General features: G+C 38.5%; 1 protein-coding gene across 3 annotated transcripts; it reads right to left on the bottom strand.

The window, feature by feature from the left end:
- Positions 1-24847: 24847 nt before the first annotated feature.
- clta (clathrin, light chain A) lies at positions 24848-55428 on the bottom strand. Of its 3 annotated transcripts, XM_057844326.1 has the most exons (7): positions 55116-55428; positions 51958-51986; positions 49832-49949; positions 46089-46200; positions 39751-39804; positions 34117-34152; positions 24848-25768 (listed from the first exon to the last, which is right to left on the bottom strand). In XM_057844326.1, exons 1-7 carry the CDS (start codon positions 55291-55293, stop codon positions 25597-25599), a joined length of 699 nt encoding a protein of 232 aa, XP_057700309.1. In that variant the 5' UTR covers positions 55294-55428; the 3' UTR covers positions 24848-25596. The 3 variants fall into 3 exon arrangements, with proteins under 3 accessions (XP_057700309.1, XP_057700310.1, XP_057700311.1); XM_057844327.1 differs by lacking the exon at positions 34117-34152; XM_057844328.1 differs by lacking the exons at positions 34117-34152; positions 39751-39804 and having other exon boundaries at positions 55116-55420.
- Between the last annotated feature and the right edge of the window lie 385 nt (positions 55429-55813).

Below are 55813 nucleotides of genomic sequence, written 5' to 3' on the forward strand. Positions count from 1 at the left end.
TTCATAAGAAAAAAAAATGATTCATTGAGGCAAAATACATGTTAAAAACTTTGTCATTGGGATTGCTTTTCTCTTTACCACAGGACTTCTTTTTTCTTCCTTGTTTCAGAAAGAAAGCTGACCAATACGCAGGGTCTGAAAGGCAAATTGTTGTTTGATTATTATCTTTAAATACCCGATACTTTTTTAGTAGAATTCTAGCTTTGTATAGGCTAATGTTCCTATTGTTGAAAGCACAAAAGTGTGTCTTAAACAACAAGCACATTTATATTTAGGGCCCAACCACTAAGCGTGCGAAGGCCCGATTGTTTTGCAAAGGAATTTTTTTTTTTTTTTTCCAGGGCAAATGAAAACGGCCAATTTGGAGGCATGAACCTGCACAAAAAGTCACCGAAATTTGCACATACGTGTGGAAAATTGTATATTTCGATCATTTTGCAATGTTGCAAAAAAAATTTTAACAAAATGGCTCAGTGGCGCCCCCTTGAAATTTTGAAATTGGTCTATAACATTAGGGTCTGTCAACATAGAGCGATGAAATTTGGGGAGTCTATACCTTGTCCAAAACCGCTCCAAAAAAGCATTTACACCCATATTCCAAACCCAACAGGAAATCGGTTATTTTGGATCGAATATGAAATTTTTATCGATTTACAGGGTGCACATTTGAGACCTTTTCGCCGAGGGAGTTAGTTGGATCATCTTCAAAATCTGTGAGACTGTTCAGGAGACATATGAGATCTTAAGTTTTTAAAATGGTGCGTTTTCATTCACGGGTCTGACCTGGGCGTGGTGCCAAATTCGGCCATTTTTTTGGCAAAATGACAAATTCAGTAAATGACTAATAGTTCCTTGACACAACCTTCAATCTTTTTCATATCTGGCATGTATGTGCAGTATCCCACCCTTAACACGAGTGCATTGAAATATTACCCATTAGGCCTAGCGCCCCCTAGTGAGAACAGGAAATGGCTTCTTTACGAGACTGGCTCCTCCTCCAAGGGAAAAAAATCTGTTGACCTCAAACCTGTTTCAGGGGAGCCTTAAGACCTGTGTTTGAGGTTTCGTTGAAGCGGAGTGGACCAAACAGGAAAGTGAAAATGACCGTCAACAATTTGTCTCGCAAAAAACTTTGAACAGTCATAACTCAGCAGATATACAACATATCTGCGCCAAACTTCCCGTGCTTGTTGAGAGTCATACCCCACAGGGCCTTGTAAGGGTCATTTGCATCAACTCTACAGTGCCAACTAGTGGCGACAGAAAGAACTTTTAAAACAGGCCTTTCCTATTGGGTTTTTTCAACGTAGAGCAATGAAATTTGGGGAGTCCATACCTTATGCCTAAAATAATAAAATAATAATAATAAAAATAATCGACCTCAAACCTGCATAAGGGGAGCCTTAAGACATGTGTTCAGATGCCTGATGAAAATTATTGAGGTTTGGTTGAAGCAGAAGGGTCCAACAGGAAAATGATAATGACTGTCACCATTCTGTCTCTCCACACATTTTGAACAGTCATAACTTGGCAGATATACATGATATCTGCTCCAAACTTCCCATGCTTGGTGAGAGTCTTACCCTGAAGAGTCCAGTAGTGGTCATTTGCATCGACTCTGTAGCGCCACCTAGTGGCAGCAGAATTTGTGGCCATTGCATGCTCGAAAACTCAAAACAATTTCTCATCCCAAAAAAAGAAGCGAGTTTAAAGCATGTTAGGTTCTCATTAGATGATTAGAGGGGGGCTGTCTGCCACCACCCCGACCTGCGTGACGTCCGAGTTGCGCCAAAGTGCGAGGGCCCGTTCAGTCCTGCTTGCAGGCCTAGTTTGCATTTTGTTTTCTTACTGTACCAAAAATGAACCGAACCGTGACCTCAAAACCGAGGTACGGACCAAACCGAGATTTTTGTGTACTGTTACACCCCTAATAATTTGCATCATCATTTCAATGGTAAGCAGCACCTTTTTCCTTGTTCCACCACTTTTACCAACCTTTTTGAAACCTGTGTTGATTTCTCTCACAAGAAAATCCGCCGTGCGTTTGTCTGCGGTGCTGTCATGTCGTCGTATTTCGAGAAAGTCGTCGATGTAGAAACAAATGGCCAGTCAAATTTTACGTCGAATGTCGAAAAGATTGTGTGTCAAAGCGATCGTATTTCGAGGTACCACTGTACGATCCAGTGGCAATTTAATTTTGTTGTTTCCAGTTTGCCATGCCGATAATTGCATGTTTGTTTAACTCTTGTCGTCTTACTTCGAAGAAAAAGGAAATGACAATCGACCCAACCCGCCATGAATTTTACGTCATTAGCCTTCGTGCCTTGACCCAGGAATTAAACGCCTGTTTTCACACATTCCGCATCCCGGCTAAGTCTCTGATATTATACTACAATGCCACCCGGTAAATGTCCGCGTAATCACCGTGTCAGTAGACCCGGGAAATTGTTTTCACACATAAGGGCTACCCGTTTTAAATCTCGGGATATTAACGGTGTTCAGGTATGTGTGAAAGGGGCTTGTGACTAAGACTAATAAGTATTTTTGTCGAAAAGACTAAGGCTACGTTCATACTACAGGTCTTAATGCACGAATCCGATTTTTTCGTGTTTTTCCGACTCGAGTGAGGCATTAACTTGACGGTCTGAACATGACCAGTCGCATAGAACTGGACCATTTCAAATCCGATCTGGGTCACTTTCGTATGTGGTTCAAATCCGATCTGGGCCACATTTTTCCAGACTGTTGCGGCGGTCTGTACTGTCCACTCTCCCAAATCGGATTTCATGCAGCAATTACGTCATCAAATAGCGAGAGAGACGCTTACCGTAGCGGTGCCGCTGTGCGTTATTAGCACCTAGCTTGCAGTGAACACGGCTTTTGGGGAAGGGCTGGGCTTGACAAAAGTCATAAAAAATAAAAATGGGTTGAGGATAAGCCTGAGAATGCTCAGTTTTCTCTCTGCTCCAAGTGAGCAATATTTTAACATTGCCTACACGGCCGAGAGTCGGGGCAAACTGCCCGTATGTGTGTGTGACGTGCACGGACCGTGCGTGCATGCTATCGATCCATATAAACTTTGAACATAATCCTAAACGGGGATTATTTATGTCTGTTTGTGTCCTCCTTTTGAAAAGCAAAATATGATATCCCTGGAATGATGGATGACTTGTCATTTGTTTTGATGCTTCTGCGCATGCGGGTCGTCTTGCTCAGCGCGTGTCGGACTGCGAATTAGTGCGCATGCGTAATACTTGAATGGTCTGAATGGACAAAGGCAGTCTGAACGGGCATGCCAAAAAACAGATATGACAAAAAATCGGATTTGTGCATTAAGACCTGTAGTATGAACGTAGCCAAAGAGAAATACAAAAATTAAAAAGGCTGCCAAAAACAACACTGATATCTACAGAGAATTTGGAGTGTTCATTGAGCCCACCGAGCATGTTTTTGCTAGTGGGTGAGGAAATCGGAGAACCTGGAGAAAACCCATGCAGGCGCGGGCAGAACATGCAAACGCCAGACAATTGGGCCAGAGCTTGAACCCTTGGTCTCAGAACTGTGCGGAGGACATGCACGTGCTAACTACTCTGCCACCCAACTCTTTATTGTATGCAAAAAAATAAAGTTTTATAAGGAACAAATTTTCCTGTCAGTAACTGCTTTTGATATATGGAACTTACTTCAGTGCATGTCTTACGGAGAGCTATTGGTTACACTTGGAAAAGTCAACAGTACCACTCCCTTTATTAATTTACAGACTTAACATATACTGTAACTACTGAAACCGGACATGGCGGATGATGTAACCAGGACTTCAGGGTGGACTCATTGACGTGCCAAAGAGCCAAAGATCCATAAAAAAAGATCTATTACGAAGCGCACTACAGTAGTTTGATAAAGTATCTGAACCTTTTGGAATTTCGTACATTTTTTTAATAAAATCACCATCAAATGTGAGCTGATCTTTGTCAAAATCACACAGATTTAAAAACAGTGTCTGCTTTAACTAAAACCACCCAAATGTTTATAGGTTTTAATATTTGAATGAGGATAGCATGCAAACAATGAACCCTCTGCCGAAGGAGACCTAAAGAGCAATTGAAACCAATTTTTACCAGACAATTTAAGTCAGGTGTGTGCTCAATAACTGATGAGTGGTTGAAAGCTGCCCCGTCAACTATAAAACACACACCTGGTAAGAATTGTCTTGATGAAAAGCATTGTCTGATGTGCATCATGGCTCGGTCAAAAGAGCTGTCAGAAGACCTGCGATCAAGGATTGTTGATTTGTATAAAGCTGGGAAAGGATACGAAATCATCTCTAAAAGTCTGGATCTTCATCAGTCGACAGTCAGAGAGGTTGTCTACAATTGGAGAGAGTTTGGCACTGTTGCTTCTCTCCTAAGAAGTGGCTGTCCAGCAAAGATGACGCCAAGAGTTCAGCGCAGAATACTCAGAGAGGTAAAAAAAGAATCCTAGAGTGTCTGCTAAAGACTTACAGAAATCAATGGCAAAGTCCAATATCTCTATGCACACATCAAGTATATGCAAAACTATGGCCAAGAATGGTGTTCTCCACAGAGAAAGCCACTGCTGTCTAAAAAAAACATTGTTGCTCGTTTAATGTTAACAAAAAGGCACTTGAACACTCCCCAGATGTTTTGGCATAATATTTTGTGGACTGATGAAACCAAAGGTGAATTTTTTGAGAGTAACACACAATGCCATGTATGGGGGAGAAATGGAACAGCTCACCAACATCAACCTCATCCCCACTGTGAAGCATGGTGGAGGGAGCATCATGATTTGGGGCTGTTTTGCTGCCTCAGGGCCTGGACAAATTGCAATCATTAATGGAAGCATGAATTCAATCAGGATGTTTTGCAGGAAAACCTGAGGCCATCTGTCAGACAGTTGAAGCTTAAAAGAGGATGGATGCTGCAACAAGACTGGTCCAAAACACAGACGTAAATCAACTTCAGAATGGTTTCAGAAGAACAAAATACACGTTTTGGAGTGGCCAGACTTGAGCCTCATTGAGATACTGTGGCATAGCCTAAAGCAGTACTTCTCAAATAGTGGGGCGCGCAGAGCGATGCCATGGGTGGCGCATGTGACCTCAGGGAATATGCTTTTTTTTTTTTTTTTTTTTTTTTTTGCGGCGTACTAGTAAAAAGTGTACTTGCACATCCACTCAGTGGGTGGCAGTGGCACTCTCATTTTCAAAGTGCGCGCAGTATTTTTGAAGTAAGCAACAGCACACGGAAGAAACTCATGAAGAGCTGGAGAGCTGTGCACAGTTGTTCTGTCAAAATTTGCTCCCTTATAAAATTGCAAAATTTGTCAGAACACCGGAAGCCAAATCAATTAAGACGCCACTTAAAGACTTTAGACCCCAATCTCATTGATAAGCCGCTTGGTTGTTTTTTAGCGAAAACGTGCCGAGTATTGCCAACATGTGTTTTGTGTGTTTTTTTTTTCATGTGTGTGTGTGTTTTTTTTCTATTCAGTTTTGTTTTTTCGGTCATTTTTTTGGCATATTGTCCTCATGAGTTAATGTTTCTAATCAATTTGAATTTGTTATTATTTACTGATTTTATTTTTCAGTATCCAATAGTCAAAAATGTACCTTGAGTGTATTTTTACAGTTTGGATGTGACTTTTTTTTTTTTTTTTAGTTCAGGCAAATTGATGCGCGTTAAGTCTTTTCTGTTACAAACAAAACAATGTTAATAAAGTTATACTTTATAAGTTGATCTCAGTTTTTTTCTTTAATAGAAAAAAAAAAAAAGGAAACAACGTGAGGCAGAGGCGTACTTATAATAGTAATATGATAGACAAATGATACTATTTACAGTGGCGGCAGAGTTTGGGGGGGGCGCGAAACATTTACGTCTTCCTTGGGGGGGGGGGGGGGCGAACAGAAAATAATTGAGAAGCACTGGCCTAAAGACAGTGATTCATGCCTGACATCCCAAGAATCTGACTGAACTACAGCAGTTTTATAGAGAATAGGCCAATATCAGTCCTGACCCATGTGCCAGACTGATCTGCAGCTACAGGAAGTGTCTGGTTGCTGCCAAATGGGGTGGAGGGGGGGTCACAAAATATTAAATGTGATGGTTTACTTACTTATTATTCCCCCTTCTGTCATTGTTTGCTTACTATCCTCATTAAAATATGAAAACCTATAAATGTTTGGGTGATTTTAGTTAAAGCAGACACTTTTTTTTTATCTGTGTGATTTTGACAACGATCAGATCACATTTGATGGTAATTTTATGCAGAAATTTGATCAATTCCAAAAGGTTTAGATACTTTTTCATACCACTGTATGTTACGAAATAAATAAAAAAGAAATCACAAACAAAGCGAGGTCATCCTGCATTCGTCATCAAATTACTGTTGAAACCCAAATTCACTAAAAAGACACAACAAGCATGAGATTTGTCATCTGACATTTAACTTTCTCGATATCTTTTTTTTTTTTTTTTTTTTTTTTAGAATCACATTATGCCAAGATTCTATTTGCCGACTTCAACAGGATGCAGCTTCACATTTTAATTGGTCACCTATCATCTCCTTTAAAGTTATTTGCTCAGTTCTCAGTATTGCTTTTAAACTTCTTAACAAATAGCGTCCAACAGATGGTGAATGGACACATGTCCAGCAGTATGTTTGCTTCAGGGTTCTGTCCCATCTCATCTGCTTTTTATTATGTACACAGAGAGTTGCAGGACATCAGGAGAAGGCAATTATATTGTAAAGTTTTCAGGTGACACCACCCTCCTCCTGTGTCTTCTTCAAGGAGAAGCCAGAGATCATGATCAAGTCTTACCAGCATTTGAGAAATGTAGTGTAGCCGGTGGTGTTCGTCTGAGATGTGTATCAGTACTGACCAGTCACTCAGTTTTAAGAACAGGGGGATGCTCAGGATGTACAGTAAGTGAACGTAGCGTACAAGCACAAAACTTCACAAACAGCTAACAAAGACTAATAATGTATTCATTATTATTGTTGTTGTTGTTGTTGTTGTTTCAGTTTGTTTTTTAATACAGTAAAACAACAGGAAACAAATGGCTACAATTGCAAGTTACTTAGTAGATGAAAGCATCAAAGAATGCCATCTGTTTTCAAGGGTGGCAAATCGGTCTACTACTCTGGTCTGAAAATTACAGGTCAATAAAGGTAGTGGAGTTATTATTATTAGTCTATCAATATGACTATCCACTGATGATAATTATATGTAAATGAGCTAAGCTCCTGTACTCATCTATGCGTAAAATGTGAAACACAGCTGATACTCCAGAAGGAAGTCACCCCCAAGATAGAGGTAAAAAGAGTGCACACTTAAATCGATAAACAACCAGGACCTTCACAGTGCTTTCAGACTAACCAGCTGGCAGCAGCGTTATTTTAGAGCTCAGATGTAACTTCTGACCGCAAAAAAACGTAGGTAAGATGTGCGCAGAGATTGTCTGTAGTGTGTAAGCCAGGTTTTTATTTGTCAAACACGGAGCATTTGGTTTATTAATTACATGGGACTTTCTGCTGTTAGTTGGAGCCAACTAACTGTTACTCCCAGCTGTGATAAATACGCACTTTTTTGAAAAACTTCTTATGTCCATCCTTCATCCATCTATTCACGCTCTGCTCTGTGTGCGTCAGAGGTACACACATACGTGGTACCGACTGCGAGCAAGGTCACAGGGAAAACGTAGAATGGATTTTTTTTTTTCTTCTTTTTTTAATAAAACAACACCAAATTATTTAGGGGTGTTTGAAAATATTTTAGGGGGGCTTATGCCAATGGTATTGAGAGGAGCCAGGATTGCTTTTGCGATGAGCTTTTAATTGCTCTGGCACAAGTTCACAAAAAGAACATCCTCCTGTGAAATTTGGCATTACAAACGTCCCCCTACTCAGATGTAATAACAAAGAAAGGTACCGTCATACACTCGGAAATAAAATTTCTTCAGGCATATGATGCTTACCTCTCCATTAAGATTCACACAAAAAAGGCGAAAACTTACAAAGTGCAACCAACCTAAAGGAGAATGTGTCACATTAATAACTGACAAACGAACAATACACAAATGCAAAGTTTTTGTTTTTTTCTTGCAATGAAAAAAACCCAAAAGAGAATGATTTTTTTTTTTTTTGAATCATTATCATTTAATGATTACCATTCTTCTTTGGCCAACTGCTCCAGGTCTTCTCCAAACTGCCATTTTCAGATCTCTCCACAGGTGTTCTATGGGATTCAGGTCTGGACTCATTGCTGGCCACTTTAGAAGTCTCCAGTGCTTTCTCTTAAACCATTTTCTAGTGCTTTTTGAGGTGTGTTTTGGGTCAATGTCCTGCTGGACGACCCGTGACCTCTGAGGAAGACCCAGCTTTCTCACACTGGGCCCTACATTATACTGCAAAATTTGTTGGTGGTCTTCAGACTTCTTATTGCCATGCACACGGTCAAGCAGTCCAGTGCCAGAGGCAGCAAAACAACCCCAAAACATCAGGGAACCTCCGCCATGTTTGACTGTGGGTACTGTGTTCTTTTCTTTGAAGGCCTCGTTTTTTTCCTTGTAAACTCTACGTTGATGCCTTTTACCAAATAGCTCTACTTTCGTCTCTGACCAGAGAACATTCCAAAATCTTTTCGGCTTTCTCAGGTAAGTTTTGACAAACTCCAGCCTGGCTACTTTATGTCTCTGGGTCAGAAGTGGGGTCTTCCTGGGTGTCCTACCATAGAGTCCCTTTTTGTTCAGATGCCGAAGGATAGTAAGGGTTGACACTGTTGTACCCCCGGACTGCGGGACAGCTTGAACTTGTTTGGATGTTAGAGGAGGCCTGTCGCAATATGCAATAATTCCATTTATCGTACGATAGATACAAATGAATGCAGTAGTTTTTCTGCTGCGATTTATCGCCTCACGTCCACGTGCGTGCGCGCGTGCGGCAGACGTGCTGTTAAAAAATCGGATTCCTTGTTACCAACTACGTAAAATGCATCTTCGTTCCAGGTCCGGCAAAAAATAGCGCCGGAGCCAATCCGTTCCCATTATATCCTATTGTTCAACCTATACCGGCCGTGTCAGTGCTCCGGATTGACTGCGGACTATCTCCGGCGTGCCGGAGCCCGCCGAATGGTTTAGGCCAGGGGTTCCCAACCTTTTTTGCACCACGGACCGGTGTGATTTGGGTCTTTTTTCACGGACCGGTGTCCTATCAAATTATGCATCCTTATAAAATTTTGCTCCCAAAGCTTTTGTGGCGGTGAAAAAAGCCCTCTTTTATATTCAGTTGGACTCTCAATGTTATCCAATGGTCCTAAAAAACTATTTACATCATAAACATACATGTGCAACACGGAAATGGCGTAAATTAATGCTTAACGACATGGCGAAGTCGTTAAGTGAGAGGGCTACGTGCAGTTGTTGTGTGCACCTAACATGGCAAATGTAAGTTAATATTCCTTTCTTTAAAGAAAGTTTACAGTGTGTACTTTGGAATCGCTGCATTCACGCCTTTTTAACATTACGTGCATGCCAACTTAGTCAGAATACCGGCAACGTGCGGCAGAAAAATACAGCAAATATAAAATAGCATTTGTTTTTAGCCCCGTCGTGTTAAGTGCAGGGAAAAAAATACGACTCACCTGCTGAATCAGTGGGAGGCCTGAGTTTGTTTCGTTGAGACGAGATGGTCCCGAGATGGGAGAGTGAGAGAAGCTAGCATCACAAATACACGATGTTGGAAATTGTAGCACAGTTTTCAGCGCACTCCTAGCGATGTCAGGATATTCCGAAATGACTTTAATCCAGAACTTCGGTAGAGTTGTTGTCTCAAATGTACATTTAAGTCGCCGGGATTTGCGATCTCTACAAACTGATATTCCTATTCCACAGACATGCTCGAATCACTGGTTTATTCACATATGGGTCACGAATTCACTCCTTCGCAGTTCGTGGGTCTTTAGTGATTGGGAAGTAGCATAAATTTTGTTTTCTTCGAGGTTGTAGGCACATCTTCTGGCTCGTCAGGTTCCCTTTTCCCCGTAAAAAGTCTGTCCAAAGACGTCTGTTATTCAGTCATTCTAGTGTGGGGGCTAATTATTTCCGGGAAGAAATGTGATTGGCGACGACCTACGTCATACGTAATTATCGAGTCCAAGCGCGCATAGATATACATAACGAGATTTAGTGCTAACAGCCCAATCAATGCATTTCTATGAAGACCTCCTATCCTGTAGTTGTATATCTAGAGTAGAAAGGGATATTGGTTTGTTAAGCGGCACATGCCAAAGTCAATTGGCCAGAATGCAGTCGTTAATAAATTATTTATTATTTCTGCGCAGCCCGGTACCAAATGTTGTCAAAATGGGCAGATATTTGCAACGAAGTCCGCCAAAACATTGTTACCGACTTGGCTGCTACGAACAACCTCGCTTTGACAACGGACAGCTGAATGGACATGATGAACATTGAGTGGCAAATTAAGAGCGCCGTGCTTCAAACTCGTCCTGTTTATGAAAGTCGATTGTCATATGCTGGTGTTGTGCAGTAATGAGCAGACGTGACCTCTGTGGCGTTTGCTAACCTTTTTAATGTGCGCACACACTCGATATCATGAAATAGCAAACTAGATGTGCTACGTCCCATGCCATTGGCTACGTGAGCCCAGAGTGATTATGTGACACATAGTCCATATACTACTACATTGCCGAATTATATACCGCTATAACTGAATAGAAGTTAAGCAGGCCAAATCAATCCATACCAGTGATGATAGATAATGCCGCAAATATTGTTAATTCAGTACGTGACACAGATGGATGCGGACCACAAATGGGATGTTTTGCTCATGTAGTAAACCTAGCTGCTAAGAGAGCTGTAGCAATCAACAGTGTGCCCCGCCTCACTTACAAACAGTAAAGATTGTTCTCAGCACTTTTATACAAAATTTCTTCAGATTAGTAAGAAGTAAGCACATAAATATTATGCATTGAAATGCATGTTTATATGATGGCAATTCAATTTTTGCCCGTTAGCAAAAAAAGAAAAAACAGAAAAAACAAAACAAAAAATACAATTGTTATTTTTTTTCACAGCATTAAATGTATTGAATCGAATCAAAAATCGTGTCCCCCGTATCGAAAAGCGTACCGAACCGTGACTTAACTGTCTCGTTTCATCCCTATGGAACACAATAGCAGAAGCTATTAGGGGAAAAGTTTTTATTTGCCTAAATGCTTAAGTTGTTAAGTGCAATTTTATTTTTTTTCTTGAAGAACACATTTTATTTATTCTCTGTTTCTGTGCAGTATTAATATTGTATTCTTTTACTTAAGAGGAATGGTCTATTGTTTTTTGTTGTGATTTCTTAAAAAGTATTTTTGAATTCAAGAGTAAATATTTATCGCCGTTAAATGGGTGTACTTGATCTACTAATATATACTGTATTCTCACTGTGTTATTGTAAATTGTTTTGGTTTTTTTAATTGGGGGGGCGCAATAATATCGCATATCGCAATAATTTACAAGATAAATTATCGCACACTAAAATTTGTTATCGCGACAGGCCTAAGTGGAGGTTCTTTATTCACCATCCGCACAATCTCTCGTTGAAATCTCTCGTCAATTTTTCTTTTCCATCCACATCTAGGGAGGTTAGCCACGGTGCTTTACACTTATTGATGACACTGCGCACAGTAGACACAGGAGCATTCAGGTCTTTGGAGATAAACTTGTATCCTTGAGATTGCCCGTGCTTCCTCACAATTTTTCTCCTCAAGTCCTCAGACAGTTCTTTGGTCTTCTTTCTTTTCTCCATGCTCAATGTAGTAATACACACAAGGACACAGGACAGAGGTTGAGTCAACTTTAATCCATTTTAACTGGCTGTAAGTGTGATTTAGTTCTTGCCACCACCTGTTATGTGCTACAGGTGAGTAACAGGTGCTGATAATTACACAAATTAGAGAAGCATCACATGATTTTTCAACGCGTGCCAATACTTTTGTGTGGCCTATTTTTTGGAATTTTGTGTAAAATTATAATAATTTATTTTTTTTCCCATTCTCTTTTGTGTTTTTTCATTGCAACCAAAATAAATGAAGATTTTACTACCAAAGCGTAGTTGGGTAAGACACTTCCATTTCTGACTTGTCTATGATGTCAGCTCTGTAGACTAGCTTGAGCATATTACTTACCTAACACAGATAAAGGAATGGGCCAAACAATGGTCTGTCAGGTCTGGCTAGCTGTTTGGTGCCATCTGTGATGGTATGGTAGATCTGAGCAGGGATAACTGAGACATCAGCTCCAGTGTCTTCTTTGAAGTGGATTTTCTGGTTTCTTACACTCAAATCAGCAAACCACGGTTCTAAGCCTGCATCCACTGAGCCCAAGAACAAAGGAGTGTCCCCACTACTTTCGGTTTCAATAAGGTGCATTTTTTTGTTGGCTTTCATACTTTACTTTTGCAAAGACTCAATTTTATGCATTTGTGATTGCAATCATTTTCTAGGAGAAATTGAGCATTATCTGACAGAATTGCAGGAGCGCCATACTTTGACCAGCAATGTATATCGTTCTTTACAAATTACTTCATTCAGACGAGTGAAATCAACACAGATGCGCAGAGCTATTCTTTGTAGGCACTGGAACCATACCTGAACACCAGTCGGTTGGTTCTTCTACTATTGTTATCAGGCCCGGATCTAGGTTTACCCACCAGAGTGGGCACTAAGAAATCTTGAGGGGGCACCCCCAATGCAGGCTTTTTTTAATCCTCTGCATTTCTCCGGGCTTGGGACCGGCGCAAGTAGGACACTGGCTTGTGTCCCGTTGAGGCTGCATTAATTTTTTGGGGGGTTTATTTGTTTTTGTTTTTTCATTCATCTATCTACTTTCATCTCACAGTCGGCGTGATGTCACGATGACGTCATCTCGCATAGCAACGTGTTGCCATTTTGAGATGGGGGCACGCACAGGTAAACATCCGTAGACAAACGTCTGAAATTCATATATTTCAGCTGTGTTTTGCGTCTTGTTTTCATAAAAACGTACTAAACATGACTTATTATCATCACGAGTCGCTGCAAACAGACGCGACGAGACGATACAACTTAAAATTAGCGTGTATTGGCCTGCAAATCTGCCCATACAAAGTCGCAGCTGATAGCTGGATAAACAATCCAAAGGAATTGCCTTCAGTGAAGTTCTGAAACATTTACAACTACCTCATAAAGTCACCCAGTAAGTTGACCTTCATCAATTACGTGGAATATGTACTGTGTGGAACTAAGAAAACTGATAGTATATACGGAGTGATTATTTCTGCCGTAACCGGTAATTCGCCTCCAAGGGTTATTTAGCCGTGAACACGTCACTGCAAAATAACCAATTCCCACCAGGCCAATAATATACTGATTGAGCGATCAGAGCAGTTCACGGCAAAAGAAAAATAACGCTTTGCGAGTTGTCGGTTACAGTAATAATAACCACTGCCTAGTCTATTGAATCCTAGCAGCTAATTGGGGCAAAAAAAAAAAATGATTAAAGTTTACTCACCACTAATAAAATGTCGGTTGCAAACGTACATGTGCCTGGATTTAAGTTCCCACTGGCGAGAATGGTCCACGGAGCAGTCTTCTTTTACTGTTCCTCGATTGATTGCCTTCAATCATTTGCTTGTCTTTTTCTTCTCACGAGGAAGAATGAAGACGTTCAAATGCGGCTCCAAACTCTTGTGCTACAACCCGCAACACAGCAACTTTTAGTCATTCCGACGGAAAAAAAGACAACAAATAAGACAAAAGTTCAACGCGTTTGTACTAAAATGCACGACAGAGCAACTGCTTGTGACTTGCATGTTTTGCCCCCATTTCAATATGGCGACGCTTTGTTATGGCTGGTGACATCATTAATGCCCGGATGTCCGACTGCAAGAATGTGTCTGGAGGAGAGATAGGAAGAGCGCGGATAACAAACGAGGTTGGAAAAACAGCTTGTTTTGGTGATTGCTTGTTTGGCGTGGTTGCGGCCAACAGTAACCGCTAATCCTGCAATAAAAAAGTAGGTGAGACCAACTCTCCGTGCGTTCTCTATATCCAGTGCAACGCTACAATAGATATTCCCGACATTTTGATTGGGTGGGCAGGACTCACGTCTGGGTGGGCCTTGACCATCCTAGCCGCTCTATACATCAGGCCCTGATTGTTAAGACGCCATTTTCCTCCATTCTTTTGAGCTCTTGGTGTAGACAGGGAGTAGGGAATCACATAAGATCTGAGCTTGATTGTGTATGGCTGCTGCATCATTCCTAACCCCTGACACAACTTTGGGTAAGACACTTCCATTTTTGACTTGTCAATGCTGTCAGCTCTGTAGACTAACTTGAGCTTATCAATTGCAGGTCTGCTTAATAAAGCTACTTTTAAGTCATTGACGACATAGACATCTTCCTCAATCACATGCTCGGCTTTACAAAGTGACTCTTTTTGTATGTGCCTAACATAGATAAAGGAATGGGCCAAACAATGGTCTGTCGAGTTTGGCTAGCTGTGTGGCGCCATCTGTGACGGTATGGTAGATCTGAGCAGGGATAACTGAGACATCAGCTCCAGTGTCTACTTTGAACTGGATTTTCTGGTTTCTTACACTGAAATCAGCAAAACACGGTTCTAAGCCTGCGTCCACTGAGCCCAAGAACAAAGGAGTGTCCCCATTACTTTCTGGCATGGTGGGGCCTCCGGTCGAGATACATGTGGGACCCGGAGGACGCCCCGAAGGCCTGCCATTCTGTGCTGAGTGATCATCACACACTAAATGTAGGTCGTAGCATTAGCAACGCATTCACGTTCACGTTACTATTAGGCTTATGCTAACGGCAAGTGTCCTCTTTAACTCTCTGAGAACTTTTTTTTCCCCATATACAGTGGGGCAAATAAATATTTAGTCAACCACCAATTGTGCAAGTTCTCCTACTTGAAAAGATTAGAGAGGCCTGTAATTGTCAACATGGGTAAACCTCGACCATGAGAGACAGAATGTGGGGGGACAGAAAATGACATTGTTTGATTTTTAAAGAATTTAAATATTTCCAAATTAGAGTGGAAAACAAATATTTGGTCACCTACAAACAAGCAAGATTTCTGGCTGTCAAAGAGGCCTAACTTCTTCTAACGAGTTCTAACGAGGCTCCACGCGTTACCTGTATTAATGGCACCTGTTTTAAGTCATTATCGGTATAAAAGACACCTGTTCACAATCTCAGTCAGTCACACTCCAAACTCCACTGTGGCCAAGACCAAAGAGCTGTCGAAGGACACGAGACAAAATTGTAGACCTGCACCAGGCTGGGAAGACTGAATCTGCAATAGACCCTACCCACCGACGTCACAAAATCACGTGATCGCTGTATTGTTCCGCCCCCTTGTCCGTCATTTTGTGTCTGTATTATCAATGGTCTCAATTGATCGAGCAATTTATAATGCATTTCATGGAAGACCCGGTGCTTTCGGATGCCGTAAACTCACTTGATGCGTTGCATAAAAGGCGTTATGTGGAAAAGCTTCAGTTTATCCATTCGCCAGATCCATATTTGATGCCTAAATCGATGTTTTTCGACCTGCTGTCTCCGCCGTATTTGCCTGACATCTGCTAGCTACCCTGATATGTACAACTATCTTGTCCACACAAAATCAGCCTATTCTCACGAAAGTTTGAAAAACTTTAAGAGCTTGGAGGCTTATAAATACTTCGTTGCTGGTTGGGTGAAACAGGTCCTCGTCCACGAAAATTCGGCAGGAATCTATCTTGTGCTTGGAAAGGTGAGTTACGAAATTTTCAATTCAAAATCTTTTGTTCTTGCAAACATCCACTGTCAAGTCTAATGTATTTCATGTCATTTGTCAATGGAGCTAGGGCTTTTAATGTTTATATGGTTTAGCGATAGCACTCTCACTACATACATACGTGTATGTTGTCGGCGATTAGCCTAGCAATGATCTTAATTGTGGTTGTCAGCCAAAAAACCCTCTAAATATATATTAAATGCATCTTACCAGATATAAAATGACTACTACATAATCTGTGGTAATCGTTTGGAGCCCAGTTTTCTCGTCGAATTGCAGCAGCCCAACTCGCTCTCTCCTCTCCGGGTCTCTCGGAATCCGGTAGAACTTCAAGTCTCTCCGTCTATCTTCTCTGTTATTGCAACCGACCGCCACACACGCCTTCACCATTTTGATTATTAATGCTAACGAGCAGAAAAACACGCCGTAAATGGGAGGAATGTACGTAGCCGTAACAGGTAAACACGATGTGTTGACGGACAATTGGGCGGCACCAGTCAGAAGGGCGGAGTTGTGACGTCACGTGGGTAGGGTCTATAGGTAAAATGCTTGGTGTAAAGAAATCAACTGTGGGAGCAATTATTAGAAAATGGAAGACATTCAGGACCACTGATAATCTCCCTCGATCTGGGGCTCCATGCAAGATCTCAACCCGTGCCGTCAAAATGATAACAAGAACGGTGAGCAAAAATCCCAGAACCACACGGGGGGACCTAGTGAATGACCTACAGAGAGCTGGGACCACAATAACAAAGGCTGCTATCAGTAACACAATGCGCCGCCAGGGACTCAAATCCTGCACTGCCAGACGTGTCCCCTGCTGAAGAAAGTACACGTCCAGGCCCGTCTGCGGTTCACTAGAGAGTATTTGGATGATCCAGAAGAGGACTGGTCAGATGAAACAAAAACAGAAATTTTTGGGAGGAGAAAGAATACTGGATTGCATCCGATGAACACCATACCCACTGTGAAGCATGGGGGTGGAAACATCATGCTTTGGGGCTGTTTTTCTGCAAAGGGACCAGGACGACTGATCTTTGTAAAGGAAAGAATGAATGGGGCCATGTATCAAGAGATTTTGAGTGAAAATGTCCTTCCATCAGCAAGGGCATTGAAGATGAGACGTGGCTGACACAATGATCCCAAACACACAGCCAGGGCAACAAAGGAGTAGCTTCGTAAGAAGCATTTCAAGGTCCTGGAGTGGCCTAGCCAGTCTCCAGATCTCAACCCCATAGAAAATCTGTGGAGGGAGTTGAAAGTCCGTGTTGCCCAACAACAACCCCAAAACATCACTGCTCTAGAGGAGATCTGCATGGAGGAATGGGCCAAAATACCAGCAAAAGTGTGTGAAAAGCTTGTGAAGAGTTACAGAAAACGTTTGGCCTCCGTTATTGCCAACAAAGGGTACATAACAAAGTATTGAGATGAACATTTTGGTATTGACCAAATACTTAATTTCCACCATGATTTGCAAATAAATTCTTTAAAAATCAAACAATGTGATTTTCTGGGTTTTTTTCCCCCCACATTCTGTCTCTCATGGTTGAGGTTTACCCATGTTGACAATTACAGGCCTCTCATATATTTTCAAGTGGGAGAACTTGCACAATCAGTGGTTGACTAAATACTTATTTGCCTCACTGTAGTTCGTGGCGTCCAGGTGGGTATAACTAATTGAAAATATTGTACTCTTTTCCTGCTGAGTGTGTATTATCAACAAGTTGATGATAGGGTTGTAGATGCTACAATATGTGTTCGTCTGTCAATGTTCATTCGAAAATTGTTGGAAACCTTTATTTATTTTGGGAGTAAAACGTTTGAATTTTACAGACGAAAACATCGGGATAAATATGACTAAGACTAATAAGTATTATGGTCCAAAAGACTAAGGCGAAAGTTAAAAGGGCTGCCAAAAACAACACTGGATCGAGGGAAACATAATATTTGCTTATATGAGCTATCTTGTGTTGTGGAGATTAGTTGTGGATTTTTATCAATTTCTATTCAAAACTTGGGAGCTCATTATATATTTTCACTGAAATCTATTTAAATTTGAAAGTCTCCTAAACAAATTTGTCCAACTGTAGGCAGTGGTCATCATGACTACTTTACATTTCTGGCAAGGATGTCGTAAAATGGAATTGTCGTTCAGTTACCGCTATTTATTTTCAGGAACTGCTTTAATGGGTCATTTAGGGAACCTGCATGGGGATTAGCTTGCATGCTGTTGATGTATGCAAATATTTTCCGATAAAACAGAGCTCCACCTGTCCCTAAATAGATTTTGGAAGTTGCTTCATACAACAGAACAACCTGCTAAAGAGCTAAAACTGCATCAAGCAAGAATTCCACCAACAAAGCTTCAACAATTAGTGTCCTCTGTGTCCCCAAATGTTTATTGAATGTTGTTTAAAGAAAAGGCACAGTCCCAGATTTTTAGGAACAGCAACCAGAAAATTCCAAGTTATTTACTATAAATATGAAAGGTTTATAAGTCTGAACATTAAATATCTCGCCTTTGTAGCGCATTCTGTTCGATAAATTTTGAACTTCATTGGAATTAGTGGTGTACTTTCACTTGTATTTCTTCGTTAATTTAACCAATTTTTGATTGTTTTTTTCGTACCCTGTCATGTATTTTTTTTCCGGCTTATAGTTTCTGAGGTACTTCCACATTTCTGCTCATGACGTCCGTTTTACACTTTCTAACCAAACAACAGAGGAGCTGGGGTGGCATTACTCATCAAAATCCCTCAAAAAAAGACAATTCGGAAATGCCACATTCATCTGCCATCATCAACAACATGAAGAAATTGCTCAGAGTCACACACTATTAAAATATTCTTTTTTTATTTTATTGATTTATGACATGCCTTTAAATCAACAAAGTTGAATGTGTCCTAATTAGGGCTGTCAAACGATTAAAAATTTTAATCGAGTTAATTACAGCTTAAAAATTAATCGTAATTAATCGCAAATCAAACCATCTATAAAATATGCCATATTTTTCTGTAAATTATTGTTGGAATGGAAAGATAAGACACAAGACAGATGTATACAGTCAACATACGGTACATAAGTACTGTATTTATTTATTATAACAATAAATCAACAAGATGGCATTATTAACATTCTGTTAAAGCGATCCACGAATAGAAAGACTTGTAGTTCTTCAAAGATAAATGTTAGTACAAGTTATAAAAATGCTATATTAAAACCTCTCTTAATGTTTTCGTTTTAATAAAATTTGTAAAATTGTCAATCAAAAAATAAACTAGGAGCTCGCCATTGTTGATGTCAATAATTACACAATGCTCATTATGCTGAAACTCATAAAATCAGTCGCACCCAAGCACCAGCAGAGGGCGACAAAACACCAAAAAACACAGGACATTACATTGGACATTACACTGTGCTGTCATTTTAAACTGTTTGAGCGGGGCATGTGCGTTAAATGCGTCAAATATTTTAACGTGATTAATTTTAAAAATTAATTATTGCCCGTTAACGCGATAATTTTGACAGCACTAGTCCTAATACATGAATATGGCAATTTTGTGTTCATGAAGGCAGATGTGGAACCAAGACAGTGCCACCAGAAATGATGGTTGTCACATATGGATGAAATGGAAAGGACACTTTCCTGTTATGTACAGTGCTGGCCAAAAGTAATGGCACCCCTGCAATTCTGTCATATAATGCTCAATTTCTCCTAAAAAATGATTGCAATTACAAATGCTTTGGTAGTAATATCTTCGTTTATTTTGCTTGCAATGAAAAAACACAAAAGAGAATGAAAAAAAAATTAAATCATTATCATTTTACACAAAACTCCAAAAATGGGCCGGGGTAAGTAATACTTATCAGGTACGTTCACGTGAAATAATACCATACTTAAGGTTAGGTTATAATATATATATATAATACATTACTTAACAATAATTCACATATACATTAGTACATTAATAAATAGTTATTAATGTATACTGGTACTAGTAAGTTATTGTCATTTTAAAATGAGAAACATTGTTCTGTGAGTCCTTGGGTGCTGCTAACCTAACCTTAAGAATGGTATAATTTCACATGAACGTACCTTATAAGTATTACTTAACCTTAATTAACCATTACTGAATGTTTTTTGGACCCTTATTGTAAAGTGTAGCACATGTGTCCCTTAACTAAGAAATTATAAATGCTAAGTTAACAAACCCTAACCCTATATAGGCCTATTTATATTTTTAATTTTACCAAACTATTAGTTAGTCTGGTTATGCATTAACTAATGCATTAGCTAATGCATTAACTCATGTTAATTAATATATTAACAAATGTGAGATAATTAATTATTGTAATGTTACTGAGTTATTGTCTAAAAATGCATTAACTAATGTTAAGGGGCCCTTATTGTAAAGTGTTACCAATATATTTCAAGTATGCCTCGAAGAAAATCCAGTTTTATAACAAAATAATAGTTGTATAACCAAAGACAGAAATTCAAATTCTCAGAGGTTACGCAACTGGCTTTATTACAAACATACATTTTCTCCCGCTTATCTGAGATCGGGTCACTTAGGCAGTAGCTTCAGCAGGGAAGCCCAGACTTCCCTTTCCCCGGTCACTTCATCCAGCTCTCCAGGGGGGATCCCAAGGCGTTCCCATGCCAGCCAGGAGACATAGGCTAGGTTCATACTACAGGTCTTAATGCACAACACCGGTTTTTTATCATATCTGTTTTTTTGGCGTGCCCGTTCAGACTGCCTTTGTCCAATGAGACCATTCAAGTATTACGCATGCGCACTAATTCGCAGTCCGACACGCGCTGAGCAAGACGACCCGCATGCGCAGAAGCATCAAAACAAATGACCACACATGCTGGCTGTCATCCGTCATACCAGGGATATCATATTTTGCTTTTTAAAAAGAGGACACAAATAACAGACATAAATAATCCCCGTCTAGGCTTATATTCAAAGTATATGGATCGATAGCATGCACGCACTGTCCGTGCATGTTACACACACATACGGGCAGTTTGCCCAGACTCTCGGCCGTGTAAGCAATGTTGAAATATTGCTTATATGGAGCAGACAGAAAACCGATCATTCTCAGGATTATGCTCAACCCATTTTCATTTTTTTTTATGACTGTTGTCAAGTCTGACCCTTCCTAAAAAGCCGTGTTCAAGGCAAGCTAGGCACTAATAACACACAGCTGCACCGCTACCGAAGCGTCTCTCTTGGTTTTTGATGACGTAATTGCTACATGAATTCCGATTTGAGAGACTGGACAGTACAGACCGCCACGACAGTATGGAAAAATATGGCCAAGATGGGATTTGAGCCTCATACGAAAGTGACCCAGATCGGATTTGAAATGGTCCAGTTCTATGCGACTTGTTAGGTTCAGACCGTCAAGTTAATGCCTCACTCGAGTTGGAAAAGCACAAAAAAATCGGATTCGTGCACCTGTAGTATGAACGTAGCCATAGTCTCCCCAGCATGTCTTGAGTCCTCCCAGTGGGATGTGCCCGCAACACCTCACCAGGGAGGCGCCCTGGAGGCATCCTGAGGCCCAAGCCATCTTATCTGGCTCCTCTCGAGGCGGAGGAGCAGCGGCTCAACTCTGAGCCCTACCCGATGAACGAGCTTCTCACCTAATCTGTCAGGGAGAGCCTGGACACCCTAGGGGGAAAACTCATTTCAGCTGCCTGTATCTGGGATCCTGTTCTTTCAGTCACGACCCACAGCTAGAGACCATAGGTAAGGATAGGAACGTAGATCGACCAGTAAACTGTCTTACTCACGACGGACCGATGCAGACTCCGCATCACTGCAGACGCGGCACAGATACGCCTGTATATTTCCCGTTCCATTTTTCCATCTCTCGTGAACAAGACCCCGAGATACTCGAACTCCACCGCTTGGGCAAGGCCCTCATCCCTGACAAGAGGGCATTCCACCTTTTCCCGACTGAGGACCATGGTCTCGGATATGGAGATGCTGATTTGTCCCAACCGCTTCACACTCGGCTGCGAACCATTCCAGTGAGAGTTGAAGGTCACGGCTTGATGGCAACAACACTACATCATCTGCAAACAGCAGGGATGTAATACTGAGGCCACCAAACCGGAACCTCTCAACGCCTCGGCTGCGCCTAGAACCCCAATTGCCACCAGACGAATGCAAATGGCTCGCAACACAACTGCAAATGGCTCACAAGACAAATGCAAAAAGCCACAGCATGGTTCCTAATTTTGCAAATTTGCAATCGCGCTTGAGGAAATGGGGATCGTGTTGTGACAGTTTGCATTCATGCTTTTTTCTTTTCCATTTGTGTTGCGAGCCATTTGCATTCGTGTTGTGGCAATAGCTATTTTTAGAACGTGACATCGCCATCAAAACGCGGAAGTGGGTCAACATAGACATGCCCTCCCATGCAATCCATGTTATTTCTGCTTGTTTTCTCCGGTAATCTTTCAAAAAAGAACATGCCAATTAAACACTGCTGCTATGGAACTTGTAGAAACGACTCTAGACATTACGACATATGAAAGATGTTTTCTTCATACGTTTCCCAAAACCAAAAACTCGGAGGAAAAAATGTGAAGAATGGATCAACCTGCGCGGACGTCCAAAAGACCAGTTTAACGCCAGCAAGGTGAATCCATTCACATTTCATATGCAGTAAACATTTTGCTGGGAGGCATGGTCCTTCAGAGGACAAAGAGGTAAGCCATTTTTATATTTTTACTTATTTTTTATTGCTTGTCTGACAATGAATGACCTAAAAAAATTAAAATGGTATCTGACTGCCACTGTTGTTACCTTTTCTGTTATTAAAAGAAAAAATAATAATAAAATAAAAAAAACTGAGTAGCATTTGCGATCGCTACACAAAAATAGCAATGTACATTACCCCTAAGAACGGTCAGAGACGTAAGACAATCAGAGGATATAATACATAAGAAAGACAGGGCATATGGTGGTGAAGGATAGATTGTTGAAACAGGAGAATGTGCCGTAAGGCAATGCACAAAAGAAAAAGGTGTTGATAAAAAAAGCTACCTCTGGATCAGGTCGGCTCTTTTTCTCGTCTTTTTCAGCCCTTGACACTCAAGATAGATCTTTAACTGAACATTTGTATGTTTTTCCACAGCTTTACCAATGAATTTGGCACCAGGGACATCATTTTCAGACAGAATTGATAGGTTTAGCTCAGTAGGCATATCGTTCGTACACCGTTTCCATGCATTTACCTAGCAACAATTGCTAACGTCATGAATATTAATGAGCAAAAGTGATGTGTTGCTTGCGGTACGCCATTGGGATTCGTGCTTTGCCACCTTGCAGTCGTGCTTTGGATGAGGAACGCTGGGTTCAGGGTAGTACACATTTTAACTGTCAAGTGTGTTTGTAATAGTAGTTTGGCTGCTCATGTCTTGATGGAGACTGAAAGGCCATGTTTGTTTGTAATAACAACAGACACTGCATGAGGAACTTTTAGGGTGAGAGTGTGAAATAAGTAACACAACAAATGCAATTTGAGGTTTCAAATGAGGTTTGAGATTTTCTAACTAAATTGGCCTTCTGTGTCCACGTTGGTCTCACATTGTTTTGACACAAAAAAAATCTTGTTACAAATGTTCCTTGTTAATACTGTTGGTCTGCCAAAATATCTACACCAGCGAAACGTCTACTAAATGGCGAGTTTGACACCCTAAGTACTACCAGGGGTGAAAGTGGCGCAGAACGCAGTTTCGCCATGACTTTGATCCCAAAAATATGATTGCAACTGTTAAAACCCTATGTGTGATGGTTTGTATAAAGCAGTTCTCAAATAGTGGAGCGCCCCCAGTGGGTACACAAGAAAGCCTGCAAACAGTTTGCTGAAGGCATATCAACAAAGCACATGGATTACTGGAACCATGTCCTATTGTCTGATGAGACTGCCGGGCTATCTTGTGTACCGTCTTCAGAAGAGGCTTCCTCCTGGGGTGACAGCCATGCACACCAATTTAATGTAGAGTGCTGCGTATGGTCTGAGCACTAACAGGCTGAGCCCCCACATCTTCAATCTCTGCAGCAATGGTGACAGCACTCCTATAACGAGTCACATGACATTTTGGAGGGAAAATGACAAGCAGTACTCAATTTGGACATTTAGGTATGTACGTAGTTTATATGGCGTGTACTCACTTTTGTTGCTAGGGATTTAGATATTAATCGCTATATTTTGAGTCATTTTGAGGGGAAAATAAACTATTATATAAGCTACACATAGACTACTTTTCATTGTGTCAAAGTGTCATTTTGTCAGTGTTGTCCCATGAAAAGATATACTTAAAAATCTGCAGAGATGCGAGGGGTGTACTCACTTTTGTGATACACTGTACATCCAAAGTTCTTAGTTAAAATTTAGTTTTTGCATTTAGCAAATGTGGGGAAAAATTAGGAGATGGAGGTTGAGGTTACTTCTGGTTTTGTTTTGTTTTTATCGTTTTATTATCTTTTATTTTGCAAATCCTTTAATAAAAATTTGAATGAAAAACATTATTTTGTTTGTATGTGTTATATGAATTATATAATTAATAATTAATATTTATCAGCATTTTAGTGTTTTTTTTTTTTTTTTTAAATGTGTCCGCCATTTTGACCTCATGGAAGTGGTCACCCTACCTGACACATACACTGCAGTTGCTTTTTGTATGACAAGTTTACTGGTAAATCTTGGACCATCTTCCGTCCACTCAGTGAGGTGATAAAATTTCTCGCAATTTACAACTCACCTTTTACAAAAATGGAAATGTGTCTTTTGTTTACAATATATAGAGCTCACACATCTTTCCTCATTTTTGGGTCACTGTTAACATGCAATAACTCTGTGGTCAACGTAAAAACAGCTCATTTTTAAAAGCACCTCTGCTTTATTTATCACCATCAATGGCAGTCGAATTAATTTAAGGGATGAACAACAGGACGCAAGTTTTGATTCACTGTTTACTTATATTGAAACAAGTGGGCAATGAACATGCGTGGCTAAACAACAGTTGACTAATATCTAGTTTTTTTTTTTTTTTTCTTATTTAAACCACAACTGATTCTATAACATAGATGTTTTATATTTTGTATATATATTGCCTTCTGTAAATTTACATAGAACACAGTACACACACACACACACCGAGCACATTTTCAATTGTAACGTAATGTTATATACCGGACAATTCCTGACAGGCGAGGTGCTTTTCATAAGAAGATGCATAGATTGAAAACAATAGGCCACACGCAGACACTTAAGAAAAACAAACGCTGGATTTGTATGAATTTCTTAAATTTGGTCCTTAAACAAATATTCAGAGGAAATGCAATGTGTGGATGACTACAATGTCATGTAATCAGAAATGAAAATAATCTAATTGTATATGTGCCCGAGGATTACAGCATGGTATAAAGGGAATGTGAACATTTGCTGGCTAAGTGGAAATAAACAAGGACTTGCATTTGATTGTTCTCAAGGGCTTATTAATAACAGATGCTTTGATGGTGTGATTTGCTGTTCCAAGGCTGATGACTACAAGCTTGTCAGGAGAAGAATACTCTGCCTCTGTGTGGTAAACTGGTATGGTCAGAAAGAAATTATGCCATCTCCCCCCCTTTCAGAATACAGATGTGGATCAGCAGCTGTCGATGGCATTTGCATTGATGGTAAAACCGGATGATATGGAGCGCAGCCTAGCGGACGAGCGGCGACTGCTTGAGGGAGATCAGAACAGAACGCATGCGGGACACGTCTTTGGCCTGCTTGCTGGATTTGGGGTTGAAGTCGCAAAGGCGTGCCACTCTCTCCCATTCCGTACCGGGATTGTTCTCGTCCATGTCGGAAATCATGGCCTCTTCGGCCGCCCTGCGCCCAGCAAGGGGAAGGAAAATAGAAGCATGTCAGATTGGAAAGAGGCTATTTAAAGTCAACAACAAATTTATACATCACGACTCTTTGGATACTCCTCTGCTGACACAAAAGTTGCGCAGGTTTTAATGGGAATGTGACTACAACCCCTAGCAAAAAGCATGGAATCACCAGTCTCCGACAAGCACTCAATCAGACAATTTACTATGGAGAACATTAGTTCAAAAGTGCAACTCTTTCACATTCACAAACACCGAAAGAAATGAATAAAACACATTGTGGTGTTCAGTAAATGTTCCTTTTATAGAGCAAGTGCAGGGAAAAAAAGAATCACTCCATTCTGAGGAAAAATATATGGAATCATGAGAAACAAACAATGAAATAACAATCAAAACACATCTCTAGTATTTAGTAGCACCACCTCTGGCTTTTATGACAGCTTGCAGTCTCTGATGCATGGACTTGAGTATTCTTCATCAATTTGGTGCCAACTCTCTTTGATTGCAGGTACCAGATCATGATTGCAGGTCGGCGCCTTGCTGTGGACCTTTTTTTTTTTCCATTTCCACCATAGGTTTTCAATAGGGTTGAGATCTGGGCTATTTGCAGGCCATGCCATTGACTGGATGAGTCTTTCTCCAAGGAATGCTTTAACAGTTTTAGCTCTGTGGCATGATGCATTGTCATCTTGGAAAATGACAAACATATTTTCAATTGAAGGGATAAGAAAGCTGTCTAAAATTTCAATGTAAACTTGTGCATTTATTGAACATTTAACCACAGCCATCTCCCCAGTGCCTTTGCCTGAAATGCAGCCCCCATATAATCAGGAACTGAAGGAATTTTTATGTTTTCTTCAGGCAGTCATCTTTGTAAATCTCACTGGAACAACACCAAACTAAAGTTCAAGCATCATCACCTTATCCAATGCAGATTCTTGATTCATCACTGAATATAACCTTCATCCAGTCATTCAGAGTCCATGATTGCCTCTCCTTAGCCCATTGCAGCCTTGTTCTTTTCTGTTTAAGTATCAATGAGGGTTTCCTTTTAGCTTTCCTGTATGAAAATCCCATTTCCTTTAGGCAATTTTGCACAGTTCTGTCACATACTTTGACTCCAGCTTCCTTCCATTTCTTATTCATTTGTCTTGTTGTACATCTTCTGTTGTCAAGACATATAGGCTTTAGTTGTTTGTCATGAGGTTTGGATGTCTACCAGTACGCTTAACTTTAACAACCTTGCCATGCTGTTTGTACTTGGTCCAGATTTTTGATACAGCTGACTGTGAACAGCCCACATCTTTGGCAACCATACATGCAGCGTTACCTTCTTCAAGAAGTTGGATAATCCTCTCCTTAATCTTAATCTCTCTTGGAAATTGACTGTGTGTGTCTGCATTTCCTACTCAAAATGGAGTGATTCCATATATATATCTTTTTTTTCAGAATGGAATGATTCTATATTTCCATGCACTTGCTCTATAAAAGTAATATTTACTGACCACCACAACGTTTTTGATTCATTTCTTTGGGTTTCTGAATGCCAACGAGTTGCACTTTTGAACTAATTCATTATTTTTTCAAGCTTTTTATCTGAGTTTGCTCTACATAATAAAATGTCTGAGTGAGTGCTCGTCTGAGACTGGGGATTCCGTACTTTTTGGTAGGGGTTGTAATTATATGACATAAATGCAGTTCTGCTCTTTTATTGGAACCACGATTGGATGAATCAACAATCAGTGTTTGCAGTGCATTTCCAAGGATTTCAGTTCATGACTGCTTTTGGGGTCAATAAAGTGTGTAGCTAATAGGGATGTGCGCGACTAGTCGTTTAACCTTCTCATTTATTGAACGTTTCCTATTTACTAGTTGGTTAAATCGTCTGTGCAGCCAGGGAGAGACCCCCCCCCCCCCCCCCCCCCCCACTGGTGCTGTAACGATTAATCAATTAACTTGACTAATTTGATTACAAAAAAAGCTTCAAATCAAATTTTGCTGCTTCCAGGATTTGTTTAATTATAGTGATGTTGTAATGGTTTTTTTTTTGGAAGTGTTGCATCTTGTTTTATGGATTTGGGGGGATACACTGCCCACTAGTGGCAAAAGTGAAGATGCCATAACTCGTCTAACATGGCAAAATCCAGCTGCTCCATATTAAGACCAACATAAGGTGTGTTTCGTCTTCGTTATTTAGTTTAGAAGTGTATTTAGCAGTTGCTTTTGTGGGAAAGTGTTTGAACAATTTGTTAAGAGCAATGTAAAAAAAATATATATATAAAATCGGACCCACGCCACGTGTCCCATCAATATCATTATGAAGTCTATGATTTAAGCTAGTGGACTTGCTATGCAAATTAGCCAGTTGCTCTTTTGTTGTACTTCGATCTTCATTTTATTTTTTATATCGTTTGAAGCTGGCTCAAGTATTTTAATAGTTTTACCAAAAAAAATGTATTGCTCTCATAAGTCCAATTCTGCACAGTTTGAAGAAACACTCAGGAATTTTATTTTGAATTCACATTTACTGCTCTTTTGAAAGTGCAATCTTAGCAAGCCAAAATAAATATTATTGCAAGCATAAAAACTAATTCGATTATTCAAAATAATTGATAGATTAATCGATTACTTTAATAATCGATAGCTGGCTCCCTAATACACACACATTGGAGGGGGCAGGGACACCGTTTGGGTAATTAAATCAGAAAATTTCGACACTACTGCAAAAGAAAGTCAGCAGCGTTGGGCAGTATTTTGACAATACAGGTAGTCCCTGGTTTACGAACTAGTTTCGTTCCTACGCTGGCGACGTAACCCACATTTCCGCGTGAATTGAAATGAACCCTTTAAGTAGCCAAAATAACGATCCCAAAAATCCCAAAGTATTGTATTTTGTTTAATGATGGAGAACATAGTGCCCTCTGGTGGCAGCATTGGGTCTGGATGGACTGTCGCCTTGTATGACAGAAGTACTCAGACGTCTGACATGGATAAAGGATAGCTGCGCTCTGGTTTGGCCAACATAAGGCTGTAAGTCGTTTCAGCTAATATATGTTTGTGTATGCATTTGTAATTAAGTTTACAGCTACAGTTTGTGGAGTTACGTGTAAGCGTTTTGCTATGAGAATTGAAAAATATAGCGGATTTAGGCTAATTTAATCAACAAAATTTACATCTTGATCAGACTAAATGGACGTTTAAACACCAATTGTTTTGTGTCAAGTGTTTTATTGTTAAAATGTGTGTCATTTTGAGCATAAGTGTACATATGTGTGTTACCGCTTTACAAATTGTTAAAAGTAAAAAGCTTCAAAAAGCACAAATGCCTTGTTTGCTGTATGCAAAGCTGAACAACTTCACGTTTAGTGAGGACAGAACACATCATAGTAATAAAGTAAAACATAAGATACTGTGAGATGAAACGCATAAACAGTACCTTATTCTAAAACAAACAACAACAACAAAACTACTTGAGACAAAATGGCGGGCGAGACTGGCGTCGCAAAGTTGAAATCAAGTAAATCGACTACACCGTAAGCCGGGGAGTACCTGTATTAAATTGCAGGTTTTCTTGCTTATTGACTAGTCACAAATAAAATCTGAGGCTAGTCAGCAGGGAAATTAGCCCAAATTCCCATCCCTAGTAGCTAGCCTATACATTTTTTTTTGTACAGGCGTAAGATAAAACTCAATTCACATATATCTTTAATTTCTATTTACATTGCATGAATGTGGAGACAATATTTTTAATTGAAGCCTCAATGGTGTAAGTCGCACTTATATCAACGGGCTGTTCTCATCAGAGTACAAAGGAATTGAGCAACATAGTCTGGGTTTGAAATCCAGCCAACACATTTGTACTTGATACATTTCCTGTTTGCTAACTAACGATTTATTAAAGTGATCCAAAGTTCATGTGGTTAAAAGATTTAAAGGGAAACTTTTTGAAAAAGTGTTTTAGTCAGTGCATTAGCTTTGCAAAGATCATATTGCTCAAAATATGAATTTTAGTAATACTATGCACATTGAAATGTCAAAACGCCATCCATTCGGAGCTCCTTGCACACCTTAATTACATGAAGGGAGTATAGCTGGCAAACATTTTGCTCATTTTGGGTCGAATGCTTATGCAGTAGTTATTACTTTTCATATAGAAACAACTCAGTCTTCCTGAATAGCATAGATCACAGATGAAATGAAAGCATTTTTTTTTTTGTGTGTTTTTTAATGATGCTCTACAGTGGTATAATAATATATTTATTATGATCAGATTTATTATATTAATAACAAGCTGGTATAATGCTAGAGCTTCTTCCCAAGTCTAAACTGAAAATCTCTAGGTCAGGATAGGTCATTAATTGTTGTCAAAGCTTAGCTTAGTTTGTAACCACGTTGTCATTATTAATTGCATGGCTAGGTTTTTCTGCATAAATCTTGGATCTAAATTTAGTCAAACTGAGCTAATAACTGAATTTCCCAAATGCCATGCACCAACTGTCATTTGGTTCAGCAGAGGGTTCCTGAGGCCCACAAAGAAAGACATTACAGTCCAAAAGTTGAATAACCCTATAAAACAGACCCATAAACACAACCCAAACCCATAAACATTATTACATTGAACTTCACCTCATTTCTAAATAGGCACAATGGAAACTCGTAAAGGGGGGGGGGGGGGGGGGGGCGGCGGCGGCATCTAACACGAAAAAGTGGCACTTGTAAGTGTGAAAGGCTATTCGGTCGCTAGCTCGCTGCATGATTCTATTTTGTTACCTTTTGCAGGAGCTCATTCAAAGATGACATAACTAAAGTTGCCCTTCATTAAAAAAAAACTGCCAAGTGTTGTGTTTGATACTTTTAACAAACTCCATATAGAGTGGAAAGAATACGGATTTGAAAAGCACATCAACACAGGTCTTTTCAAACTAAAAAATAGACAATGGCTATGTGCCACTACGTTGTGAAAATTTAATATGAGAAAACTAGAGTGTATATATGGGATGTCCTGATCGTTTTTTTTTTTTTTTTTTTTTTTTTTTTTAATAAATAAAAGTTCCAAAAATGCTACAGTACTGTACTGTTTACAGTAGGTATGTCCCCGATCTGCTCACGTAATCGGAAATCTGGATCAGGCCATTTTTCAGAGGATCAGATTCGGGTGAAATGGATCGGGTTTCTAATTTAAAAAATAAAAACTTATCTTCTGGCTAGTCTCCAGTGTTAAGAGCCAGTTGACATTTTACAGTACGGTACCGCCCGCCTTGTGGTCATAATAATTCATTTCAACCATTGTGTGACGCAGTTTGAAACACAGGCTCATTCACTTGCACGGTACACGGCTTGTCGGTCGCATTGACGCTGTTCAGTGCTTTAAGTTACCATTCTGCCTTGGAAACGTTATGTCTAAGTATTTTACATCCATACCAACCTGTTAATATGCAGTATATCTGTTTATGGGGGAAAAATGTGTTAATAAATCCTGTTGTATGGTCTGTAATCTATACTTATAGTTTGTAGCTCACCTGATTCCAATCTACTGAAAAAAGGCCTGTTTTCCGATCATCTGATTGGATTGGGGACATCCGTAGTGTAAATATACAAATCTTAAACCTGAACTCACAAATACTGTTAAGCCTGTCGCGATAATAAATTTTAGTAGGTGATATATTGTTTCAAAATTATTGCTGATATGCGATATTATTGTCAATTTTTTTTTAAACTAACTCAACCACTAATGTAGCGACAATACATCCTAATAAATGAACCATTCAATTGCAATAAATTGTTATTCCTAAATAAAACACAAACTATATCAAATTACAAAAAAAAAAAAAAAAAAAAAAAAAAAAAAAAAAAAAAAAACACACACAATGCAAAACGAGTCATTCGAAAGCTAGCTAAATGCAGAATATGAAATAGGTGAGAACCCAATGCCATTTTTTTTCTCTGTCAATTTGAGCCTATCAAAAGTATTTTACCAAAATGACTCATCTTGTCTTGCAAACGGCACGTTAGCAAATTTGCAGCCAAATTATTGATTGTCGATCAGATTTTCATGATGGGTGTCATTTTAAAGTGTAGAATCTGAACAATGTGAGATTCACAAATCTAATAAAGAAACTAGGGCTGTCAAAATTATCGCGTTAGCGGGCGGTAATTAATTTTTTAAATTAATCACGTTAAAATATTTGACGCAATTAACGCACATGCCCCGCTAAAACAGATTAAAATGACAGCACAGTGTAATGTCCGCTTGTTACTTGTTTTTTGGTGTTTGATGCCCTCTGCTGGCGCTTGGGTCCAACTGATTTTATGGGTTTCAGCACCATGAGTGAGCATGGTGTAATTATTGACATCAACAATGGCGAGCTACTATTTTATTTTTTGATTGAAAATTTTACGAATTTTATTAAAACGAAAACATTAAGAGGGGTTTTAATATAAAATTTCTATAACTTGTACTAACATTTATCTTTTAAGAACTACAAGTCTTTCTTACATGGATCGCTTTAAGAGAATGTTAATAATGTTAATGCCATCTTGTTGATTTATTGTTATAATAAACGAATACAGTACTTATGTACCGTATGTTGAATGTATATATCCGTTTTGTGTCTTATCTTTCCATTCCAACAATAATTTACAGAAAAATATGGCCTATTTATAGATGGTTTGAATTGCGATTAATTACGATTAACTAATTTTTAAGATGTAATTAACTCGATTAAAATTTTTAATCGTTTGACAGCCCCAAAAGAAACCTTTATTTACATGTTGAACATGACGTGATTTTATTTTGAAATGTTCACCGGAAGTATCTTCGTTAAGCCGCAAACCCATAGACTTCATAATATATTGACAGGTCACTTTCCCCAGACCCTTCGCCATGCCTTCGGGTAGGGGGCCTACCTACACCCAGCATCAGTTAAGGCTGAGTTATGCTTTGCAGTCAGTCGCAGTTATTCTCAAACACACGCAGCCATCCAACGCCCGATTTACATTGAAAAATTACGAAAGCTGTACCGTATACAAACAGGAAGAATTGTCCCAGGAGTGATTCGTACTTGGATTCAAGGTAAGTATTATATTTTTCGTACCATGTATGCCTTTTGAAATGTGAAAAAAAATCAATGAGAGAAATTAGCCACTACAGCATTGGCGTCATACTTGGCAATATTTACATAAAATAAATGCTAACTGCCCGTTTTCTTGCTTTTAACAGAGAATTTAGACTGTTTTACGTTGATATCTATAAAGAATTCAGGGATTTAAGCATTTACTCACAAGAAATTTCAACGTAAAAACCTCTTTGTTGTGCTAAGGCGGCCCCCAAATTGGCTTGCGGACTAGCATCGTACTTCGACATATTTACGTAAAATAAATGCTAACTGCCCATTTTTTGCTTTAAACCAAGAATCCAGACTGTTTTACGTTTATATCTATAAAGAATAGAGGGATTTAAGCATTTATTCAGAAGAATTTTCAACTGTATAATGACAATAAAGGGCTATTGTATTCTATAATAAGTTGCAATTGTATATAGAATTTATTAATAATCTATTTATATATTATAACTTATTAGCTGTTGAAAACTTGCAGTAAATTTAAAAAAAATTAAGTTGCTATTTCGGGCAAAACTAGTAGGATATGTTAAATATTGCTAATGACCCTGAAAATATAGGCGATTATCTCTGCATTTGGAGATTTTTGTGCATCTAGTGTAAAATTTGTGAATTTTAAAGACATTTTACGTTTTGTTTACACTTATATAAAAACTAATTACTTTTTTACATTAGCCTCAACTAGCAATGCTAACGTTTTATAGTGTTTAATAAAGATGTATTTCCTTATTTTGTATTTTACTGTATTGTGTTTATTGTATTTTAACTTTAGTTGTACGGCGTGTTGACGACCAATAAACATCTGTGAAAGGAACTGGAGCCTCACATGCAATCAACACTCACGTGTGCTGAGGGCACGCAGCACACGCACGCACAAACGTATACACCTGGCGATAAATCGCAGCCGGGAAAAATTACCGCGCTCATTTTTATTTAACGTGCGACAAATTGACTTATTGCATATCGAGACAGGCTTAAAAGCTGTACACCAACCCTACCTCCAAGGTCAACATCTAGTGACAATACGTTGCACAGATAAAAATGGGAATGAGGAGCTTATCAAACTTCACCATCACAATTAACACACTGAACATCACAAAAAAGACAATACAGTTGTTCAAATAAACTAAGTACATAGATGGGGCGAACAAACAAAGCTTCATCAACTCCCACCCCATAAGCAAGATCAGCTTAAGATACAGTATTTTGGTGTTTTTTGTTACTTAACTGGTCTAGGCGGTAGCAAGGATGGTTAATGTGTGTGCTTTAAGGTGCATAGGAAAAGAAAGGAGGAAGAAATAGTTTCACAGGTCAGAATTTAGAAGAGAAAAAAGGGAGGGGGCAAAATGAAAGACAACCAAAAAAATGAGCTCAATGCAGATGTTTTACACCAACATGCAAAAAGTCAGATTCGATTTCCCCCCCCCCCATATTTTTCAGCTGTTCTAAAGTTACAACATGGGTCAGCAACCTTCTTGCTGAAAAGCTCATGTTTGTGATTTGTTTTCTACACACAGGTGGTCTCCTTGGTAGAGGGAGCTCATTAAAAAGTCAACAAAAATGACTCTACAATGTTCTTTTAAACTAATAATATGGATGCTGGACCTAAAAAGGCTATTTGTTCTAATTGCAGACAGGATATTCTTTGTACTTACCAGTACACTACATTGAGGTGTGCTTAATAATTAATTCCTGGAGAGCCACCCAAAAAAATAATCATTTGGTGCTAAAATATCTGGGTAATAGTACTAAAAAAAAATAGAGACAGTCAAAAAGACTGACAAATGACTGCCAGTTACACAATGCTCAGAGATGGATAGGTTAAAATCACACACCACAATGCAGACTGAAAAGCATTAAAGTCATCAGATAGTAAAAGCAAAGGCCAGCATGTCATGTCTGAAGCAGTTGTGTACACACCCGGTGAATATCTTTGCTCTCGTTTCACTTTCCGATGACTTAGGAAAAATGAAGTGTATTGGTCTGTCAGGAAACTATCAACCCATTGTAAAATCGTCATTATCCTCATTGACAACAAACATTAAGTTGCCAGTTTTGAGAGCCTTTGTTGCTGTTTTAAAAAAAATAAAGTAGCGTATTTGACATAGCCGTCAACTTGACTCGAAAGCACAGATTTTAATCTCTCTCCCAGTTTTTATTTCGCAACGATCGACCACGGAAAACCGGAGATATGATCCTTTTAATTTCATAACAGAAAATATGTTTTCTCCACTAGAGCGGACTCATGCTGTTTGGACGAATGATGCTTCATTTCTTTTTCTCGTCAGAATGTTTTTTTTGTTTCTTTGTTTTTTAAATTTCTTTGTCTTAAGGTTTCTAATAGGTTATTGTACAGTAATAATAATAACAGTTCATAAAGCTAACGTGCATGTTACTCATTACTTGAGTATTTTTTTTCACCAAATACTTTACTTGTACTTGAGTACATTTTTTGGATGACTACTTTTTCTCTGAAGAAATATTATGTTGAAGTCACACTAATCTTAAGTAAAATTTTTGGTTCCTCTAACCACCTCTGCTCAAAAAGCAAAGAATAATGAGGCCATCTAGCGGCCGCAAAACATTTAAAACACAGTAACTATTTGGAAAGCTAACAGAAATGTCACTCCTTCCAACATTAACGCAGCAAAGAGGCTGACGTTACAATTGTAAACATTATGTCGGTGTTGTGAAAGTATGAAAATACCAAACAAGTGCACTTATATGCTCATATTAGTGACCACCAATGCCTGCGTCCAACTGCTAGGTGGCTAAATGAGTCTAGAAGCGATTGGCTGTTATATTTTTACTGATTTATCGATTACCGGTCCCCCGACATTTAACAAATCATCCCACCGATCGATTGATGCACCTTTACTAAAATTTGTTTTAGTTCTGGATATTACTTGTCTAAAAATGGTTGTGTTTTATATCTTTTATTTGACGGGATATCTTTTAGTCAGCAATTAGTAAAGATGTAGTTGACTGACATAAATATTTTATAAAGGGTGTGTAAAGATGTTAACTTTTTCCTCACTTCCCACAAAGTCATTATATGCAACTAGATACGCTTTTTCCGGATTCTAAATGTATCTTAAAGCTGGTCATGAAATTTCTTACCACGTACTTTTACTGGTTCTCTTGTCAAGCCCTACTGCCTCTTCAAACTTAATCACGGTAGTTGTGATTGGATCCATCTCTGATACACATTTCAATCATATTTTTTTCCCAATGCAAATATTTTGTCGTGTCGTTATTCGAGGTCAACTGATACATCGGCCGGCGGATATGTCGGGCCAATATATGTACTTTTTCCCCCAACATCGGCCAATCAACAACAACAACAAAATAATAATAAGCCGTTAAAAAAGGATTTTGATCAGGCATCTGTGTGGGCAACTGTGGCCGCCGCTGACTGACGGTAGGAGCCCAGAAGGACACTGCTACAATAAGCTTTAGGCTTGCCAGTTTTGTACATATTGTCAGATTTAAAAAAAATATACAGTATATATATTGTATGCTATGCAATGCAATGTTGCTTCAGCCTTTTAAGGTTTTTACTGAGTGATCCTTACATTCTGAATGTAACTCGTACCATTTGCGTAGCATTCCCGATAAAATTAGCTTTAGTATGGCAAGCATCCTCTTAAAGCGGAAGTTCAGGATTTTTGACATTAGGCTTCATCTTCGAGTTAGCAAGGGTTTTAGTTAGTTGGTGGAGTTAATTTCAACTAATTCCATTTCGTTTGTAAGTTATTTGTTAGTTTCATGGCTCCGGAGTGGCTAAATTAGCGCGAGTCAATGGCACTATTATAGCATACCAATAAAAAAGCAACATATGCAGACATGAAAATCATCGATGATCCATGCAATCATTAATGTTAGCTATGTTTTCAGGATAAAGTTATTAAAACTTACCATTGCATGTCAATAATTGCAGTATGAACAGCAACATTTGTAATCCAAAAACTCTGCAGAGGAGCAGGGCGGAGTGATATCACATCGTTTTTTTTTTCCACCGCTGATTTTTTATGTCGTAGGCAGCACGAAGTGACCAGTTTATATTTTTCCCCTCATTCTTCATAGGGAATTTGTGGAAACTTTCCTTTGCCCGTTTCTTATGTATGTTTCAACAGCCTCTAAATGCATATTTTCGCCATGTTGCCGGCCGCCAGTTAACTCAGCAGACTGGTGCTGCATTCGAGGAAGGTGGGAAGTCAGAGTTTCCAACCTATGATCTGGAAAAATATCATTAGTACGCCTCCACAATTTGATCGCTTATGAGAAGTCAGGTTTGCTGGAGTTCAAAATGTCTTTTGAAGGCCAAAATAAAAAAACAACTTGTGGCGATCAGCTATCTTTGCTGTTTACATTCGCTTAGAATGCTTTAGGGTTGCAACAGGTACCGTCTGAGCGGGATAAGTCCGACTTCCCACCTTCCTCGAATGCAGCGTGAGAACGAGTGACTGAAGCACTCCTCTTTATTCTTATTATCTAAATAAAGTCTAATAGTCCTGCGGAATGAAATGTATTATGGCAGTTGGTGTGACATTGTTTTGGCCGCATGGTTGTTTTGAAACAATGATCTGTGTTTTAAATTTATTTGACTATGTTAGATCTGTTCGTAGATCTGTATCGTTTTTTTTACTGGCACGCTATAATGGTGCCATTGACTTGCGCTAGCTTAGCCACTCCGAAGCCCTGAAACTAACATATAACTGGCAAACAAAATGGAATTTGTTGAACTCAACTCCACCGACTAACTAAACCCCTGCTAACTCTAAGATTAAACCTAACGTCAAAAATCCTGAACTTTCTCTTTAAACTCTCACACTCACTTGTTTACATATTGTTGTGATGTCCTGGTGGGTTTAATTATTTGAAAATAATCATAAAAAGAAGTGCTGCGTTCATTGGTTTGGTAGCAGTAGACCGAATTAGTCCTTTAAAGGGATCCACGGATAAGGACTTGTAGTTCTTAAAAGATAAATGTTAGTACAAGTTGTTAAAATTTTATATTGAAACCCCGCTTGATGTTTTCATTTTTATAAAATTTGTAAAAGTATTTTAACTAGTAGGTCGCCATTGTTGTTTACATCGCAGGGCGGTGACGTCACAGGGCCACGCTGCCAGAATTCCACCAGACACTATTAAAACAAAAACAAAAAAGTGTCACTCTTTAATTATGTAAAGTAGTGATTTAAATACGCCACAAGGTGTCAATGGTGACTTTTACATTAATTATGGATCAAGCCAACGAGTGCGTTTTTTCCCTTGACTGACGCTGCAGTTTCTTCAATCCACAGTGGGTGAGAGGCACAGGCATTCAGATTAGTAGCTCGGACCGTGCCATTTATTGGCACAAGCTTCAGCAACTCTTTCACAACACACATAAGTATCATATAGTGAAAATACTACAAAACCAATACTCATATCTCTTAAAAAATGTCACCAAGAAGAAAAGTGCTTCAAGCTGTATTACTGAGGCCCTATTCTCACAAAGTTAACACAACAAGCAAAGAGAACTGGCATTCACAATCAAAATAGATGCGCAAAATACACATAAAACTTACTCAGACTTTGGTCAAACTATATTTATAACATTTTAGCAATTCCTTTAGCTCAACAAATACACTCGATGGCAATATTTAGTCACAATACAGAAACTGTGATGCTGGGAGCCATTTTCAGGAGTGTTGTGAAGACAACACTCAAATGAACGTGAATCACAATAGGCCCAGTCTAAAAAAAAAAACGGAGCTACGGCGTCAGTCATGGGACAAAACACACTCATTGGTTTGATGTCTTATTAATGTAAAACTCGCCATTGACAACTTGTGGTGTATTTAAATCACTACCTTACATAGTTAGAGTGACTCTGAAGTACGGCAGCGTGGCCCATTGACATCACCACACTGTGACATCACCGGCCTGCGACGTCAACAACAATGGCGAGCTTCTAGTTTATTTTTTGATTTAAAATTTTACAAATTAGAACGAAAACATTAAGAGGGTTTCCCTTTAAGTCTCAGTTCGTCATTGTAAATTTGAAGCTGTTGAAGCAATGAAAAAAAAAAACGCCTTTCATAATCTACGTGCTTATAAATAAATAAATAAATAAATAAAAAGTATAGAAGTTCGAATATTTGCTTACAAAATCGGCTTTAGATATCGGCAATCAGTTGAATTTTTTTTTTTTTTTTTTGATAGTGGAATCAGCATCGGCATTTAAAAATCCCATATCGGTCGACCTCTAGTCGTTATTCCATGGAAATGCAATTTTATGTAGTTATCATCTAGTTTTCGTCAGATAAAATGGTTTACTATAATAAACATTTCTAGTCAACAGAATCAACACTGCCGCCACCATGCAAAAACTGGCAGATATGTGACAAAACAATCGTGTGTATACTGCAATAACACAACTGCTTCAAAACAACCTACCAATGGCACTTTCATAAATCAGTTTGGGGCCAAATTATGCTCAATTAAAACTGAAATTCACGTATTAAAGTGAATGAGAGATACAGTAACTTGCAAACACAATTATGAGCAAGATAAAATAAAAAATTAAAAACCACAGCTGTGACGAACAGCATGAATGCGTTCTATGACATGCAGTAGCATTCCTCATGTGTAACATGCCAACTGACTCAGTCGCAAAGTACAACCTTGATGACCAAGCAATGATACTAAGCTACAATGGATGGCATAAAGACTGATGGAAACCTACAATGCCCTAACTATTGAGATGGAAATGATGCCACACGGTTTGATAGTGAGTAACAATGAAGGGAAAAAAACACACACAAAAAAAAAAAGCACAAATGAGAACAGAAGGATGTTAGTTGGAGCAACATACACATAACCAATGAGTTCAGAGAAGGGCTGCTTGTAGAAGTCTTCATCCAGCACCCTGGACAAACATCCGCCCACGCAAAAGAGCAGCAAAAGGGCAGAGAGAAGAGAGAGAAAGGAGTAAAACGGAGAAGAGAATGGAAACAAGTGTTATAGCACATGAAAATCAAGATCTGGCATAATGGTGCTTTGTAATTCAGATCAATTAGAACAAGACGTAGGTAGACACACCAGTTTGATGGACCATATTTATATTGTCGTTCATAAGATACAGTTGTTAGTTGAATATTTAAATAGTTTGCTGACTAGAAAAGTAGGCAATACTTTTGTCTACTTTTTAAACAAAGTAATAGCAAGATGTTTTTTTTCCCCCCTGAGTACAGTGGTACCTCTACATACAAAGTTAATTCGTTCCAAGACCTTGTTTGTAAGTCGAAATGGTCGTATGTCGAGCAGGATTTTCCCACAAGAATACATTATAATTCCATTAATTTGTTCCACAGCCCAAAAACCTACACTAAATCCTTAATAAATACTGCTGGTAGAATTACAAATAGCAATTACACGTAGCTAAACAAATAAATTATGAATAAAATTATAATAATATAATAATAGTAATAATAATACATATAATAATGTAAGGAAACGGGTTCTAAGGTGGCAGACTTTTTTTGCTCTACCTGAACGCACCGCGGGGTTGACGTGACGGTTAGCAAGAGTTGATGCTGGCGTCCGCTGCTGTTGCACAAGTCGATGGAATAAATGATTAGAAACCTGATGAAGCTGGCGATTCCTTTGGCGATGTTATCACAATAACAATTGTCACCTTAACTTATAAAGACTGGCGAACGGAGGAGGACTGCCGGCCGAGATCGACATTTCACGGCTCCATTGTCAACCCAGTTCAAGAATGCACACACCATGCTTATATTTTGCTATCATTTATGTCTTCATTTCAATGGTAAGCGTCACCTTTTCTTTTTTTTCTCCACCTGCACTAACCTTTTTGTGCCCAGTGTTGATTTCTCTCAGAAACTGCGGCGATGTCAAAAATCGTCGTATTTCGAGCATATCGTTGGATGTAGAAACAAATGGCGTGTCAAATTTTACGTCGGATGTTGAAAAGATCGTCTGTCGAGGTGCCACTGTATACTCGCATGTAAAAAAAAAAAAAAAAATTTTTTTAAAAGGTCACCTCTTCCCTTTAAAATGAATAGAAATACCGTGGTACCTCTACATACGAATTTAATTTGTTCCAGACCCGGTTTGTAAGTCAAAATGGTCGTATGTCGAGTGGGATTTTTTTAATAAAAAAATACATAGGGGAAATTTAAACCATGAAAGGGTGGTACTCCAAATCACACAGACGCCTGATCGCTCTCACTTTCGTGACTTTTTGGAATTTCAAATTGTCGCCACTACCAGGGAAGCGAGACTCCCGAAACTGCCACCCCGAGAGGCTACGCCTGTCTTGGCGAGTCACTCTCACAGGATACGTTCAGCAACAGCATGCAAAACACAATCGCTACATTAAAACCCGATTTTGTGTATCAAATGCGTAGCACAGTACAACAAAATAGGCCATGGCTAATCGTCTTTCATCTTGCCATTGGTGATTTTGTCCGCGCTGTACTTCCGCTTCCAAGGATGCCCTACATGTACCGTCACAGCCTAGAGCGTCAAAGTTCCACGCTGTGACGCTGCACATAAAGTAGCAAAAGCGCACCCTGCTCCGGTCGTATTCACAAGCGAAGCAGGGTGCGTTGAAAGCGGACCGAGAACCACGACTTTTGAGTGGACCGGCGTTCGGTTGTTTGGTTCAAACTAGAGTTCGGATGCGCGTTCACATTTACAAAACGAAGCGGACTATCTGAGAAAAACAACTCTGGTCTGTTTAAAATGGACCAAACAGTGCTAGTGTGAAAGCGCCCTTAATCTCAATGGTAAGTGTCACCTTTTATCACCACCTGCACTAACCTTCTTGGGACTCATGTGGATTTCTCTCACAAGAATTTCTGCTGTGCATCCGTCTTGCGGGAAAACAATGAAATTGCGACGCTGTCATCAGTCATCGTATTTGGAGTATGATGAGTCAAATTTTACGTCTGATGTCGAAAGGATCATATGTCAAGGTTTCACTCTAATACTAAGACGCTTTGTTTCTCTGAGTATACACCCATCTAAAACAAAAAAGTCATCTCTTCCCATTAAAATGAATAGAAATTAAGTTTGTTTGTAGTGGGAAAAAATGCACTTACTAGTCCTGTACTTGTAAAAACACGGTGACGTGCTCTCTCAAAATACTGAAAACGTAATAACGATGCAACCTTACCCTTAGATGCATAAGTGGCTAAAATTGATCCGGTGAGGTTGTTTTCTTGAAATATCTTCATCATGATTTTTTTTTTTTTTCATACTCTAGGTATTCCTAAAAAAATGTTTTTTATGTATTGCCATTCACATTTTTAATTTACCTTTTATACATTGGGAAAAAAATGTAGTTTTTGTATCACTATCCTTAGCTTCAATAAGTGGGTCAAAGATGACCCACATGCATTTCTATGGAATCCAATGAGAACCTTTCATTCTTATCAACTTTAGCTGTCAGGAATAAATTTACTGTGGACCACACAGACTAGGTACTGTATATCAGAAGTGTATTGGGCTAGATCAGTCTCATAATGAACACACACATTTAACACGAAACACACACGAATTGTACGATTCGTAAACACAAATGGTAAACACACGCATTGTAAGATTCGTAAACACATAACACGAAACAAACACACTTTCATCAAATGTGTGTGTGAATTGTCTTATGTGCATTTATAACGTGCTTTTAATTTGAAATTCCCAATCATGAGTGTGTTGATCTTTTTGAGACTCATTTCACGCAGCCGCACACACTTGCATTTTTTTCCAAACGGAGCCCATCTGCAACCAATCAGACGTCTCCCTCTTAAACAGCCAATCACATGGGCTGTGCTGTTTTGTTAGGTCACTGCTGTGCGCCTTCGAGTTCAGCACGAGAAACTGTGTCTGGCTGGCAACTTTGGTGAAGTTAACCACGTTTTCTAAGTACCGTAAGTGGTCAAGCCAGCTGCACTTTCTTCTCAGGTACGTTTCCCTTTAAGGTAGTAGTTGTCCCTTTATTGCACAGACAGCCAAGACATATAGATTCCGTCGTATTTATAAAAGAAAATCCTCACTGAGTCGTTATGTGGTAGTGTAGTCCAGTGGTGTGAACGGTTGACTGTCACTCAGGAAGGGTGGTTCAAAACCCAGTGGAGTCTGTTTTCATTTACTTGTATTTTCCTCGATAAAATCAGGAATTATGGCTGCCTGACTATTAACAACATTACTGTTGTTATCATTCAGATAGTCATTCATTTTACATTTATTCCTGTAAATATTAGCACAAATTGAAGAACTAATCAAATGTTCCGCAAACAGCAAGAAGGGTAAAAAGGTCACAAGACCAATTAGCTATTTAAGTGAAAAGCTAGTCAATGAATAAAAACAAGTATAAAAAAAAACAAACTAAATTGGGAAACAAAGAGGTGTGCCTTCGCCTCAAGGAGAGTACTCTTCTTGCTGTTTGTGGGTCAGTTATTTTTATCATTCAGAATGCCACATTTTACATTTATTCCTGTAAATATTAGCACAAACTGAATATAATCTGTCAATATACAGGAGACAATTATACGAAATGCGTGCATAATTCCCTTACTCGTGTTTTAATAGTCAGGCAGCCATAATTCATGTTTTTATTGAGGAAAATACAAGTAAATGAAACTAACGGGATTTGAACTGACGATTCCTGTGTGACTGTCAACCTCTTATACCACTGGACTAACTATACTTCCACACAACGACTCTGTCATGATTTTCCTTTATAAATCTGACAGAATCCTCACTGTGCCATAAAACCTGAAAGGGAAATGGAACTGAGACGAAAGTGCAGCTGGCTTGACCACTTATTTAGAAAGCGTGGCTAACTTCGCCGAAGTTGCCAGCCAGACGCATATTTTTTTTTTTTTTTAATTGAACCAAACAAAACAAAGCATTTAAGTATCAAAATCAAATACAATATTATGGATTGAGCATAACCACATAACCAGGCAGACAATAGCAACATCAACAACAACAACAACAACAAAAAAACAACACAAAAGTAAACAAAACAAAAAAAAATCAATGAAAATAAATTAAATAAAAAATAATAAAAATAAATAAATTGTTTAAATAAAGAAAATAGATGAAGGGCCTTCCCATCTATAAAATCCAACGCTTTGCAAAAGGTAGAGAAATCATTTCTCTAGTGAGCCAAACATGGTTTCGTTTGAAAAAATCTACTCTTATGAATAAAAAAAAAATCCTCATAAGCATTATTACATTTAAAACAAATTCTAAGTTATCTTTTTGATAAACACCAAACAAAATTATTTCTTCTTCATACCAATATCAATATCATACCAATATCATACCAGCAAAGTCTTTTATTGACCCCAGAAGAAATGAACTACCTTGTCAGCCAGACACAGATTCTCGTGCTGAACTCGAAGGCGCACAGCAGTGACGTAACATAACAGCCCAGTCCGTGTGATTGGCTGTTTAAGAGGGAGACGGCTGGTTGGCTGGAGACGGACTCAGTTTAGAAAAAAATGCAAGTGTGTTTCTCGGCTATGTGAAATGAGTCTCAAAAGATCAACACATTCTTGAGTGGGGATTTCAAATTAAAAGCACGTTATCAATGCACGTAAGACAATTCACACACATATTTGATGAATGTGTGTGTTTCGTGTCATATGGGTTTATGAATCTCACAATGTGTGTTTCGTACTTCGTAACTAGCTAACACTAGCTAGCAAAGTTAGCTAGAATTACTACATATGTAATGTGTGTGTATTGATTTATATAGCGACATATTGATCTATTGAAAAACATTACTCCTATGTTTCCTTATCCAAGGTGTCATGGCTGCTAGATACACATCTGAAATGGTCCTTCAGATGCTGGATAATGGAGAGGCAGTAACGGGGTTGGACTCGGAGTCTGAAATTTCTGATGTTTAGGATCAAGACTATTGTTCAGGTGGTAGTCGTCCAACTGAATAGGATCAATCTGACTCACAAGATTCCACTTGTGTGTCCTCTGAAGAAGAAAGTGTCCAAATCATGGCCAACAGAATGAGTTTGTAGGGCTCTTACTGGAGCAACTTGCCTCCCGTCCAGGGCAGAACACAGACCCACCATACCGTCAGAAGTTGGTCAGGGCCTGCACGAGGACTTAGCACTACTGTTTTACCAAAACGATGCATGGTAGCTCTTAAGTTACTGATGATTATATAAGCGGGGATGAAGTCTATTGCTGTTCTTGTAATTTTCTTTTTCAAAAATGTTGAAAAGGGAAAAATAAGTATGTCAAACCTAGTGTAGGTCATTTTTGAGCCACTTTTGGAAGATTGTCAGGTCAGTCACTTGTGCATCTAAGGGTTGATCGAAGCTCCTTATCCAACGTCTGTTATTATCTTGTTGTATGTAAACAGTGGGCAAACCGTTACACATTGGTATGATGTTATCTTGTTGTGTGTAAACAGTTGGCAAACCTTTACAAATTGGTATGGTCTTCCACAAGTCAACATTATAACCTGACGATGAGAGAAGGAAATGTGCTGCCACCATCTAGTGGTAGAGGTCAACAGTGCACGCACATGACAAGTTTTGATCCTCATTCGAGAAAAAAACATTAGTCAAGCGTAATTTAACATCTTGGGAAAAAAATCGTATATCAAGAGACGTGACAAAACATCACTGGGTAATTCTAAAAAAGAAAAGGAAGCAACACTTGCCCTTCTATGTACAATACAAATATAGATGGTGCGCCTAAATAAGTCAGCAGTAATTTCAGAAGTTTAAATTCATCAAGTGAAATTCGTTACACACATTAAGTAAGTCAGCAGTAATTTCAGAAGTTTAAATTCATCAAGTGAAATTCGTTACACACAGAGTGCTATATTTTCTGATTTTATCATTCGATTATTACTTACGGAAAATCCATGTGTAAAAAATATGACAAAATGAATAATCAAAGACTTTTGTTATCAGGAATTGCCTTGTTAAAAAAAAGTCTATTCCTAAATGTTTAATGACAATGTACATTTTCAATGAATTCAGTTTAATTGAAATGAAACTTCAAAATGATCATGAAAAACTGAAAAAATTGACCATTTACCTTATTACACTAAACATTAGTCCCTGAAATAACTTGAATCATAACGTGGAGTTTGGATTTAACGAGAAGATTCCACTAATTGGAAGCGATCTTTGAAATCGGTACCTGTTATTGGCTTTGGTTTTCTCCAGTTGTTCGTTTTGCCTGGCATGCCAATCTTCCAGCTCTACCTTGGCCTTGTTCTTCCACTCAGACTCCTGCTTGCGAGAGTTATCATCTAGCCAAGGAGGTAAACATATAGGAGAGATCAGATTTAGTAAGAGAATTTTACCAAATGAATAATGATGTCATTTCTGACGAACACTGCATACAAACCTGTCCTTTCACCAAAATGTGTCTGCTTAATGGTGCTATGAAATGATAACCGTGTCCAAAAAAATGCAAATGGTCACTCTAATGTAATTTGACATGCACGAAAAAAACAAAATAGGCACTTAAATCTGGCTGTTTTTTTTTTTAACCATCTCATTGTTATTCCACCTATGCATCATGTAATGCACACTTTTTTTCAGCAATTCTGTTTGTGATATCACAACCAGAAGTCACCTTGTCAAGAGTCAAGAATCTGCATTTAACAAGGTGATGACTTTTGTTTGGTGCTGTTCCAGTGAGATTTACAAAGATGACTGCCTGAAGAAAAAACATCAAAATTTCCTCAGTCCTTGATGATATGGGGCTGCATGTCAGGCAAAGGCACTGGGAGATGGCTGTGGTAAAATCTTCAATAAATGCACAAGTCTACATTGAAATTTTAGACAGCTTTCTTATCCCTTCAATTGAAAAGATTTGTGTCATTTTCCAATATGACTATGCATCATGCCACAGGGCTAAAACGGTTAAAGCATTCCTTGGAGAGAGACTCATCCAGTCAATGTCATGGCCTGCAAATAGTAATAGCAAATAGCCCAGATGTCAACCCTATTAAGACCAGTGCAAGATCTGTGGTGGAAACTGAAAAAATTGGTCCATAAAAAATGGTCCACAGTAAGGCATAGAATTGGCACGAAATTGATGAAGAATACTAATCAAGTCCTAATACTAATACTAATTAACACCTCAGAGACTGCATGCTTTCATACAGTAAAAGCCAGAGGTGGTGCTACTAAATATTAGAGATGTGTTTTGATCGTTCTTTGTTTGTTTCTCATGATTCCATATTTATTTCCTCAGAATTTCCCTGCACTTGGCTCTATAAAAGTAACATTTACTGACCACCACAATGTTTTTAATGCTAAAGAGTTGCACTTTTGAACTAATTCATGATTTTTTTCAAGCTTTTTATCAGTTTGTTCTACATGATAAAATGTCTGAGTGAGTGCTAGTCCGAGACTGGTGATTGCTAGGGGTTGTATTAGTTAAAAGGTTGTAGTATTTCATAGCACATTTAGCCAAATTTGTTTTCGAATTGAATTAAACAAGGTTAGATTTATACCTGACCGGAAAAGTCGACGTCATCGATGACGTACATGCGTCGACGAGCACAACATCCCGTCGACAGTTAATGAAGGGTTAAAAAAATATATGGGTGGAAAGTCAGCCCCGCGGTGCATTCAGGTACAGCTAAAAAAGTCCGCCACATTAGAACCCGATTCGTTACATTATTACAGGTACTTTACTGTATTATTAATATTGCTATTTGTACATTATTGTTATTCTGATTTGTATTCATATTTTATTTGTTTTGCTCTTTGTAACTGCGATTTGCAAGAGTAAATTTTTTTGTTAAGATAAGTTTCCCCGCCTTAGGGGACAATAAACTTGAACAAAAGTAACAGCAGTATTTCTTAAGGATGTAGTGCGGGTTTTTGGGCTGTGGAACGGATTAATGGAATTATAATGTATTCTTATGGGAAAACCTTGCTCGACATACGACTGTTTCGACTTACAAACAAGCTCCTGGAACGAATTAACTTCGTACGTAGAGGTACCACTGTATTACACATGGAACGTAATAGCAGAAGCTATGAGGGGAAAAGTTTTAATTTGCCTAGATGCCTCAATAGATAAATTATTAAGTGGAACTTTATTTTTTTCTTAAGCAACACATTTTATTTATTCTGTGTTTCTGTGCAGTATTAATATTGTTGCCTTTTACTTAAAAGAGGCTTGGTCTATAGTTTTTAGTTGTGATTTCCTAAAAAGTATTTTTGAATTTAAGAGTAAACATTTATTGCGTTTAACTGGGTGTACGTGATCTATTAATATATGGCGGAAAACACTCAGGTGACTTGAAGTTCCGCTCTGGGACCCGCAATTTAGCCAACTTTCAAAATTGTCCGATATGCATGTGTGATACATCATTGGAAAGCTTAAAATCTCAATTTTCTGGGGAAAGAAAATTTTTGAACAGGAGGGCATTTTTTAGAAAAAAATATTTTTTAAACAGCAAAACCCTATCTGGAGGTGAGAGCACGCGAGAACAGAATTACAGACGCCATGACTTTAACGAGATATTATCGCGTACCTACTTTGTTTCAATCCAAAAACTCCATGTAGCATGTATCACTGAGTGTCAAGACACAGCTGTGAATGGCCACAGCTGGATTTTTGGGGGACTTTATGGGTGAAACATGGTAATATAACAAGGGTCGCGATTTAGAAATCGCAGACATCAAGGAATGGTCGGGATTTTCTTTTTCATATATTTACCCTTTTAAATGTTTTTTTCAACTTTTTTTTGTTTGGATCAATTATTTATCATCTAACATATTGGAGAAAATGCGACAGTAACAAAAAAATACAATTAAGCGATAGTTATGAGGTAGATATCCATGACTTTTTTACAGACGCCATTTTTTCATTGTGACATAATTTGTTTAAAAGTTTAAAATATGTGAGTAAATACTATTTTAAAGTTTTTTTTTTTTTTTTTAAACAAAATATGAGACATCAATGAATGATTCTAAGCTAAAAACGACAGACATTTTGAATAATAAATATAATTAATTACCTTTGTTTTATGGGTGGGTTGAAACAAAAGCGGTTGCGCGACGTCTGTAAACGGGGGTTTTCAGGGTAAAACGGACAAATTAAAAATAGTTTGGGGGCTTAATGTGCCATGAATCTGCTATGGCAGCATATAGACATATTGTTCTATCAAACACAACAGTTGTTTTAGCTTAAAATACAGCAGTTTCTTTTAAACAGGAGTGCAAGAGCAGAAACTGCTTTTTCAGTCTTGTCTGTGTTTTCTGACATATACTGTATTCTCACAGTGTTATTGTATTTTTTTTTTAGATTGGGGGGTGCAATAATATCGCAATAATTTATTAAATAAATTATCGCACACTAAAGTTTGTTATCGCAACAGGCCTAATTAGCGCCTAGCTTGAACTCTGCTTTTAAGAACGAAGCGGGCTTGACCACAGTCATAAAAAAATAAAATGAGGAAAAGAATAAGCCTTACAATTTTCGATTTTCATTCTGTGCGCCAAATGAGCAATATTTCATTATTGCACACATGGCCGAGTCGGGGCAAACTGACGCACCCACGTTCTATCAATCCATATAAACTTTGAATATAAGGCTAAACGGGGATTGTTAAGGTCTGTTATCTGTGTCCTCTTTTTGGAAATCAAAATATGATCACTCTGGAATTACATAAAGCTAGCATGTGTAATTTGTTTTGATGCTTCTGCGCATGCGGGACTCTTTCCTGAGCGCATCTCGGACTGCGAATTAGTGCGCATGCGTGATACTTGAACGGTCCCAATGGACAAAGGCAGTCTGAACGGGTACGCCAAAATAACACATATGCCAAAAAATTGGATTTGTGCCTGTAGTATGACCTGTAGTAAGACCTGTAGTATGAACCTAGCCTAAGTGAACGAGCTTTTCTTCTGGCTTACCAAGCATCTCCAGTCTCTCTCTTTGCTCCTCCCTCCATTTGCGAAGGCTTTCAGGTTCTGCTTGCAGGCGGTCCGCGTTGGAAATTGCTGCATAGGCATCAGATGGGCCATTGCTTTCCTAAGAAACACGATATTACATAGTGGTGACAGCCGATACGTCTTCAAATTCTCATGGCTCTAACTACCACCTCACAGTAGCAGTCTAATTTTTCCTGCCTAATTCTTGTCTCTGTGCACCACTGCAAAATTGTTGACTCTCTAAAAACAGAATCATTGCCATTTCTTGTTCTTTTCTTACAGACCAAAAGGAAGTCCTGACAGTGCAAAAGTCAGCAATGTTGCAATGACAGCACAGGAAAGGGAAACTGGAAATGTTCTCGCAGTCAGATTAAAACAATGTTGCTGACAATACACGCGGATGTGTATGTTTTTTACATTTACATGAACAAGAACAAAGAATTTAATGTTCAATCATGTTATATGACTAAATCATTGTGCATAATAATTACAGTACAGTAGAAATCATTACTAACTCCTGTGGTGCAGGAAAATGGACAGATTACAAAATCCCATTTCCTGTGTCAAACATTGCTATGCATACATTGATCTCTATTCCTGACTGGCACAGTAAAGCAGGAAAAACCAAAACCAAACAAACAAAAAAAATACATATCTATATAAAACCATAGACATCATTACTATTGACGTGTCACTTCGTCATTCTTTGCGCTACGCCTTATTAGAGGGGGTTGAGCTTCATTTAGTAATAGCCGAAGACTGCACACGCTCATGTTGGATTGAAGCTTGAATATACTTACGATTGGATTTAACTACGAAAGCTGTACCGCATACAAACAGGAAGGATTGTCTCAGCATTCAAGGTAAATATATTTTTCGTACCATGCATGCGTGATTGAAGCATTTATTTGCAGAAATTTTCTTCTTTGTTTAAACATGGAAGCGGCTAATTTTCGTAACTGACTAGCCTCATAGTTTACTTTTAGCCAAGAATCGAGACTGTTTTACGTCCATATCTATAAAGAATTCAGGGATTTAAGCATTTATTCACGAGAATTTTCGCCACAAAAGCTCCGTTTATGCCAGGCGCCTGCTAGCCTCATTCGCTAACATAGTAGCATTGTACTTCGTCAATCTAAGAAAAATACTAACTGTGCGGTTTCTTTGCTTTTAACCAAGAATCGAGACTGTTTTACATCTATATCTATGAAGAACTCAGGGATGTACCAAGAATCGAGACTGTTTTATATCCATATCTATGAAGAATTCGGGGATGTAGGCATTTATACACAAGAATTTTCGCCAGAAAAGCTCCTGTTATGCCAGGCAGCCGCTAGCCTCATTCGCTAACTATATATAGTGTATAATGATAATAAAGGGCTATTCTATTCTATAATAAATTGTGGTTGTATATACAATTCATTAATAATCTATTTACATATTATTTATAATTGATTCTGCATGTTTTCCATAAGTATTAAGTTTGTGATGTTAAATTGAGTGATTTATTAGCTATTAGTTGAAAACTTGCAGTACAAAAAAAAAAAAAGTTGCTATCGGTCAAAAACTTAATATGTGGAATATTGCTATTGATCCTGAAAATATAGGTGATTATCTCTGCATTAGGTGATTTTTGTGCATCTAGTGTAAAATCTGAGACTTTTATAGCCATTTTAAGTTGCGTTATACTTGTATAAAAAATAATTAATCGGGATTTTATAAGGGAACGACTTTGAATTTTTTGGATGACGCTGCTCATGAAGACTCATATGGCTAAGGTAGGTTAATGTTTTGGTTTTAGGTCAGTAGCAGCTTTCATTTTGTAAATATTTGAATTATAATTTTTTGAAAATAGGCCCCCTACGAATCGGCCCGTTTCCAGTGTCATGTCAATAGGTTGTGAAGTTTTTGATAAAACATTCAACATCAAATTGTAGACTTAAAATATGACAAGCGGAATGAGTTTTTTTAATGGAGTTAAGACGTTCACGATTTTGTTGAGTGTCGTGACGTTAAGACATCAAACCCTTGCTTACCTGGAAATTAAATTAACCAAATAAACATGCCAAGTTCTAAGCATTATAAATAATGAAATAAAGACTAATTACCCCATGGAACTCTCCATTGACAGCACCATCTGCAAAGACAATAGGAAATGTTCCATAAGAAACCAAGAACATCCAGACCAACACAATGTTCTTATAAATTAGAGGAGAGTTGGTGCCACTGCAGAAATATGCTCAGGAAAGTCCAAAGATCATCCAAGACATTTATAAGGCCACTTAAACATAGTCAAAGACGTACTATATAACCACTAGGAGATGACAATATGGGCAATGTTCAACAATATAATATGCAGTGGTGGAATGTAACATACTTAAGTACATTTTTGTGTATCTGTACTTTACTTGAGTACAAATATGAAGTGGTACTTTTTACGAGCAGGTATCTGTACTTTTTACTTCATTTGTCCATTACTTTTCAAATTGTCGCCTACGTTACACGTTACTTTAGTTTGTTTTTCTTTTTTTCTCATTGTGAACTGATAGTTTCGTTTTCATGCCTCCGACGCAATCGGTAGGCACCTACATCGTAATTCGTAACTGAACACTAGAGGCAGCAACATGAGCACAAGCAAGATTAGGCAGGTGAAAAGGATATTAACCAATAAAAATCACCACACTATTGTACAGTACGTGGCGGTACCTGATAGTTGCTTGCAATCTGCCATTAAACTAAGTTTTGGAGTTTTTGAACTTGTTAAAGTGCCTATGACAGCAAAAAGCATGTTTATTTCATATTCCACGCGACATTTTATGCTCCTGAATGAAATGGACTGCTTGGATGTGTGTGGAAGCAATTGTTTTATTCATTCAATTTTTTAATCCCACGACATGAAAATGAGTGACTTCCTGGATTGAGGAGGAATGCTAATGTGACATCACCCGGGTCAGCATCTCACAATACAGCAATGCTTTATAGCAGACATGTCCAAAGTCCGGCCTGGGGGCCAAATGCGGCCCGCGGTCAAATTTCATCTGGCCCCCAGCCTCTGTCATAAAATCAATTACGTCTGGCCCGCACACCGTATTGGCCCGAATATAAGACGGTTTTTTGCATTGAAATAAGACTGAAAAAGTGGGGGTCGTCTTATATTCGCGGTCTAGACATTATACCCATTTACGACGCTACATGGCGCCAGTTATCATTGAAGCGATGTTCTGTCATGACAGATCTCAGCTACTTTCAAGTTTAACCAGTTTGCATTCTTTTATTACAATGTTTTTCCCTTACTCAGATTTGTTTCAAGACTACAGTTACAGTTAGACTTCACTTTGATGGTTAATGCAGTTATAAAAAATTTGTTGTTTTATCACAATAGATTGGTTTATTTACATTTCAAAAACCAGAAGCCATTCATTTACAAATGGGATTGCACTTTAGTTTACATATTTAAATGTTCAGATATTAAGATTTGAATGAGGCAAAATAACCTGCTTTTTCTCTCAAATATATTTTTATAATTAGGGTTGTTCCGATCATGTCTTTTTGCTCCCAATCCGATCCCGATCGTTTTAGTTTGAGTATCTGCCGATCCCGATATTTCCCGATCCGATTGCTTTTTTTTTTTGCTCCCTATTCAATTCCAATCATTCCCGATAATTTTTCCCCATCATATACATTTTGGCAATGCATTAAGCAAAAAATGAATAAAACTCGGACGAATATCTACATTCAACATAGAGTACATAAGTACTGTATTTGTTTATTATGACAATAAATCCTCAAGATGGCATTTACATTATTAACATTCTTTCTGTGAGAGGGATCCACGGATAGAAAGACTTGAAAAAAAAAGGGGGTCGTCTTATAATCTGGGCAGTCTTATATTCGGGCCAACACAGTAAATTGGTCAGCAGTGCTGCTACCAGCATATGAAGTAGCTTACACACTAAATGCTGCTCCTCATTTACCCACTAAAAGGCAGCAGCACTCTAAGCAACATTACCTCTTTACTTCCAATTTTCTAAAATGGCGACAATCAACAAATAAAAAAAGAAAGTTGACTGCAACGGCCGAGGCTTCAAGGATAGGTGGACTTTGGACTATTTCTTCACTAAAATATGCAACAACTCGGTCTGCCTCATTTGCAAAGAGACAGCTGTTTTTAAAAAGTTCAATGTGAGGCAATAATACCCTAGACAGCCCATCCATTTAGACTGGGAGGGGCGAATGAATGTTTGTTCATTCGAAACCAGAGCATTTGCAGCCGGTGTTTATGATTTTTGGGGCTTTACAGATCACTTTTTGTCCATTTTAGGGCTTTAACAGGTCACTTCCTGTTGAGTTTGAGTCACTTCCACCCTACAGTTCAAAAGGACTGGACGTCTACTAGTGATAAACTTACAGCAGAAGGATGAAAATTGCTTGTTTTTCTGTTTATTAGTTGTTTTGTAGAATATCCTAGAATGATTTCCTGACCAATGTATCACTAATCGTTGTATCGCCATATCGTGAGATCGTTGTGGTGAGCGTTGTATCACAAATCGTATCGTATCGTGATGTACTAAGACGTTCCCTCCCCTAAAATACATATGAGAAAATACTTTTACTTTTTACTTGTAAATTTTACACCACGTACTTTATACTTTTATTTGAGATTTTTTTTCCTCCTAGATATTTGGACTGTTACTCAAGTAATTTTTGCACCTGTAGCTGTACTTTTATTTAAGTAAAAAAAAAAAAAAAAAAAAGTGAGTAGTTCATCCACCACTGATATGAAATTTGAACACTGATCGGTATTAACTCATTCACCGCCATTGTCATTCCGTTTTATTTATTTATTTATTTTTTTATTTTTTTGCTTTTTAGGTAAATATAAATCAATCAAAATTAATTATTGAAATTAAAGACGAAGGCAAACACTTGCTATGTCTTGTGTTTACACCAATTAATCATGTTCGAATATTACCCAAATGGAATCATTGGAGTTTTTTTTTGTTTTGTTTTGTTTTTTAAGGTAAATCGTGAAGAAGGCTTAATTCATTCTAAGGAGTACACTATGGAATTCATTTTAAAACGTAATTCTGTTTCTATCCTTTTTTCAGTCTTTCATGTCGTATAATTGCAGTGTTTTAAGGGGTAGGTCAGGTTAGCTTAGCAGAGCTAACTAAGATCTATATGAAATGTATCAACGACAGTGGGATAACATTTGTATGATGGATGTGAGAGCAACTGTCGTCTGTTATCGACGGTAGTCACCCACCGTTGGAATCTGTCAGCGACGAAGGGACTTCTCCGCTGTCCAGGATGCTGAAGCCTTCGTCATTTTCAATCCCCGCAATTTCGCTCTCCTGTTGGGCCAAAAACGCCGCAGCGGGGTCCTCGTCTGAGCCGACACCGTTCCCAGCAGCCGGCGAGTTGAGCATGTCGAAATCGTCCATTTTGTCTTTTTATTTGTCGAAAATGTACAAATATTCAGCAGGTGTAAATATTGTCCAAACAGCGATTAGCCGAAATGAAAGGACACGCACGAAAGAAAAAAAATAAAGATTAGAGACAAACGGAAATGGACCATTAGCGAATAGATAACCGCGGAACACTGATGGATGGGAACTAGAACCAATCAGTGAGCGTGTGCATCAAAAGGCGTCCAATCATTTACAAAAACCAACTCAGAAGCAGGCCTCGTGACTTGTACGTGATGTCACAACAAATCAGAGAAGCTTTGCTTCATTCAATGACCAATCAAATACGAAAGCCCTCCCAGATGCAGTGCTGTTGACCAATTGGCTGTCACAACTCAATGATTATCGAGAAAGCACATTTATCAAGTACATGCCAGTCGATAGAGTCTTGTACAAAAAAAATCTGATATGTAATAGTGGCGAAAAACGTAAATAGTAGCCAGAATTTCCAGGAAGTAGCCACCCGATATGCAGGCAGACATTTGACCACTTCCAT

This window comes from Corythoichthys intestinalis, chromosome 8, assembly GCF_030265065.1.
Source record: "Corythoichthys intestinalis isolate RoL2023-P3 chromosome 8, ASM3026506v1, whole genome shotgun sequence".
Classification (NCBI taxonomy): domain Eukaryota; kingdom Metazoa; phylum Chordata; class Actinopteri; order Syngnathiformes; family Syngnathidae; genus Corythoichthys; species Corythoichthys intestinalis.

Coding starts and splice junctions, on each gene's coding strand:
- clta (XM_057844326.1), bottom strand. CDS start 55,293: ATGGACGATTTCGACATGCTCAACTCGCCGGCTGCTGGGAACGGTGTC. Junction 49,950..51,957: donor TCAATGGAGAGTTCCATGGG/GTAATTAGTCTT, acceptor CGTGTTTCTTAG/GAAAGCAATGGCCCATCTGA. Junction 46,201..49,831: donor AGAGAGACTGGAGATGCTTG/GTAAGCCAGAAG, acceptor CTCCTTGGCTAG/ATGATAACTCTCGCAAGCAG.